Source organism: Echiichthys vipera, assembly GCF_963691815.1.
Source record: "Echiichthys vipera genome assembly, chromosome: 20".
In the NCBI taxonomy this organism is placed as follows: Eukaryota; Metazoa; Chordata; class Actinopteri; order Perciformes; family Trachinidae; genus Echiichthys; species Echiichthys vipera.
The window spans coordinates 3,940,375-4,012,463 of record NC_139845.1 but is presented as its reverse complement, the minus strand read 5'-3'; the positions used below and the strand labels follow the sequence as shown (position 1 = coordinate 4,012,463).

The following is a 72,089-nucleotide window of genomic DNA, read 5'->3' as shown; positions in this document are numbered from 1 at the left end:
GAGTAAGCGGCCTCTTGGTGCCGGAGGGAAAATAAATCTGAGGATATTGTGGAAGGTAAAGTAGGGAAGTTTAAATATTTGTTTATGTAACTCAGCAGGGAGAGAGAATGAGAATCTGTCCTGATATTTCTCCTCCAAGTTTAGTTTAGCTGCTGCTATTATTCTGATATTAATGTGTTTTTTTGCCTACATGTGACTGTTTTTTTGTCTTTCTGCAGGTTTGGCTAACGCTAGCAGACCAGTACCTCCACAGTATCTCTATTGACTGGGAGAAGACGCTTCGTTTCGCGTTTAACGAGCGCAGTAACCCTGACGATGACTCCCTCGGCATCCAAATCGTCAAGGTAAATAAACACACACAGAAACAGGAAGAGAGACGGTTTGAAGTGTAATGTAGAGACTGTTCAGGGTCACCAAAACATATGATTCTACCATTTTACACCCAAATAAACATGGACACATGCAGGAATAACCTGCTGCAAATAGTCAATAGACTCCTTTCCCGTTGTCAGTAGACAACTAATGTGTGGGTGTCATGTTAGACGTCACATATTGGGGGCATCCAGAGAAATATTAGCCATCAAAGTCCAATAATAACAGGGTTTGATTTCAGCTAAAGACACAAGTGATTTCAAACAACACCGGGAACATGTTGAACCAGTGAGCTTCGCATCAAAGACGGACATAAGAGATTATGTTTCAAGGTTGAATAGCCATCATTGATGTTGTCCTCCTGAGTATATGAGCATGATCCTGCAGTTAAGGGGAAGAGCAGCGCCCTGTAGAGGATGTTTGCTGATGACTGTGCGTCAACAGGATGACTGCATCATGGGAACACTGCAGCTCACCGTGCGTGACTCAGAGGTTCGACCGAGTAATGACTGTTTGCTTCAACGGGGGCAAAGTCTGACGCTCTATACCTCTCTTCACCGTCTCCCTCCTAAGTGCATGAAATAATAATGGATCCATCCGGTTAATGCACTGACTCATCATAAACTAATCTATTCTGTATGTCGTTCTAATGTCTAGGACCTGCACAGGACAGGCTGCAGCTCCTACTGCGGCCAGGAGGGGGAGCAGGACAGGGTGGTGCTGAAGAGGGTGCTGCTGGCGTACGCCCGCTGGAACAAAACTGTGGGCTACTGTCAAGGATTCAACGTACTGGCTGCGCTCATACTTGAAGTGACAGAGGGCCACGAGAGCGACGCACTAAAGGCACACGCACACACACACACACACACACACACGCACACACACACACAGTTACTTCCTGGTGGTGTTTCTGCCCTTTGAATAATGATTTAACGTCTCTTTTTTTACACTGTTGTATATTCAGGTGATGATCTATCTGATTGACAAAGTGCTGCCTGAGAGTTATTTTGCCAACAACCTGCGAGCTTTGTCAGGTAAACGCAGAAACACACACACAAAGAAAACATGGGGTACATACTGTCAAAACTTCAGCCCAGAAATCAACTACAGGCTCCATGATTTTGTATAGAAAGCACATCATTTGTTCTCTTTTTTCAGTAGAACATGTCATCTATATATATTTTTACTTAACCGGGTAAAAGTCACTTTATCAAAGCAGACCTTCACACATTTATATTAAATTAAAATGACATAATTAAACAACCCGAGGTGTACAAGTGTAATTCCAGCATAAAATTGTCCCATGGTCTTTTACGGCACTATACATCAAATAAGCCATCGAGACAGTTTTTTTTGTGTATGAACGATTAACGGAGCAATCCAGGAGAGTCGCTAACAGCCGGACGTGGCTAACACTGATTAGCTCGGGGCAGTACGATCTTGTGACTGTTAAAGGTGCAAAGAACGTCTCTTTTCAGGCATTTTTTCATATTCTTGGACGTTGATAAGCATTTAAAGTGTTATTCCGGCGGGAAAATCATCCCATGGTCTTACTTTCATACATAATATAAGTAATCGAGACTGTTTTTTACTTCTAACAACTGTTAACAGAGAAATCCCGGAGGGTCCCTTTCGTCACTTACATCAAATAAGTAATCAAGACCGTTTTTTACGTGTAACAACTATTAAGTGAGAAAACGGGTAGAGATGCTAACAGCCGGACGTGGCTAACAGTGATTAGCTCGGGGCAGCACGGTGAAGGCATTCAAACGTCTTTTTTAACCACTAATACTGCTGAATTCCCTGAATTGCCCCCCGGGGACAAATAAAGTTTTTTGAATTGAATTGAATTGAATTGAATTGAATTGAATTGAATTGAAAATAACAGCAAACCTCTGCAGCAGCAGGAGAAGGAATTACACTTTATTACCATTAGGTTATCATGTCATGGGGAATCAAACCATCATATCTGTTTAATCTGTGTCCTCCTCTCAGTGGACATGGCGGTGTTCAGAGACCTGCTGCGTCTAAAACTGCCCAGACTGTCCCAGCACCTGCACCACCTTCAGAAGGCCGCCAACAAAGAAGCCGGAGGTACAGAAGCGTTCGAGTCTGCAATGATGTGAGATTCATTTGGGTCGAGTGGATACAAATAACACCACCACGTCTGCTCTCTCTCAGGCAGCTACGAGCCTCCGTTGACCAACGTGTTCACTATGCAGTGGTTCCTCACCATGTTCGCCACCTGCCTGCCGGCGCCCACCGTGCTGAAGATCTGGGACTCGGTTTTCTTCGAGGGTTCAGAGGTGCTGTTTCGGGTCGCCCTTGCCATCTGGGAGAGACTGGGAGAGTGAGTTTTACCGTCATGGAGAAAAGGATTTGACTCGTGGCATTTCTCTGTGGATTGAGCGTTTTCATACCTTTTAAAGTATTAAAATAGCCTCTCCACCTGCTTTATAATTAAGAAACAGACAGACATCTAACTTTTTACAGTACGGGACCTTTAATTTTGATCATTTTCATGTACAAATGTTTGAAAACCCAGATTAGTGATAAATCTACATCTTTAATAACATTTAAAGTAATTCTTAAATGTCTACACTACTTCAGCTGCTGCTAATACTGAAACAGCATGTACTGGAAATACCTTAAAGTCTGTTTCCCCTTAGACATCCAGTGGTTTGTCCCTGTCGAATTACCCCAAATAATCCGGTGAATATGATCAAATTAACTCTGTGTCATATCTTCTTACGCGCTGCTCGTCTTCCTCCCTCCGTGTCCGTCCAGGAGGATCGAGTACTGTCACACAGCCGATGAGTTTTACAGCACGATGGGCTGCCTCACTCAGGAGATGCTCGAGCGTAACCTCATCGATCCTCCTGAGCTCATGCAGGTACCGGGGCGAAACGAAAACCACCCGCACCTCTTCTCTTTAACCTCTTTTAGTGATGTTGTGTTTTAAACGGCCTCGCCTAATTTTTCCAGGAGGTTTACTCCATGGCTGTGTTTCCTTTCCCTCAACTGGCTGAGCTGAGAGAGAAATACACCTACAACATCACGCCGTTCCCTACCTCGGTCAAATCCAGTGGAAGGTTTGTTTTTATTATGCACCAAATCATCACCAACGCAGCTTCCTTGTATGTGCGTAACGTGCTTAACGGTTTGTGATTCTTCCCTGATGATGGTTTTATCCTCTAGCGGCGGTTTGGGCGGCTGGGAGAGCGATGACGACGCCGACATGGACGACGAAGACTCTGTGGTGACGGCGCTCGGTTGCCTGGGTCCCCTGGGCGGCCTGTTGGCCCCCGAGCTGCAGAGATACCAGAAACATCTCAAAGGTCAGTGCAGCCACATTGCTACAATTACTACAGAGCGGAGAGGGAGAGAGAGAGAGAGCACAGAAACCGCACAACAACCGGCGCCCAAAATCCTCGTGTTCTGCCCTCGATTTGACTCCCAAGTCCTCTGATCTGCTTCCTCCAGACAAATCCCCACTTCCTCCTCCTTCAGCGGCTTTTCCACAGACCAGAGGGATTTAGATAAAAACATTGCTTAAGACCTGAAGCATTAGTCGTCACTCTCCAGACGGAGATTTAAAGAAAAGACTTCAGATAGAAACAAGTGTTTCATTTAACCTCAGAAGAAGATCTCAGCACAACTTCTTTGACCCGGTTTGAAGAGGAAGCGTGACGAGTGTAGCAGCCGAACATAGATAAATCCTCGCTACAGTCATTCTGAGACGACAGTAAATGTAAAATAAATACACTATAGACGCCTCAATTTCTGTCGTCATCTTTTTCTCCGATAGCATCAAGACACTTTTTTTATTTGGCACTTAGTTTTGTGTCTCTTGTCGTCATTTGATCTTGATTAAAACGGAGAAAAGCAGCGTAAAAAGATCCCAAAAGGGCATTTTTGGGTGTGATTTGTGTTTCCTTCCGTTTTTTACCCCAAAGTCGTTGATTGTAATCTTTGAATCTGAAAGTGTCAGTAAGTACCGTATTATTCTGAATATAAGACGGTGTTTTTTCCTGGAAATCTGCTTGAAAGAGGGCGATCGTCATAATTTAGGGGTCTAGAGTTTAACGGTCAAGTAAGTGCTTCTCCAGACACAGAGTCACTGAGTCACCCATTCAGCCCCTCGCCCTGACCCCCCCCGCCCCCCCCCCCCACCTCTATTGTTGTACCTGTTTCTGCTTGTTTGTCTGTATCACCATTACCCCATGCCCCCTTCGCCTTGTTTCCCTGTCATCCTTGTCATCCTTGTCTCCTGTTGTTTATCGTCTGTATATTATATGTCCTACTCTGTAAGCGACTTTAGGTCTCTGAAAAGCGCTATACAAAATAAATGAATTATTATTATTAAAGTGTGAGTTTTACGTGTCAGTATACAGTCACAACAACAGAGGGCGCCAAATCTCTGAAACGAGCCGTCAATCACATCACAGTTTACAGAGACAACTAGCTTAGTATATCAGGGGCCTGAAACATGGAGAGACACAGTGATCGCCCTGAAAAAAGTGTCTCAGCAGTCTGAGGAAGAGTTCTGACGCCATTTTAATATAATGCTGATTAAGGCAGAAGAGTCAAACAGCTGAGAAGTTAGACGAAGGAGGCATCTCTTGGTCCTTTTCCGCACCGAGCCAAAACAGGTTTTACGGGTAAAGCCTAGTTCATTTGACCAGTGTGAGTGCAACTGCTCCGCGCATAACTGCGGCCAGCTGGCCGTCCACGGCCCGTCTGAGAGAGGTGGGCTTTTGTAGAGCGCGTTTGCACATGTACGAGCACGAGCGTGCGCACGTGTACGAGCACGAGGCCTACGGCGGTTCTGAGGTCATTTCCTGTGCGCCTGTTGGGACGTAGAAAAAAGAAGGAGGGACCATGCGCGGACATTTAAAACAATGGCGGTGAAAGGTTCACGTTGGTGTGATGCGGAGGTGGAGTGTTTACTGCAGATTTGGTCGATGAAAAGATTCAAAAACAGTCGACAAGACGCACAAAAACTCAGAGGTCTACGGAAAGATTTGTAAACAAAGCCACGCATCGCGATGACGTCATCAATGCGTGTGACGTGTTACGGTGTGATGACGTATAGGCAGCAAGAAGCATTCTCCGAGGCCCAGGTAGTGTGAGTACAAACGGGCCTGGAGGGGGGGACAAGGACCCTAAAGCACGGGGCGCGGTGTGAGTGCGCCCTTAAAAAGGAGGGTTGTCTTTATAATCAAGGTCGTCTTATCTACAGAAAAATACGGTAGAACTCAGGTTGGGCTCATAAGAAAAGTATAAAAAGAGTTTCCCGCATATGACATCAGTGTTTCTTCTTCTTCTTCCATCCTCCAGACCAGCGAGGGGAGCAGGGGAACATCGCAGAGCTGAGCCCAGGAGCTGTGGGAGCCGGAGGGGCAGGAGGTGGTGGTGGTGGAGGTGGAGGAGGAGGAGGAGGAGGAGGTGCCAGGGCGGAGCATCAAGCAGCAATCAACAGCATGATGATGGAGAGAATGAGCACCGACATCTACGCCCTGAAAAAGCAATACACACGCATCAAACGGCGGCAGCAGCAGCAGGCTATGCAGCTCTACATACGCACAGGTGGGAGAGTAATAATAATAATTTAACTTTTACTGTGTCATTTTTATTTTATACTACATTAATTGCAGTAGGGAGTAACTTTAGTGTCATTAACTGTCGCTTTGCAGGGGCGACTTATGTTCATTTCCATTATTTTACTTCACATTTTAATGTTTCATGATGTAAAAACAATTAGGCATCATCACATTAACTACATCATAACACAGCAAGCTTTCCGGGGGTTCCAGTGAAAACAAAAGGACTGTGATGGGCTGCCAGGATTTAAGATCACTCCGTAACCTCTGCTTTAGAATGTGCAGTAATAACTCTGCTCATAAATGCATCTTATATAACATACACACGGCGGCTAAGCGACAACATTTCTATGCAAATGTTAGTGAATGGGGCCTATCGTTTACACCCTAGCAATAGACATGATACAGTAAATGCTCACTGTTTGCTGACGGTGGTGGTTAAAGTTTACACTTTAATGTACAAGTATACAGGAAGGGCAGTGCTCCTCCCTCTGTAAATAAAACCGAACATAACAACCACAAAAACAAACCGATGAGGCGCTGCAGTACCTGGGTAGATGTGTGATGATGATGTGTGACCTGCAGGACCTGGACCTGAAGTGGCCACAAGTGCGGGGCTTCTCCCGGAGCTTCCCCCCACACACAGCGACAGTCCCCACCACCAAACTGACGGTACTGGTGTCCAACCAAACTGGGTGTTCTGGGGCTGATTTAAAGGGTCTTTAATGAAGCTTTTGGACTTGAATGATTTCAGGTGGATGGTGTTATGTCTCCTGTGGGTTCCCGAGGCAGATTTCCAAGTGATTTATTTTTAGGATAAATGAAGAAAATAACATCTGTTGCGATAAGATTAAAGTATCTTATATTGCTTTACATAAAACAAAGACAAAGTGCAAAAAAACACCACAAATGCACATTTAAAAAACATTAAAATAGTCATTAAAGAGCCAAGAGAAGAGAAAATAAAGACAAGCTAAGGTAGTGAAAGACAGGGCAGCAGCAGCAGCAGGCGGCTGCGGCGGCGGTCTGTGGTCCGTATTCATCATTCAAAAAGGGAAACCTGAAGACGGGCTTTCTTAAGGCAGACCTGTAAAGACCAGATGAACGCACACGGAGACGCTCTCATGCTTAACCGTTGAGAGTTTCCTCTTTCCGAACCGTGGTTAAATCCTGTCGGGAGGAAAAAAACAAAAAACATTGGAAATTTGGCGAGGGAACCGCTGGCTCGAAAACATTGAATCCTGTCCAGGTTGTGTAACTCTGAACACTCCGAACAGACTGAATCAGATTTCGCTTGTTCGAGCTCGGCGTCACATAATGCTCTCAAAATGCCGGAGGATGCACACATGTTTGATTCCCTGTGAGCAACAACAGCAAACAGAGCAGTTCGAACATGAAAGGGTTCAGATCAATGAGTAGTACTGTCGACGCTGACTGGCATTGTGAGAGCATTTTGTAAACGTCCGCTACACTCTTCAGTCTTTTAATTAATATTGTTTATTAAAATGTCAATTGTCTGTCGATGTCTGTGCCTGAGGCCGCTGGTGATGGTTCTGTTCCTGCTGCAGGTTGCACATGTTCAATTTTAGTCAATAAACCGTCTTTATTCTAAATGTTTACTTGGAGACACCTGTCACTTCTGCACACCAGACAGTATTTGATTGAGTATTTCCATTTTATGCAGTTTTAAACTTCTATTAAATCAAATAAATGATGATGTTATGACTGTATATTATACGTTTTTATTGATCCGGGGGGAAATTCACAAGCTACCAACAGTTCATAACGTAGTATCTATGAAAAATACCTCATAAATAAAAAGAAAATGCCCCACATTTACGAGGGGAAGTATAAAAGTGATGAACACGAGATGAGAACGTCTCCAGAAGTGACAGATGGCTTCAATAACACTTGATTTAGCAAATGATTCACGTTTCTTCGGCCCGACGCTGAATGTTTTCTCTGGGTTTGGGGCGAAACTCTCACCGCAAACGTTTGTTAACGACCTCCACTTCCTCCCATCTCATGCTCACGTATGACTTGTGACGATTGTGTCACAGTATTATTGTGAGATTTTATGTTTTTTACCCCTTTTAAGACACAAACATCTTTCCACACTCATCATATAAACACTGTAAAGCTCAGTAATCAGCTTTTATACAGACATGTTTACATTTAGTCATTGGAAATGAGGCCAAAATACAGTTTATTAATGTACATATTATATAATATGAGAGGAATTAATGTGCACTGAGAGGCCTGACGATAAATGCTTCAGACAGAGACTTGTGGCGCCCTCTGGTGTCCGATGGAGGCGCTCTGAACAGCCATTTTTAAATGTGACTCAGCTGTTGCATCTGCATGAACAGTCGTCTGTGTGATGACTATTATGCTGAGACAATTAATTAATGTATCAATTAACAAAGAGAAAAGCAAGCCAGCAACTTTGTAGTTTGGATACATTTAAAAATAATCTTATTTGCTGGTTAAAATGTGTTAAAATTAAATGTGATTGTTTTCAGTTGCATCACTCTAAATTGAACAGGTTTGTTTTTTAAGTTAGACAAATTACATTACTTTGGTAACTTTGGACAGACCTTTGTCAACCGATTTGATTTCATAAAATAACAGATTGATTATTAAAATAATTGGTAAAGAAAAATGGCAAGTTTTTATGCTAAAACTGATTCTTTAAACGATTGAATCTGATCAATTTTTCATTATTATTATGATTGTTTTATCATTATTACGCTGTTTTCATGCACAAACTCATGAAATGTTGGTATAGGCAGTGTGAAGTTGGATTAAATGTAACATACAGGAAGACACTGCCTCTGTTAACGTGTCTGTGTCTCACCTTTCACCCCCCTCAGACAAGTGCCCCGCCACCCGGGTCCTCCCCTCCCAACTCAACTCCTCCAGCTCGGTAATCAACCACCTCCTCCTGGGTCGGAGACCCCGCGGAGATCCCTGGAGCTCCAGACCTACGTCCACAAGCGCATCCACACTGCCGGGCTCCCGACCCGCTTCCCTGTCCCAGAGTCAGGGCTCCCCGGCCAGGCAGCGCTGTGCCTCGCAGCTCTCCAACAGCACCGGATCCCCGGGGAGCTCCGGAGGAGGCGCGGGGTCGCCCTGGCGCGCACATGTCCGGGTGCACCGAAGGAATATAGCCAGGGCCCGAGCACAGCTGGGGTTTGGAGATTCAGAGGAAAGGGAGGAGGAAGATGATGATGATGAGGAGGAGGAGGACGAGGAGGAAGAAGAAAGAGGATCAGTGAGATTTGAGGGTGAAGAGCAGAGAGATGATGAGGTGCAGAACGAGGGGAGCGGCGACTCTCCGTCTCCTGATACAGCGTCAGCGTGTGAAGAGGCTCCTCAGGAGGCAGACGAGACCGGGAAAGCAGCAGTTGCAGAGGTGGTGGTGCAGCTGGACTCCCTGGATCTAGAGGTAGAATCAAATCTGACCCCTGATACAAAACCCGTACCACCAGAGTCCAAACCTGCACCCCAGGTCCCTCTTCTCCCTCCTCCGCCGCCCTCAAACAGACACAAAGAGTCCTCAGGTTCAGAAAGAAGCACCGCCTCCGAGAGACACTTTCCCTCCACCCCGAGTCCGTCGGCGTCTCTCGGCCCGTCCTGCTCGTCCTCTCCTACGCCACCCTCCACCCCGACGCCAAGCTCCACACCCCGCCTCCCGTCATCGCCCCCTTCAGCCAACGGCTTCGTCCCTCTGGCCTCCCCCTCTGCTTTTTACAAAACCTCCTCCCCCTCCACTCCCTCGCTTTCCTCCGTCTCCTCATCGTCCAGATCCCATCTATCCGCCTCCCCGTCAACCCCGGTGCTCTCCGCCTCCACCTCCACTCCCAAACAGCAGGTCTTCTCCCCGTTCCCCAGCGTGAAGCAGCCCAGGAAATCGGCGGCGGCCAGGAATCTCGGCCTCTACGGTCCCACGTCCAGAACACCCACGGTACACTTCCCTCAGCTCAGCCGCAGCCACAACCGCAGCAGTGCCTCCTGCACCACCGGGAGCCGATGAAGACACATGCAAAGCTACAAACACAGTCGTCACATGATCTGAAGAATAGTTCTATCACCACACCGCGTTGCCTCCTGCGTATCAAGAAAATAACCCATATCTCACGTACATTGATGTTGAACTCTATGGAATGCCATTTAAGTCAATATTAAAAAATAAACATATACATAAATAGATAAACATGGCTATGAAGTAAATAAACAAGTCGATAACTAAATGTAAATGTATAAATGAGTCAACGCAATTCAACAAATAAATCTTTTTTTATTTAAAAGACGTTTTTCAAAAGACTAATTTCCAGGGACTTTTATTTTGTAATGCCACATTTATTTATTTTAAGGGGACTTTTATTTTGTAATGCCGCATTTATTTATTTTAAGGGGACTTTTATTTTGTAATGCCACATTTATTTATTTTAAGGGGACTTTTATTTTGTAATGCCACATTTATTTATTTTAAGGGACTTTTATTTTGTAATGCCACATTTATTTATTTTAAGGGGACTTTTATTTTGAAATTGCACATTTATTTATTTCAAGGGACTTTTATTTTAAAATGTATTTCCTCTTTTTATTTCCACTTCCTCCATTTAAATGAACATCGTGTGGTTCTCTTACAAATCCAGACCAAAGCAACGAGCTACGAGGCACCGCTGCGATCTCTCTGTGGGGACACGGCCATATTTATTTATTTCACAGGCTTTTTTCGTTATTTATGTAATTATTCATTAAATATTGAACGTAATGGCATTTCATAGTAATGTGAAGATTGTGCTTGACCCCATTAAGGGTTCACCCTGATACTCAAAAGCCATTACAGACAAACATTTAAGACGTAGTCGACTGTTCATTTCCTAACGTTTTGTTTGTTACTTAAACCGCGTTGGTACTTTACATGTGGGACCTTTACAGTGTCGAGCCCTTTACAGCGGCCTCTGCAGGGTTTTCTTGACCATAATGGAAGACGTCGGATGTAAACTGCGTTTAACAGACTCTAGGAAGTTACAACGCATCCGTGCTGCACACGTGTGTCTCTTCAATCATGATTTGTGAACCTTGAGAAATGAAACCTCCCTGGACTGAAACCTGAAGACGCTCCTGGACTCATGCCTCTGTCTGGACTCATACGTGGCAACATGATGAAATACCTTCTTTCCTATGAGATTACACACAAAAGCCATTCAGTTGTTTCTATGCCAAGTATTTAAAAAGTGATACAAACCTAAGAATTGCTGTAAATGAAGAATAATAAAGACATTCTGTGTGTGACCCCCAAAAAAACCCTTAAATCTGAAGACCTTTGGTGTCCCGGAGCACTTTTTCTGTCTTTACTCTCTTTCCTGTCTGTAACTTGACTGTTGATCATGAGAGATGTGACATCGCTGTCAGTAAGAGGACGTGAGCGTGAATGGGGGCGCTACCAGCTTTGCCAAGTTTTTGTTTTGGGGTGTGAATACTGTGTAAATTAAATTTGGCAAATATAAAATATAAATATAAAGGAAGAAAAATGGTCATATCAAGTCATATTAGAGGCTGTGTTCACCTTAAATACACCTGCACAGACCTCAGTGTTGATTCCCAAAATGGTCTAACCACTAAGAAAGCACTGTTCCTTGGAAACTTGGCACAAAGCTGCTGCTTCTCACTGGGCTTTAAATGGCGTCCAGTCGGGTGAATGCATGGAAAAATCCAAGTGTGGTCCGTCGTGTCTTCCTGCTCCGTTTGTTTTTACGTTTCACACTTTTGCAGTGATTTAATTGGACTCAACGAATATCAACGGTGGACGAATATGAGCCCAACTTTTGACAACAGTTATTGCTTTTTTAACATTTCCAGATTGCACAAAGATGCTTCTCAGCTGGAGTGAGATTATATTTCGTTGGCTGCACAAAGAAGACGATTTTTAATTGATGGTAGCTGAACGTGATGGTCTCGACTCGAGCCGGGAAGTCGTTCTCGTTCTTTCCACTTTGGTGTGTTTTTGAGATTTAAGTCGTAAAGTGGAAACAAAATGGATGCTGCGAAGAAAACCACTCAAACATGTGAATTAATAAAAAGTGAATCACTATCAACATAACGTTTACTTTGTCCATCATGTTTCTGCGCAGTACGACATCAACTCTTAACAAAACGTTCAACTTCAGAGTTGTTGTTGGTGTTTTCCCCAGTTGGGAGCTCATTTTCCCCATTATTCTGACACCATGTGAATGCAGCATGACATTTTTATTTCAAATGTACAGTAACTTGTCAAATACATTCAAGAAAAACAAACAAACAAATACATAAAAGTACAGGACAATAACACAAACCCATAAAATAATAAAACATTAGATACAATAATAAAATAAAGGCAGTGAATCCAACCAGGGCTACTTGGTACAAAAGATTGTGGAGCAGCTCAACTAATTTCAGCTGTAGCACCTTAACACGACATACTGCAGCTACGCAAGAGTGTGTGAAAACTAGTTAGCAAGCACAGACATTTAAGCAGACGACATGGTGGTGTGGTGGTCAGCACTGTCGCCTCACAACAAGAGGGTTCCTGGTTCGAATTCTTCTGTGTGGAGTTTGCATGTTGTCCCCGTGTCTGCGTGGGTTTTCTCCGGGTTCTCCGGTTTCCTCCCACAGTCCAAAGACGTGCAGGTGTTCGGTTCATTGATGACTCTAAAATTGGGATCGGCTCCAGCCCCCCACGACCCCGACAGGGACAAGCGGTTAAAGATGAATGAATGAATAGATACAATAAATAAAATAAAATGATGATATAGATTCAACAAGGTTATACATATTACAAAAGTCTATGGTTTTAATAGCCTTCTTATTTGCTGATTAGCTTAAAGTTAAGCTCCATTTCCTTCTGAAAAACATAAGAACAAGGGGTTTTCTTGGAACATTTACTTTTATATTATTTAGGAGACATATCCCTTCTTTCTTAAGGTAATTACGGAAAGCAAAAACAACATTTTCCCAAGGTAAAATAAAAATCTACAGTGAAAGAGTCAATCATAAATTAGTAAGGTCTGCCCATAGTTTTTTGGTGTGTAAGAGCAAAACCAGAACAAATGAACCACTGTTTCTGGATGTACATTACAGAAAGAGCAGTTAATATAAATGTACTCTTTAATATACACACACTTGAACACAATCTTTAACACACACACACACAAGGATTTACCTAATCCGTTGTAAAATTGCAGCACACAGACACATTGCTTGCATTACCCTGATTGTGAAAATACAGATATATATTAAATTAATAAAAAATCATCCAGCTTAGTCTATAGTTATCATCGTTGTCACTATTTTAATTTTAATCTATTATTTAATAACCAATTATATATTTTCGCTCAAAACGGGGAAGAAATTTAAGTGCGCACCGCGGCGGTATGTCACATCCGGCCGCCATCTTTGTTTACGTTATCAATTAACCGCCGCAAGTTGTTAAAGCAGTTAGCGTCTTTGATTTGAACAACAATTATTCATGAAACACGGAGCAAACAGTGTTTCACGGATGTGGGATGTGTTGAACACGGTGGTAAGTGTTGTTAGTGAACCTTAAACGTCACTTTAACAGTTATTGTCTCTGAGAAAAGTGGTTTCACTGCTGACACACATGCTAATATTATCATTGAGTTAAACCAGTTCAGTTAATGTTGATGGAAACAAGTTGTGGTAACTACTTCACAGAGACCCCCTTTTCTAAAGGACACATGGATGGTTTTGTCTTATTACTAATATTAATACTAATACTATTGTTTAAGTCTGTTAGCCATAGCAGGTGTTATCCTCTTCTACATACCATCAAGTATCTCTAGTCTGCAGTTGCACACATTATTATTATTTTGACGTCTTTTACAACCTTCATATAAATGTTTATTGCCACCATGTTGGAGCTATTTATGGAGTCAATGTTAATTTATTTTTGAACATTTATTTATTTAAAGTTATGCCGATAAAAACACAACAAAAGTGGTTCAACTGTTGACACACAAGCTCATATTATCATTCAACCAGTTCCAATATTATATCAACCAGTTCAGTTAATATTAATGGAAACAAGTTTTGGTAACTACTTCACAGAGACCCCCCCTCTCCAGTGGACACATGGATGGTTTTGTCTTATTACTAATATTAATATTAATACTATTGTTTAAGTCTGTTAGCCATAGCTTGTGTACCATCAATATCTCTAGTCTGCAGCTGTACACATTATTATTATTTTGATGTCTTTTACAACCTTTATAGAAATGTTTATTGGCACCATGTTGGAGCTATTTATGGAGTTTTTTTGTTTTCAATATTTATTTATTTTTGAACACACTTTATTTAAAGCTATGCAGATAAAAACACAACAAAAGTGGTTTAAGTGTTGACACACATGCTCATATTATCATTGTGTTAAACCAGTTCAGTTAATGTCGATGGACACTAGTTATGGTAACTACTTCACAGAGACCCCCCTTCTCTAGAGGACACATGGAGGGTTTTGTCTTATTACTAATATTAATACTAATACTATTGTTTAAGTCTGTTAGCCATAGCAGGTGTTATCCTCTTCTACATACCATCAAGTATCTCTAGTCTGCAGTTGCACACATTATTATTATTTTGACGTCTTTTACAACCTTCATAGACATGTTTTTTGCCACATTGTTGGAGCTATTTTTGGAGTTTTTTGTTTTCAATACTTTTTTTTTAGCATTTAGCTTTATTTAAAGTTATGCCTATAAAAACACACCAAAAGAAGAAAGAAAACAAGCAAACAAACAAACAAAAAGTCTCTTGGCAAAGTCAGGATTTGCTGCATAAAGCGAAAGCCCGGATACACTGCAGTCAACAGGTGTACCACACAAAATGACAAGAATAGTTTGTTTTCAATACTTTTAAAGTAACTTTGTTGTGAGTTATGGCTGATATTTTGAATTATAAAATTAATTAAATATGTTGCTAAGTTTGATTTGGATGAATATGTATTTGTAGGGATTTTCTGACCTTGGTTTCACCTGAATATGGGCGTCGGTCCATGTTAGTTAGTGCCCTTATAATGGAGGCAGAGTCTTTTTGCTGGGTTTATAAAGGACAGTTTTCTGACCACATATACAGCATTTATTTTAGTTATTTAACTCCTATCACTCTGTCATTTTTGTTTACGTTGCATCGCCATCTTGGACGTGTAAATAGCTACATTTTTGGTTTGTGTTTTTTTTATTTTTTCGTCCTAGAAAGTCAACCGGAGATTATTTAAAAATAAATATCTACCATCCAGAGAAAACCCTCTGTGCGTGCTTTAAAGGAAAATGTATCTGTCAACCTGTGCCAATGGAATAATCAAAGGATTTGCCGTATCACACCATGTTAACTTCAGTAGGTAAATTCTTATTTTTTAGAAGTTTATTTTGGGCTGATTTTTGGTTGTAGTAACTACATTTTTGTTATTTCAACAACACAAAGTATAGCTTTGGTCCTTACCCGTCACTTAACCTTAGGAAATCTGTCTTATAATGACACCAACAGGGTCCGTCTGTGGTTGTATAAGGCCACTGAGGGCAAAGTTGCAAATCTCTAAGCAGATCGGCTTTATGGTCGTATTGGACTGAAAGGAATTGTGTAATAACGTGATGAAGTAACTTGGATTTAGTCGGTATTTTATTCACAGGCTTTGTCGAAGAACGCACGTTCAGGTTGCCACATAAAGGGACGACTGTTCAGAACGGATCAGTTTGACGTGTGAAAGAAATTCTCTTAGAGTCCCCGGTGTTTCTCAAATCATGTCTTTACTGAGCTGCGTGCAGACAGGAGAGACGCTACCAACCAACCAATGCGCTCGAAGTGTTCTCTGCCTTTCTGCAGATCGCTTCAGCTCAAATACAGTCAAATCAAAGCATCTTACAAACACAAGAGCATCGAAGTAACAATGACAGCAAACACACTACCCAATAATTATGACCCCAGTAGATGTTCTCATGTTTTACGACCATCAAATGTCACAATTTGCAACCCTCATGTGACCCCTCGCCACAATCCCCCAGCACTTATTCACAGCTTGAGTGTTAGTTAATTGTTATGTTAATCAACATAAAGAGACCAAGGATTTACACACCTCATCACATCTTCAGCCTCTTATCCGGGGTCGGGTCTCGGGGGCAGCAGCTCCAGCAGGGGACCCCAAACTTCCCTTTCCCGGGCCACATTAACCAGCTCTAACTGGGGGATCCTGAGGCGTTCCCAGGCCAGTGTGGAGATCTAATCTCTCCACCTGGTCCTGGGTCTTCCCCGAGGCCTCCTCCCAGCTGGACGTGCCTGGAACACCTCCCTAGGGAGGCGCCCAGGGTTCATCCTTACCAGATGATCCTGAACCACCTCAACTGGCTCCTTTCAACCCAAAGGAGCAGCGGCTCTACTCCGAGTTCCTCACGGATGCTGAACTTCTCCCCCTCTCTCTAAGGGAGACTCCAGCCCCCCTCCTGAGGAAACACATTTCACACGCTTGTACCCGCGACCTGGTTCTTTGGGTCCTGACCCAACTTTCATGACCACAGGTGAGGGTAGGAACCAAGATTGACCGGTAGATCCAGAGCTTTGCCTTCCTCAGCTCTCTTTTCGTCACAACGGTGCGGTAGAGCGACACACCTTCAACCCTTAAAGGGTAATGTGAAGTGGAAAAACTGAGCTGGCTCTTTTTTTCCTGTCTCGATACGACATATGAACCTAAAGTTTCGTTTTAGTCAGAAACGACACACACACACACACACGGCAGTCTAAAAAAACACACACATTTTATTGTACAAGATTCACAATGAGGAGAACAACGATAACATCTACAGTACGCAGCTGATCTCAAGTACCTGATCCAAACGACAGCGTCAGTAAAACTCCTGAGGTGCAAATAAGAAGTCACATTAACAGAGCTACATCCAACTGACACTACAGTACATATCAACAGAATTACATCACGTTTATTTACACACTTAGGGGCAACGTACCCAACATGGAGGTAAGAGACTCGTTCAGTTTTGGAATAGGACAAGAAATAAAACGAGACAATACGGTTTTAAGTTGGCGTAACCACATTTTTCAGTTTGCTTTACTCAAAGAAGCGAAACTCAAGTTATTACGAGGCACCACAAGTTCATTACAACACCTTTTCTATTGATAAACGCCCCCGGACAAGATCATTTGAATACTTTTAAGGTGGAATTAATAATTATACGTCCTGGTATTTGTTCTTCGCCTCTTTGTTTCCAGCCCAGAAGTTTCTAAAAAAGACTTTTGTGTATATTTTACGGATACAGTTGAGTTTTGTGACATTCACGGTCTAAAGCAGGGGTGGGCGATGCCGGTCCTGGAGAGCCACTGTCCTGCATGTTTTAGGTTCCTCCCTACCCTAACACACCTGAGTCTAACAATAATCAAACTTTGACGAGCATCAGCTGCTTGGTAACGAGCAGAGCATCAGACTCAGGTGTGTTGGAGCAGAGAGAAACCTAAAACATGCAGGACAGTGGCTCTGCAGGACTGGGATTGCCCACCCCTGACTAAAGTCTCTGCAGCCTGTTTGTTCCAGTAAGTTCTGTTCCTGACCGAGGGGCTCGTTTGTACGGTAGCAGGTCGTCGTATCGGCGGTCAGCGCGCTGCGTTGCGAGCGGCCATCCCCGGGTTGACGAAGGAGAAGTTTCTGAACATGGTCTGGTCAACGCTGTTGATGAGCGTGCGGTCGGCACACGACAGCCGCGGCTTCTCGTTGATGAACTCTTTGTCAAAGTTGCTGCAGTCACTGGGCGACGTCTGCGAGGGCGGGAGGAAAAACACGTCAATGCACTTCCTGGTTTAACCGTCTCACAATCTGTCGTGAATCACCAATTAATGCGTTTTATTTTCCTCCACCATGGATAAGGACTGCTACCTTATTTAACATGATTACTCATTGACTTTGTAACATGTTAAAAAGAATATATAGGTGGAAAAAAGCACCATAGGAAATAAACCGCAACATGAATAAATTCAATAAACAAGCAACATATATACAATATATTGCAACGCAATATACAAGCAACACACATTTTAATATTAAATATTGCATCGTTCAAAATGTTCCTACGATTTTATCCACTATTCATCATAATTCATATTTAAACAACTACCTATTTATATATAACAAATATGCTAAAAATATAAACAATTATCCCTATTTATATATAACAAATATGCTAAAAATATAAACAATTATCTCTATTTAAATATAACAAATATGCTATAAATATAAACAATTATCCCTATTTATATATAACAAATATGCTATAAATATAAACACTTATCCCTATTTTATATATAACAATATGCTATAAATATAAACACTTATCCCTATTTATATCCAACCAATATGCTATAAATATAAACACTTATCCCTATTTATATCCAACCAATATGCTATAAATATAAACATTTATCCCTGTTTTATATATAACAAATATGCTATAAATATAAACAATTCTCCTTATTTATATACAACCAATATGCTATAAAATATAAACACTTATCCCTATTTTATATACAACCAATATACTATAAATATAAACACTTATCCCTATTTTATATATAACAAATATGCTATAAAATATAAACAATTTCCCTATTTTATATACAAACAATTCTCCTTATTTATATCCAAATATATAAATATAATCAATTGAAAATCTAAATAAATGTAAATAAAACAACATAAATAAGAAGTCAGGATTAGTTTAGGAAAATAACATTTGAACTTAAATGATGCCGATCGCCACTAACTCAATCCATACTGCTTAATTTGTCTTAATCAATCGTTGTGGTATAAAAAATCAATAAAATAGTGAGAAACATGCATCATAATAATCTGGATATCTTAAGTGATGCTTCCAAATGTCTCGTTTTGTCAATTATGTTCAGATTACGTCACATAAGACGAAGAAAAGTGAAAGAGCTGAAACAAGATACTAAAAAAAGAGAAACAACATAGAAAGGAGTGTGTTCATAATGCCTAATGAAACTTCAAAATGTGCACTAAGTGGGTTTTTACACTGATATTCTTCACTTTGACTTTTTCTTCAAGTAGATTAATATCTGTAGCAAACAAACTCTCCAGAAAACACTCCTGAGCCCCTTCAGCTGTGTCTGTACTTACTAAAGTTGGCCTGAAGGGCGGCGCCACCCTCCGCTCTTCCATGGCGCCCCAGTCGGTGCTGCTGAAGAAACTGTGCTGTCGGATGTTCCCCTTCACTCCCAGACGCTCCTCAGGCTCCCTCACGAACAGCTGCAGCACAAACACACCTTTAGGGCGCACTCCCACTGTGCCTCCGTACCGTGCCCCGGGCTTTAGGGTCCTTGTCCCCCCCTCCAGGCCCGTTTGTACTCACACTACCTGGGCCTCGGAGAATGCTTCTTGCTGCCTATACGTCATCACACCGTAACACGTCACACGCATTGATGACGTCATGGCGATGCGTCGCTTTGTTTCCAGATCTTTCCGTAGACCTCGGAGTTTTTGTGCGTCTTGTCGACTGTTTTTGAATCTTTTCATCGACCAAATCTGCAGTAAACACTCCACCTCCGCATCACACCAACGTGAACCTTTCACCGCCATTGTTTTAAATGTCCGCGCATGGTCCCTCCTTCTTTTTTCTACGTCCCAACAGGCGCACAGGAAATGACGTGAGAGCCGCCGTAGGCCTTGTGCTCGTACACGTGCGCACGCTCGTGCTCGTACATGTGCAAACGTGCTTTACTAAAGCCCACCTCTCCCAAACGGGCCGTGGCCAGCAAGCGTGCTGCGGTTCGGTTGCGCTCACACTGGTCAAAGGAACTAGACTTTACCCATGAGACGTGCTTGGGCATGGTACAGATGGACAGTGTGAGTGCGCCCTTAGTTCATCCCTCAAAACCGATTCTTTCTGCTGAATTAATGACTTAGTTAAGTGCCCCTCAAACACATCAAACACACAGACCTTGATCAGGATGTCCTTGGCGTCTTTGGTGAGCCAGCGCGGATAAACGGGGTTGTCCGTGCGTATGGATTGAAACAGCTCCTCTTCATCGCGGCCGTGGAACGGAGACTGACCGATCAGCATCTCGTACAGAAGCACGCCAAACGACCACCAGTCCACCGAACTGTTGTACTTCTGACCCAGCAGGATCTGATATCACACACACACACACACACACAAGAAACACAGTCTTTAACTTATCTAAAAGAGCAAGTTGGTCTGACAGAGTGAACGAGGGAGTGATTTTGAGATTAGTTACCACTTGAGGTAAATTTTCAGTGTTTGTTTCCCCTTAAATCTTAAATATAAAGACGTGTTTCCATTCTCACCTCTGGAGCGATGTAGTCGGGTGTCCCACAGAAGGTGGAGGTGCGCGACGCTTCCTGCATGTTCTCCTTACACATGCCAAAGTCTGCTATCTTGATATGACCGTCCGAGTCCAGCAGCACATTATCCAGCTTCAGATCCCTGCAGAGGAACAGGAGGACAGAAGCAAGAGCAGAGCTCAGTTTGGCCTCACTTTCAGCTCTGTTCTCCGTGTTTATTGTGAGACTCTACCTGTAAATGATTCCTTTAGAGTGCAGAAACTGGAGCCCACAGATGATCTCAGCTGCGTAGAAGCTGCAGAAAGACACAAATACACACAGGGTTAGTCACTTTTGTCCTCCCTCCTGCTCGTCTCCAGCCAAGAAGTACGGGGAAAGTGGATGAAAGGGAGGGATTCAGGTTTACGACAGGAGTTATAGAAGACAAAGGGGACCAATCACAAGCTGTACTTTAACAATCACAGAAGTTTTTATAGCAGAAAAGTTATATGATTATAGAGGGTCATTATAAAATGATCTAAAATGAACACCGACGCGATAAGTAGTGCAGTGAAGTGAAGTTTTGCAGCAGAGTCATGCCTCAGATACTGTCGGGTATCAGCGAGTACATGAGTCCGTACCGATGCAATATCATGTAATTTAGCCGCGGAAAAACTAAACTAGAGCAGCAAAGAAGAATTGATTTTCTACAATGGCGAGTCATTCATTCATCCCAGCTGACATCGGGCGCGAGGCGGGGTACACCCTGGACAGGACGACAGGACACATAGAGACGAACTGAGACACACAACCATTCACACCAACGGGCAATTTAGAGTCAGCATTTAACCTAACATGTGCATGTCTTTGGACTGGGAGGAAGCTGGAGACACGGGGAGAACATGCAAACTCCACACAGAAAGGCCCTAGCCAGTATTCGAACCAGGGACCCTCTTGTTGTGAGGCTGACTACCACACCATTGTGCCGCCTATCCACACCACCGTGACGCCTATACCAATGGAGAGTGCAACATTAAATCAGAGCTAACGTTAGCGAAACATCAGCAATTTGGAAAAAATGTATACGCTGGTAAATCCCACGACGAAAACGGCAGTTTGTACAGTTTGCAAGGCCTTTTTTTAAACCCAATGGTATCGGATCGCAAGTTTTTTGTTTTTTTTTACATTGCATTCATTTAGCTTTCGTTTTTATCCAGAGCGACTTACAATAAGTGCCTGCAACCATGAAATTAACACCCAAAAACTGCAAGAATCCTAAACGATCAAATAGGTGAAATGGCTTTAAGTGCTACATTTGAGATGTACTTCAGGTATCGGAATCGATTAAAAAAAGGATGGTATTGAAACATCTCTACGGCAGAAGCATCCCACTCAAACAGTGAAATGTCACATTTAAGCGTCTTAAACATCGAAGCAAAGGTTGACAAAAGTTTCGGTACTTTTTCGATACGATGTGTTTAAAACGATGCAATCTGTTTAATTTTAGATTCGATATCGGACGAACCAAAGTTCTAAAAAGACCACACACGGTAGCTTACCTGCTTCCCTGAAGTCAATGACGTGGGAACATTTTCCTTTCCCGTTAGTTATTTAAACAAATGCCAAATGGTCAAGTCTGTGGGCTCTGATGAGACTTCATGGTGCATTCAAGTGCACCTCGGAGAAACTTAAACAGTTGTTGTTGCAGCTACCTAGAAGTGACTCTTTCCGCACCAGCTAAGGACTTTTATTTCCTTTTTTCTGCGTATCGAAAGTTTCCAGTATTGTTTGCATCGTATCGAAATGGAAACTTCTGGTATCAACCTTAGTCTTAACAAACAATTCGGCTAATTGGATGTCGTTGCGTTGTGGCGGGATACATACGTGGTTCTGTGCAGATCAAACTTGTGGCAGGTCTGGATGTGGAACATGAGATCCCCTCCATTCAGATACTCCATCACGAAGAACAGGTTCTCCTGGACATGAATGCAGACGGGTCAGGGCCGCAGTTGCAGTCGTGTCTACATATGAGTCCAAGTGTTAGCGGCCGTTACCTTGGTCTGGAAGGTGCAGTAAAGGTGCGTGAGGAAAGGGTTTTCCCAGGCTAAAGAGAGGACCCTCCTCTCCACCATGGTGCACTCCACGTCGTCGTCCATCAGCACCACGTCCTTTTTCAGAGCCTTCACCGCGTAGAACTGCCCGCTTTTTTTCAGCTCCGCTAAAAACACCTGCGGACGCAGCAAGAACATGTAAAAACAGTGGATATTTTGTTTCTTTTAACCCCCTTCCTTTGTTGTGCTTATTCTCAAGCGTTATTCCGATTCACCGCTGACGTTAAGAAAGGAAGTCAGTGGTTTGCAGCGGAGACTGGCCGCAGAGACAAGAGTCATGACGTGCAGAATGAAAGCCTGATGTTGACGGGTTACTAGAATATCACTGATGACACATGAATGGAAAGTCTTCCCCTAAATATGTCGTCTGTTATTTCTAATAAAAGTCCGTAAAGACCTATTTCATCAGTGTTTTCCTACAGGAACGTTTTTGCGTTTCCTGACTAGAGCGGAGTAGAGCCGCTGCTCCTTTGCTTGGAAAGGAGCCAGTTGAGGTGGTTCAGGCATCTATTAAGGATGCCCCCTGGGAGGTGTTCCAGGCTCGTCCAGCTGGGAGGAGGCCTCGGGGAAGACCCAGGACCAGGTGGAGAGATTAGATCTCCACACTGGCCTGGGAACGCCTCAGGATCCCCCAGTTAGAGCTGGTTAATGTGGCCCGGGAAAGGGAAGTTTGGGGTCCCCTGCTAAAGCTGCTGCCCCCACGACCCGACCCCGGATAAGAGACTGAAGATGAGATGAAATGAGATGAGATGACTAGAGCTGGTGTAGTGGTTAGCAACGTTGCCTCACAACAAGAGGGTTCCTGGTTCGAATCCCAGCTGGTTCCCTTCTGTGTGGAGTTTGCATGTTGTCCCCGTGTCTGCGTGGGTTTTCTCCGGGTTCTCCGGTTTCCTCCCACAGTCCAAAGACGTGCAGGTGTTCGGTTCATTGATGACTCTAAATCACCCGTAGGTGTGAATGGTTGTCTGTCTCTGTTCGTCTCTATGTGTCCTGTGATAGACTGGCGTCCTGTCCAGGGTGGACCCCGCCTCACGCCCGATGTCAGCTGGGATCGGCTCCAGCCCCCCCGCGACCCCGACAGGGACAAGCGGTTGAAGATGAATGAATGACTAGAGCTGCAATGATTGTCAACAAATAGACCGGTCGATCGCCGACTCTTAATTTTGATAATCAGTCAAAGTCATTTCTTTATTCAAAAGTGTCAGAAAATGCTGTTTTCAACCTCTTGAATATGGAGATTTCCTGCTTTTCTCTGTTTTCTATCATTTTAAACTAAATACGTTTGAGTTTCTGACTGACAAACAAGACTTTTAAAGACAACGCATTGGACTTTTGGACTGGGATGGACATTTTTTCACTACTATTATTACTATAATACACTTTATGGACTAAACGATTAAACGATTGATGTAGAAAATAATCTGCAGATCAGTCAGTAGTAAAAATAATCTTTAGGTGTGGCCCTGATGTGGACATTTTTTGTATGTGCAGTTTATTCTTCCATATAGAGTTATAACAAAAATCTAAGGCTGTAAAATCCCAACGTTACTCCATTTGATAAACTCCGAGGAACAAGAACAACGCGGCTAGCTAACACGATCTTTGTGATGCTGTTAAAATGCCCTTTGCTCACTTCCTGTCTCCTCTGAATCAGATCATCCCTCCCATACCTTGCCGAAGCTGCCTTTCCCGAGCATCTTGTGCAGGACGAAGTCTTCCACGGTGAATTTGGGCAGGTGGTCCTTCCTGGGGACGGCGTACAGAGGCTCTCCTTCTGTGGGCGCCTCAGTGATCGACCTGCCAACGTCGGTCGGCACGTCCCACGCGACACCCTGCGCCTCTGCAGGTCAGCGGAACAAATGCATGATATTACAAAACTATCAAGAAGGACTGACAGCTTTAATAAAGGGTGGAGATTTAAGAGGGTGTGCACCTTTGTTCGCAGGTGTAGCTGTGGCTGATACACCCGTTACTAAACCAGACGGACCTCGGACTACTCCCGGCTGACCGACACCTACTGGACCGTCTCGACCGATGATTTCAGTGTCCGTGTCTCTGGTGCTTCGGGCCTGAAGGCAAAAGGTAGGACCGGTTTATTAAGCCGCCCCTTTCAAAGTCACACATTTCAGTGGAAAAGCTTCTGAAAAACACATTTACGGCATCTTGAGACACTTGATCTGGAGATTTTAGGCCTCTGAGCAGCTTCAGGGCAGGGTTGCTGATATTAAAGCTCCTAAAAATGTACACGTTTCCAACATTTTTGAGAGAACAGACGTGTTGTCCGACCTGCTGTTTACTCTCGATCATGGCCAGAGCTTCAGCCATCAGTTTTTGGTTGACCCCGCAGAGGTTGGCTACCTTCTTCTGGCACTTATGATGCACGTTCATGCTACATTCTGCACAGAAAACACAGCGTTACCAACGTGTAGTAAAAAACCATGACATTTGAGAACAACATGTATCTATGATAGACATGTCACTGATTGTATCTGCACTTATTTCACATATTAAGCGTAATGCAGCAGTTTGAATTCATGAGAAGTTGCTGTTTTGTGTTGCAAAGGACAGTGACGTTAAAGAATATCTGCTATTGTAGATGTTTGCGGCTGGTTTTAATCCATTATTAGTTTAAGCTCAGGGCGCACTCACATTGTCCCTCCGTCCCGTGCCCCGTGCTTTAGGGTCCTTGTCCCCCCCTCCCTCTCCCCCCGCACCCCAGGCCCGTTTGTACTCACACTACCTGGGCCTCGCGCAAATGCTTCTTGCTGCCTATACGTCATCACGCCGTAACACGTCACACTAATTGATGACGTCATGGCGATGCGTGGCTTTGTTTACAAATCTTTCCGTAGACCTCTGAGTTTTTGTGCGTCTTGTCGACTGTTTTTGAATCTTTTCATCGACCAAATCTGCAGTAAACACTCCACCTCCGCATCACACCAACGTGAACCTTTCACCGCCATTGTTGTTGTTGTTAAATGTCCGCGCATGGTCCCTCCTTCAATTTTCTATGTCCCAACAGGCGCATATAAATGACGTCAGAGCCGCCGTAGGCCTCGTGCTCGTACACGTGCGCACGCTCGTGCTCGTACATGTGCAAACGGGCTCTACAAAAGCCCACCTCTCTCAGACGGGCCATGGACGGCCAGCTGGCCGCAGTTATGCACGGAGCGGTTGCACTCACACTGGTCAAACCCACTAGGCTTTAGCCGTAAAACCTGTTTTGGCCTCGGTGCGGAAGGACAGTGTGAGTGCGCCCTCAGTCGTGCTATCACAGAAAACAGCAAAATACAGAAACAACATTTGTGATCTTATGCTTCATGTTCTCAGTTGTTAACGCAGAGCAAGCCAGAGTGTACGAGTTGTAACCTTACAAGTCCAGTTTCTAACTAAAACCACAGAAATCATGAAAACTCCCGCCTCTCACCCTCACATTTGAGCCCCTGCTTGGCGAGCCCCCACAGCAGAGTACCGCAGTGTTCACAGAAAGTGGGACTTTTGTAGTTGTAGACTTTAAACCTGTGGGGCATGTCGATCTTGAAGCGCTCCTTGTGGATCTGCAGCACACACATCACATCATACAGCTTATCACGAGGGCCCTGGTACACGTTAAAGGGACAGTTTGGATATTTTTGAAGTGTGGTTGTATGAGGTACTTATCTGTAGTCAGTGTGTTACCGACAGTAGATGGCTCCAGTTTAGGAAAGCAGACAGGAGGACAGACACAGAAGCTAACAAATGTAGCTACATTTATTTTAGAGTCTAAGTTTACACTGTTTAGAATAATTTAACCCTTCTGCCTTGCTGTCACACAGCTCTGTTTAAGTTCACGCAAATTGGACGCTGTTATCTTTGCTCTCATCAAAGCCACCAGACTCCATTGGTTAAAACAGTAATTTTACCTAAACAGAAACACTACTGCTGCCTCGATTAATCAGTATTTTGTGATTGTGGTGTTTTAAAGGGTTAGGAACTTACAAAACTAACAAATAAACCAACAGATGGAGGCAGCGGTAGAGCAGCGACTCCTGCGTTCTTGGAGGTAAAATAACTGTTTTTGTCAATGGAGTCTGGCGGCTTTGACGAGAGCACAGCACAGCTTCAGTTCCACCTGTGTACAGTGAAACAGGGCTGTCTGACAGCAAGGTAGAGCTGTGGAAATATTGTAAATATAGGGTACACTTAAACTGATATTGGTAAATGGTAAAAGGACTTGTACTAATATAGCGCCTTTCTAGTCTTCTGACTACTCAAGGCGTTTGTCACATTCACCCATTCACACAGACGTTCACACTGATGGCAGTGGGCATCTAATGACATTTACACACCCATGCGCAGCACGGGGAGCAATCCGGGGTTCAGTGTCTTGCCCAAGGACATTTCGACATGTGGACCGGGGTAGGTGGGGATCGAACCCCCAATCTCTCGAATGGAGGACGACCCACTCTTCCACTGAGCCACAGTCGATGTTTTTAGGTGTCTAAAATGTGTTTAGCTGCTGTCCCCGTCCGCAGCAGGACATTTCTTAGCTTCAGTGCCGGCTTTGGGGCAAGTCGACCGTCATCTACTGCAGATAACACACTCACTATGATAAGTACCTTTTATACAACCACAAACCTCGGCACAGAAGCAAACCAAGCCAAAATCAGTATTAGAAACACTTCCTGTATCCCAACAGTGGGTGGCAGGTGTGTCCTTTTTTAAACTGCGTGATACATCCTCTCTCTTTGTATCATGTATGTGAACTCAGCAGGAGGAAGTGAAACGAGAGCAAGAAGATAACAGCGGCAAACGAGACGAGACAAGAATGTCTGGTGTAATGATACGTCTGTTTGAGGCGATTAGTAAGCAGTATAACCACAGCTTTACACATCTCTTACGCAACGCGTGTCAGCAGATTTGATGTGAAACGACGAGACGTCTGAAAATCCGCGGGAGACACACACACTCACCATTGTTTCTTTGCTGTTAATGGCCGAACCGGTGCATTTGGCGATGACTTTGTCTATGCATTTTTTGTGAATAGCCGCGTTGCACTCTGAAAACACACAGAGATGACAGTTAGACACGTGGCAGACGGCGTGGACTCCTTGAACGTCAGTGGAAAATAATGTGACACTCACGTCTGCACTGGTAACCCTGCTTGTTCAGACCCCTGTGACGGACACAAACAGGATGAAATGACTCATAACAATGGAGAAAATGACAATTGGGTGGTCCGTGTGTTTGCCGCGTACCAGACGAACTCTTTGCAGACGGAGCAGAAGGTCGGTTGAGGGAAGAACGTGGCGCTGAACTCGTGACATTTGACGATGTGGACTTTTGCCTGCTTGATGGCGCCTCGCCGATGATGGAGGGCGAACAGACCCTCGCGCTCTCGTTCAGACTCTGGGTCCCCCTCAGTCTGACCCGCGGCGTCTGTAACAACATCATACAGCCTTTTTATTGAAAGGAGAGAAACATGCAAAATGACACATTGTCGGGGTTGCTCATGACCAAGGAGATTTCACGCCTCTACCGCACCGTTGTGAAAAGAGAGCTGAGGAAGGCAAAGCTCTGGATCTACCCTCAGTCCTGGTTCCTACCCTCACCTATGGTCATGAAAGCTGGGTCAGGACCCAAAGAACCAGGTCGCGGGTACAAGCGTCTGAAATGTGTTTCCTCAGGAGGGGGGCTGGAGTCTCCCTTAGAGAGAGGGGGAGAAGTTCAGCATCCGTGAGGAACTCGGAGTAGAGCCGCTGCTCCTTTGCGTTGAAAGGAGCCAGTTGAGGTGGTTCGGGATCATCTGGTAAGGATGAACCCTGGGCGCCTCCCTAGGGAGGTGTTCCAGGCACGTCCAGCTGGGAGGAGGCCTCGGGGAAGACCCAGGACCAGGTGGAGAGATTAGATCTCCACACTGGCCTGGGAACGCCTCAGGATCCCCCAGTTAGAGCTGGTTAATGTGGCCCGGGAAAGGGAAGTTTGGGGTCCCCTGCTAAAGCTGCTGCCCCCGAGACCTGACCCCGGATAAGCGGATGGAGATGAGATGAGATGTGGATCAAAACCTGTTTCTTGCCTACATCAGAGTTTCACCCTGTCTGTACTGAATCACAGGGATGAGTCAGGCCTCTGTGCTGCAGCTCCACTTTCTCATATAGGCTTTATTCATCATCAATATTGCAGTTTATCATAAAACCTGTAAACTTGCTTGCCTTGTAATTGTGAAATCATCTCCCCAGTCAGTTGCTTGCCGCAGTGTTTCATACTAACCCTATTGTGGCAACACTTCACAATGAACCTTGCTGTAACTTTTGAACCGTATCAACAGTCATCACCGAATTTGGTACAGAACATCTCTGGATCGAGCTAAATAAAGTTAAGTATCCGTATATTTGATGTTTTATTCAGCTTTGCTACAGCTGGCTTTCAAAGTTACTGTGGACGCGGCCGAACGCTTTGTGCTGTCATCTAACTATAAAGGAATGAATTTGTGTGAACACCCAGCAATCGTACAGCTCTAAACGTGCACTAGTTAAAAAATATGTGCGATTTATTAGATTATTAGTGTTTTAGACCTTTCCCGTGAACTCATTTACCTCTTTATTAAATCCCATTGTATGCTCTATTTCCACATTTATAACACGATTCATTATAGTAAATATCACCTATTTTAAAATCAATCTTAATTTGAATGATCCCATATTGGAAAAATCAATCTTTTCTTGGTATCATATGAAACTAGAAGATAATAAAGAAAGTTTTGCCACATTTGCGATGGAAAAACTATTTTTATCGGCCATTTTTAAAGGGGTCCCTTGACCTCTGACCTCAATATATCTGAATGACTGTAGAGTTTGCTCTTTACTATGTTGACTGCTGTGGTGTGTTCGTGTTAAATAGAAAGTACATTAATGTGGTCAATTCTCAATGTAAACATTAATATTTTAATAATGCACCAGGTTAGACTAGCCTGGCTATTCCCAGACCGAGGTCAATCGTAGTTTGCACGTTGGGGACTGGGGCGGCTGCTGCCTTTTTCTTTTGCACAAGAGGTCGGCGTAGTTCAAATGGCTGCAGGCAATTGGACAGTTGGACAGTCCTTCAACCGATCAGACCAACGATCCGGATGACGTACTCCATTCATTCATCCACCAGCAGGGCTAACTGGTAGAGTTACCAAAACCAGTCGGCAGTAAAGCAAATTCATCTTCTCCATGAAGGAATTGCTCCAGGACAAGTTTCTGCTCATTTTTCAAAGTTAACTTTCTACTGAAATAATTTAAAACTGAAGCAACAACAGGGGTAGCGGTTGCTGCGCTTCTGCGGCCGCCATGTTGAATGTAAATTGTGCAGAGTGAATTCAAGTTGCCGGCAGAAGGGGGTGGGGATACCCAGTTTAAAGTTAGACGGTTTCCTTGTACAAGTCACAGCATTCATTATTTTACAGGTTTTTATATGAAATATCCTTAATTGAATCGGAAATCTTAACGATTCAGGAAATAAGTGGCATTACCCAGCCCCAGGACATGTTTATTGTTCAGAATCATTATTTTATTGAGATGTGTATCATTCATTCATTCATCTTCAACTGCTTGTCCCTATCGGGGTCGCGGGGGGCTGGAGCCGATCCCAGCTGACATCGGGCGTGAGGCGGGGTCCACCCTGGACAGGACGCCAGTCTATCACAGGACACATAGAGACGAACAGAGACAGACAACCATTCACACCTACGGGTGATTTAGAGTCATCAATGAACCCAACACCTGCACGTCTTTGGACTGTGGGAGGAAACCGGAGAACCCGGAGAAAACCCACGCAGACACGGGGACAACATGCAAACTCCACACAGAAGAATTCGAACCAGGAACCCTCTTGTTGTGAGGCGACAGTGCTGACCACCACCCCACTGTGTCGTCTGTTTAAATGTCTGTGCTTACTAACTAGTTTTCACACACTCTTGCGTAGCTGCAGTATGTCGTGTTAAGGTGTTACAGCTGAAATTAGTTAAGCTGCTCCACAATCTTTTGTACAAGTAGCCCTGGTTGGGATTCACTGAGTCGGACCACAGTACGGTTTGAATGAAGCTCAGGAGGAAGTGCACCAGCTGCTGTGCCACCTGTTGTTCTGAGCAGCACTTTTCTATTTGCTGGATGTATAAATAGAAACATGAGACAGCTTCTTCCTTTCTCAGGCCTTGGCACGGCGCTAATGTCAGGAAAGCTCCAATGAAAGGAATCTAACACAAAGCACACACACACACACACACACACACACACACACACACCCACAGTTGGCAGAGACTTAGTATTTATTTTTAGTTTGAGAAAATGTAATTAGGCCGGGGCGATTAGGGCTCATTAAAACAGGGAGAGTGAAAGTGATGCAGCGTTTTCAACGACTACACAGACCTTACAGATGATGGACAGTATTTTATGATCACATTCACCATATTTATGCAGTATTTGATCATTTTCAACCCTAAAAAGATCTAAAATAGTTCCTCAAATTTCCAATTTTACAGATTTCATTCAGACAGTTTGTTAAAATTGGTCGTAGTTTCAGCTGAGAACCTTTTTTTTCCCCCAGTCGATAGAAAACCCCTGTGAAACGCAGTCTGTTGTAGTTGTTATAAGTGATGGAGGGGCAGCAGGTGGAGTTGCGTAGCATTACTACTCACCACTTTTCTCCAGGTAGTATTTGGCCTCCATCAGCAGGCGGCCCTGTGGCTTCAGCTCCAGCTGAGACAAAAAGAAACGGAAGATGAAAAAAAGGAGAAACTGACACAAAAGCAGCATTTTAGGACAGAAATTAATGGGAAAAACATTGAGAGAGGAAAGGGAAGGATGTGGATTCAATGACACGCTCAAGATGACCCAACTGGGGGGGGGGGGGGGGGGGGGGATTGAACTGCTGAATATATTTGGTGTCACCAGAAGCAAAGTCTTTCAAAAAGGATTCGGTGCACGAGGAGAGATCTGTGTCTAATTTCTGACAAATTAAAAATAACTTGAGGAATAACTGGGGATTTACCATGAGCAGTGAATGCTTCAATAACCTGGATATAATCAAGATCTAATTCAGGCTAAAGTAGGAACAGGGCTTCTCCTCTAAATTAGCATTTTTGGGGCATTTCTGCCCTTATTAGGGCGCACTCCCACTGTCCGTCCGCACCGTGCCCCGTGCTTTAGGGTCCTTGTCCCCCCCTCCAGGCCCGTTTGTACTCTCACTACCTGGGCCTCGGAGAATGCTTCTTGCTGCCTATACGTCATCACGCCGTAACACATCACACACATTGATGACGTCATCGCAATGCATCGCCTTGTTTCCAAATCTTTCCATAGACCTCGGAGTTTTTGTGCGTCTTGTCGACTGTTTTTGAATCTTTTCATCGACCAAATCTGCAGTAAACACTCCACCTCCGCGTCACACCAACGTGAACCTTTCACCGCCATTGTTGTTGTTGTTAAATGTCCGCGCATGGTCCCTCCTTCTTTTTTCTATGTCCCAACAGGCGCACATAAATTACCTCAGAAACACCGTAGGCCTCGTGCTCGTACACGTGCACTCAGGCTCTACAAAAGCCCACCTCTCTCAGACGGCCGTGGATGGCCCGCTGGCCGCAGCTATGCGCGGAGCGGTTGCACTCACACTGGTCAAACGCACTAGGCTTAAGCCGAAAAACCTGTTTGGCCCGGTGCGGAAGGACAGTGTGAGTGCGCCCTTAGATGATGTACAATGGAGAGGTGACAAGAAATTAGAGTTTAGACGAGGAACAGTGGTCCCTGGGTGGCTTTAACTGTGGACAGGCAAAATTACATACATCAAATAAACCATCGAGACAATGAATTTCGAAAAAAAGTACTCTATTGGCATCAGTATCACTTTAAGGGTAGAGGTATTGTATGTTTTAAAGTATACCCAGCCCGAATGACACATGCATTTACTGCTATTACAAGTTGAAATGTCTCCAGAGGGGAAAAAGCCTGATGGTTCTTTTTTGTTGATGACTCAAAATAAGGATTACCGCTACAAACATTTAGTCTTTTGACCCAAAACCGAGTCAGCCCATCTGGAGTGGCCCAACAGCTGGTCCAAGAGTACAAACACAAACACACACACACACACACACACCCCTCTGCGCTCACCCAGATCTCCAGCTTGCCGTTCTCCTTCTTGCATCGCGTTGCCAGCGAGTCCAGAGCCACCGTGGCCTCAGACTTCAGCTCCGCCGTCCGGTCCTTAACCATCACGTGCATGATGCGACCGCGGTGGACGTGGGCATCGAACGTGGTGCTCCACGGCGGGTACATGGTGGGCTTCTTCTGCTTGTGCACTTGGCCCTTTTCTAAAGAGAAAAGGAAAACTTTTTACTTTGACTTTTGGGCACGGACCGCGAGAACAGACCCTGGGACCGAACGCTGTAAGTCCCAACATTGTTTTGGTTGAAGTAGAACAAAAGATAAGAAGGACGTAAACCTAAGATGGCCTTGTGAAGGAGAATATGCAGGTGTCTCTATTATCTATGTGTTGATAAGGAGCACCCTCCAAACCTGTCCGTACAGTGAACAGTGATGAGTTAGTGCTTTAAAATCTGTGACGAACCCCAGAGCTCCATGATACACAGGGTCAAGAGTACGTAAGCTTCAAGACGAGGCTTGCACATATACATCACTGTATCAATCCACCACTGAAAATAGTCCCAAACAAACGCACAAGTCCTGCAGATTCAGGAAGTTTTGTCGAGAATTCATTACGTTTTAAAAGATTTCCTGCCAGTCACGAAAAGAGACGCCAGGAATTAAAAATGATGGATGTATCGCGTGTCACTCTCAGGGGATTAGATGCTCTTCTACAGTCCTAAGCTGTCATTTAAAGCTGAATCTGTGGCCTCTTCACATTTAAATATGGTAGTCTTACGCACAAGTGTCGTTGGATGACCTAACTTTACAGTCTTACTCTCCACTGTTGCCATGTGTAATACATTTATATTGTGTTGGTGTTGGATCTGTGAATATTTGACCGCCTGGCCAGCAGGTCTTTAGCATTATCGCCTCGCAGTGTCGAGAGATTTTCAGTTGCTTCACAGGGATATATATAAAAAAAACACTCTCATAATTGACATCTGCTGATTTTTTTTCCTCCGCATAACATCCCATATATATCCACTTGCATAACAGCCACATGCCGCCTCAACAATAAAGCCCGCTAAGCTTTTTACCCCCGAAGTGATCTGCAACCTTCTCCATCATCCGCTCATCGTCTGTCTGTCCGTCCGCCGGCTCCGCCAGCTGCCGTCTGTGCCGATTAAGGCCCCCAGAGAGGAAAAATATGTCCATTTCTGCACAGACACAGGCTACGACAGACTGTTTTTACGAAGCAAAGTTTCCTTGCAAAGAGAGAGAGAGAAGGAGAGAGAGAGGTGACATGTTTTGGTGTCAGTACTCCGTCAGTTCCTGTGTTATTCTGCGAAAACCAAACCAAGGTGGCATTTACACCTAAGTGTGCTCTCATGCCTCTGCTGCTCTGAAGGCGTTTCCTTTTTTATGCACTGTAGGTGTGCTATCAAAGCTATAATGAAGACTTTACATTACTACACCTCTCTGTCAAAGCATCTCAGACATAAACGCACCACAGCTGGAGTTCCTCCTGATTACTAAACAAAATACGAAAGAAGGTCTCCGCTGTGTTTGACCTCCGCATGCAGGTGCATCTCATTCGAATGCAAAAGTGGAAGTTCACCAAGAATGGTTTGACTACTGCGACGAGCCGTCGAACAAGTTTTTCCTTTAACACACAGAGGATATATCTCATGTTACCGGAACAGAAAAAGGAAACTGCCAAGAATCAGTTAGACAAGCAGTCACAGACGAGCCGTTATAAGTGCAGCTACGGGGACGCATTGATATCAAGACTGCGATGATTGTCAACAAATCCAATGAAAAGACCAAAACCAAGAAAGACTGTATCTACTATAGTTATATTGAGTGATAAATCTTCTTCCTCTGTACCGTAGAGTTCCACTGTTGTTCAAAAACTATTTAAAAAACACATCGATGAGCCGTGCTAGCGGTTTACATAAACGTATTTTAATGCACATTTTGAAGATTCGATAAAACTTTCCAGATGCGCAAAGAAACGCTTTTTTTGGCTTTTTCAAAATGGGTTCAATGGGATATTGAAACACCTTTGCAGAATAAATTCTTACGTAACAAACATTCAACTCACACGACCGATCAGCTGTTTCTGCTCTCGGCGTCTTCGCGGATATTCCTAAAACACCCAGGAAACATTTGCAGATACTTGCTGACACGAAAGAACAATTAAAACTCACTAATTCCTGTATAACTCTGCGTTTTTCTACCGTAGATGTGAAGAGATGAGCGAGGCAAAATAATGTTTTATCATTGGACTACATATGCTGTGTTTAGTAGCAGATGACAGCCATGTGTAGCCTTTAGCGCCACCTTCTGGTAAAGCTATGCAGCTTAGTGTATTCGCTTCAAGCCAGTTGATGGAAACGCACCAAGTTGCACTGCGTGGCTCAGTCCTACATACACCGTCCTGCTGCCACAAACACTCACACGAGAACCAAATGTGGATTCATCCGCCAGTAAAAATAGTCCCCAACAGACTGTTTACTCCTGTATGAGTAATGTTACCTAAAAACTACAGTGACCTGCTGTGTATATATAAGTCTTCTGTACTTATATCGCGTCTTTCTAGTCTTCTGACCACTCAAGGCCCCTTTACTCTACTTGTTACACTCGCCCATTCACCGATGGCAGAAGAAATTAAATAGATGTAATCATTCAAACCACATTCACACAGCAATTTAGGGTGCAGTGTCTTGCCCAAGGGCACTTCGACACGCAGATTGGAGGAGCCGTCAGAAAGTATTGAGAGACAGACTAACACATTGGTTTTTGGTTAGGGTTTGGAGACGTTAACAACAAAAATAAATAACATTACCAGCCTTATTCTTTAAGAAAAGAGTTAATGAACAAGCTTTTGGTACTTTAGTGTGGCTGCATTTTGAAAACAAACGTGCTGTGATGTTAACTTGATATCTACAGTAAATCTAGTAATGGCATTTTATATTTGTAGCACTTTATAGACAATTAATTGATTAAAACAGACTTATATTAATTATATTCCTTGTAATGGAATAGATGGACAGAGACACGAGATGAGATGGTGCTTTTGGCCCAATCGTGACTCTTATTATATTATATTATATAATATTATATTTGAAAACAACCTGGCAGGGCCGTTAATGCTGCAGATCTATGTACAACTCACTGTATCTTTAGCTGAGCTGAAAACGGACTAAGCGCACCTCAACACTCAACTTTGTAGAGCACTTCAGAGAAAAAGATGCTTTTTGAAGCTCTCCATCTTTCTATTTGAAGAGGAAATCAGTCACGGTGAGCCAGAGTGCCTGATGGGAGCTATGCCTGGACGTTTCTCATCATCAGCTCCTAATTTCACAAACCCAGCACGGTGCCAGTGAGCGAACGAGTCCGCCAAAAACCAAAACAGTCAAACAGTGTTGGAATGTAACAGACTGTAATAAAGATGGCCGTATCTTCCAGGTCTGAAAAGTGAAGTCATTGGTGAAGTGCCTTAAAGTGAAATTCTCTCTAATGTCCAGCAGGGGGCGACTCCACCGGCTCTAAAAAGAAGTGTGATTGTATAGAAGTCAATGAGAAAATGGGCCTGATTCTCTCTTGATATATTACCTCAGTAAACATTTTTTAAACGAGTTTAAGTCTCAATCTCTAGTTTAAAGTCTTCTTCAATAAAGCATCATGTTCATTTAGTAAATTAGGGTCCCATTTAGAGTCAAACAGACCATAAAGCAGGGGATGCTTTGGGGGCGGGGCTACCTTCTGATTGACAGGTCACCATGCTAGTGCTTGCGTTAACAACACCCAGAAACAAGTTCACAGCTATTTTAATGTACACAGTGCCGTGGATATGTGTGTTAAAGTCTCAGTACTTTGACCCTCTCACAGTGTGTTTTCCCTCCATCAGACGTTAGCTAGCATACTGTTAGCTAGCTAGCATTAGCTGGTAATTTAAGGGTTTTCAAACGGCTCGGAGCAGCAAACGCCAGTGACTGGTGCGCTCAGCTCACCCGCCAGCAATAGTCCACCGTATGAGCCGTGGTTGAAACACCAGCAGTCTCCCTCTTTCGCTTGCAGCTTTAAGCAGCGTAATTTAAACGACGGCTGCTCACGGCCTGATGCTGCTTATCGCCCTCCCCCAGCTCCGCCCTTTCGTCCAAATATGGTCACGGACAAAATGCCAAACTCGAGGCTTCAAAACGGCAATCCACAAACAAATGAGTGACGTCACGATAGCTACTGTACAATCAAACTTAGTGGAGCCAATGGAGTCGCCCCCTGCTGGACATGAGAAAGAATGCACTGAAAATCTAGTGTTGTTTTTAATGTTTCACTTAAATATTGTTCATGTTTAAAAGTAGATATCATGCCAGCTTCAATGTAAACATGTTATATATGCTGTATTAATATATGATAGTATTGTCTCCTATAAGTCTTCAGTGGTTTCCTTGCTCAAGTCAGCGTCTTAGAGGCGGGAACACAGACTTTGTTCCAAGGTAAAGTGAAACGAAACTAAAAGACACCCCCCAGTGAGTCAGTCTAGCGTCAACGAGCGCGGCCTCTTCTCTGTGCAGCCTCGCGTAGGACCAGTCTTGTGGTTTCTCAGAGGAAAAGAAACATCAGGGCCCTCCTCTTTCCTCTCAGTGACGCTCTGTTTTTAGCTCTATCCTGCACTCATATTCACCAGCGGTTAAAGATAGCCAGATGCAGAACAAAGATATCTGCTCTGCGTCTGCTATCACGCTGAGAAGTTTCCCAAAGTCGTGACGTTAAACATGAATCAACTGCAATGAAGTCCCTTCAAGAAAGAAGGGTTTATAGTTTTAAACGTACAGACCTGTTCACATTTACAGTGCTATCTTTTTCTGTTATTAAGTTATTGAAAAACTATAGGGAGCCTGTAATGCATGGGTGTCAGACTGATCCAGTAAAGGGCCGTGTGGCTGCAGGTTTTCAGTCCAACCAATCAAAAACACACCTGGCTTGAGTCCTGCAATCACCTGAACTGTCTTCACACAGTTGATTCGTTGGATCAGGTGTGTTGTTGATTGGTTGGAATGAAAACCTGCAGCCACGCGGCCCTTTACTGGATCACTTTGACACCCATGCTGCAATGCATACACAGTAGGATCTCAGATATATAGAGTTACGGTATATATACAGTATATATGCTTAGCCTTAGTCATCTTATAAGCTACAGTGGCTACAACGTGAAAGCCAAACCCCGACTGAAAGTGAAAATAACTCTCTCCCCAAAAAAGATAAAGGTAATCTATGTGCCTCCCATTATAACTTTACGGTTGCTACATTTTACACTGCAATCCGTCTACAAATAAAGACGCTACTTCTGCATTTCTATATTTAATCCTAACACCCGCTGTCGTCGCATTACTGAACATAAAATGCATCACTTCCTGAGTGGAGGAGCGAGGAATTCATATGTGAACATATGGTGCCTACAGACGCACATGGTAAAGCTTTCATGAGCGGGGATTAATGTTGATTTCACTATTTTGTGTTATGTAAGGCAGTACAAAATATATGTATATGTATTTACATCCGTCCATTTTAACGCACAGAAGTAATGAATATTATAAATGACCTTTATTTTTTTCCTCTGGATGGAAAAGTTAGGGCTGCAGCCGACAATTATCTTCATTACCAGTTATTTTCCTCAATAACTGATTCATGTTTTGGTTGATAAAGGGTCACAAAATAACTAAAAACTATTTCTCAGGACCTAAAGTGACGTTTCCACAACACTTCATCAAATCATCACCTTTTCAAAAGATGAAACTAAACTGAACGTTTGACTCGATCATCAAAATAACAAGTTTTCTGTTGATCCACTGATTCATCAATGAAGCGTTTTAGCTCTACTGTCTGATTTTGATGATATTACTGTAACGTAATCATGTTTATCCAGACAGTTGTGTCAAAACGCTCCATTAGATCCATTTTTGTTTAAAGTCTTCCCATAGACTACCACAGTGCTACTGTTTTGATAATACAATGGGGGGGGGGGGGGGGGAACGTGTCTTTGTTGCATCGCAATCCTCTTTTGAAAGATTATGTCTCGATGCTCTAAACTGTCATATACATTGCATTTGACACACACGCACTCTCACACACACACTTGCATACTCTACAAAGGGACCACAATGGAAATAAGCCCTTGGGCTTTTTTGTGTTGTCCTTTTTATCCTGATGCACTTTTGTATTCCTACCCTTGGGCATATGAAAATAAAGAATTTCAATCAATCATATGTCTCAATGCAGAAAAGTCAATAATCGCCAAATTAAAACCCATTTCTCAAAATTAGGATTGGCTGTATTCTGTAAGACGACATGGCGGAAACAACTGGATGGACGAAATGTAAGGGGTGTAAACATGTGCATCGCGTTTGCGTTCTAAGTTAAGTTACGTATTCAATTATTAGCACATCATAATGAGTGGACGACGATGACTAGACCACAACTGATTCTTCTAAGGTCAACAAGTGCTGAGGTATCGGTCTGACTCTGTTCCCATCACGAGTGGTTCTTGAACAATTAGATGATGAATCGATTCTTTAACAGACACAAATTCTAATGCAAACATTTCTGATTATCGATTAATAATAATATTTTAAATTTGAAATCAGTTGTCAAGCAAAAACACAGGATATTCTCTGGTTATCGCTTCTCAAACGCGAGGATTTGCTGCTTTCTTTCTGTTGAACATCTTTTGGGTTTTGGAGAACTGAAGACGACACCTTTGGCTCTGGAAACAGTGATGGGCATTTCTTTTCAGACTAAGTCACAAAAACCACTGATATGACCCAACTTTTCTTGTTTACGTTAAGAGATGGGACCGGTTTGATCCGATATTGGTATCAGATACTTTGGGCGGCAGCAGCTCAGTCCATAGGTGACTCGGCTGGGAACCTGAGGGTCTCCGGTTTGGGTCCCTGTGTGGACCATGAATGGAGCGTGGACTGGTGGCTGGAGAGGTGCCAGTTCATCTCCTGGGCACTGTCAAAGTGCTGTTGAGCAAGGCACGGAACCCCCAACTGCTCAGGGCGCTGATCCACTGGCAGCCCCCTCGCTCTGACATCTCTCCATTAATTGCATGTATAGGTCCTGTTTGTGCGTGTGTGTGTATTTCAGGCCTGTGTGTGTGTGTAACATGAATAATAACAGAGTGAAAAAATTGAATTTCCCTTGAGGGATAAACAAAAGTAAATTCTTCTTCTTTCTTACGTAATCTACTCATCAGATGTCAGGACTTTGTGGCAGATCCGTAAATTAATACAGTGTTATTGGTGGAGAACATCCCGCCGACCTCGTTGGGACGACTGCAAAGAAGCTAATGTTTGTTAGCTACACTAGCGCCTTTAGCAGGGTTTAGTGAGTCTGACTCAAGTGCCCAAAACTTGAAAAAAAAGCAAATTCGGCCTGCCGTTTATTGTCTCACCATCTGTCTCTTTAAACTAACACTCTAAATAAAGATTCATTCAAACGGCGGGATACACCCTGGACAGGACGCCAGTCTATCACAGGGCACATAGAGACGAACAGAGACAGACATCAATGAACCGAACACCTGCACGTCTTTGGACTGTGGAAGGAAACTGGAGAACCCGGAGAAAACCCACGCAGACACGGGGAGAACATGCAAACTCCACACAGAAGGGACCTGAATCCTTCTCGCTGTGAGGCGACAGTGCTAACCACTACACCACCGTGTAATATATTATATATTCACACACACATGAAACCCCAACAGTCACTTACCTGTGTCGATGGCCTCCTTCATGTAAACAGCACAGTACGGGTTCAGCACCTCTTCATGGTAGGCCAGACCGGGATCGATCTCAAAGTTGGAGAACCCAATCCGCAGGAAAGGAGACATGGCTGCAGCTTCTTACTCTCTGACCTCCAAATATCCAAACAACCTCCAGGAAGAGAGCAGATTTCTCTGACTTTTGTGAAACCGCTTCGGTGCGGTTGTCGGCCACCTTTCCTCCACCATCCGCAGCACACGCCGACTGCCCCTTTACCTCCAGAGGAACGATAAGTCTGAGGGAGGGGGAGTCAGAGGAAGAGCAGGAGGTTTGGCTGTTTTCCGCCCTCAGTGCTTCAAACAACCTGCGAGAGGAAGAGACACAGAACGAGAGATGTATTTCATCACCCCGTGACGCCGTTAACCACAAGGCTCTGAGCGAGTTTCCCTGCAGAAACTTTGTCTGCTCCAGCTGGCTGTCAAAAGGTTTTAAACTAAATCTGCAACAAACACAACTAATAAAAAGTGTCTGATCTGTGGAGGCAGGAAATGTGGAGGCACACCTAAAAAGCCCAAACCCAAATAACAAACCAGCCCTTTGAACCTGGATTCAGTTAAAATACACACACCCCATACCTTGGACACTTGTAAACACCAGCTGTCACACGTGGCAAACCCTTTTGAGCACCTCGTAAAAATAAAATGACGTCTAAAAAAATCTCTATGTATGATCAACCACAAATGTAACTACAGTAAGTACTTGTGTCGTCTCTACTGCCGCAGTTTTAATGGCAAAGTCTTCGACTCTGTGACGGTCGATGTGATATTTGAGGCCTGGTGTGTGTGCGTGTGTGTGTGTGTGTGTGTGTGTGTCAGAGAGGAGGCTGACTATTAATAGAGCTGAAATACTAAACGCAGATCAGGAGTATTTGACCGCATGCGCCTGAGTCTGCAATACTTGTTGTCGTGATCATGTGGAAGAAACATTTCAGGTCAGGAAATCCTGAACGGGCTAATTAACGACACGATCGGGTTCAATCTGCAGCGCGTACGTTTAATAAAGCTTCTCAAAGACTATCGTTCAGGATGAATAGGTTAAAGAATCAATGTAAAATAGTTCCTTTCAACACAAAGATAGAAAAGCCAGACTATTAAATCAGGAGGGTTAATTTAGTAGCACATGCGATTTACCACTTAATTTATGAATGGCAGAGAAGTGATAGGAATTATAGAGTATATGCTTCCTCCTACTCCTCTTTGGAAATTCATTCATTCATTCATCCATCTATCTTCAACCTCTTGTCCCTGTCGGGGTTGCGGGGGGCTGGAGCCGATCCCAGCTGACATCGGGCGTGAGGCGGGGTCCACCCTGGACAGGACGCCAGTCTATCGCAGGACACATAGAGACGAACAGAGACAGACAACCATTCACACCTACGGGTGATTTAGAGTCATCAATGAACCGAACACCTGCACGTCTTTGGACTGTGGGAGGAAACCGGAGAACCCGGAGAAAACCCACGCAGACACGGGGACAACATGCAAACTCCACACAGAAGGGCCTTTACGTCATCACGCCGTAACACGTCACACGCATTGATGACGTCATGGCGATGCGTGGCTTTGTTTCCAAATCTTTCCGTAGACCTCAGAGTTTTTGTGCGTCTTGTCGACTGTTTTTGAATCTTTTCATCGACCAAATCTGCAGTAAACACTCCACCTCCGCATCACACCAACCTGAACCTTTCACCGCCATTGTTTTAAATGTCTGCGCATGGTCCCTCCTTCTTTTTTCTACGTCCCAACAGGCGCACAGGAAATGACCTCAGAACCGCCGTAGGCCTCGTGCTTGTGCTCGTACACGTGCGCACGCTCGTGCTCGTACATGTGCAAACGTGCTTTACAAAAGCCCACCTCTCTCAGACGGGCCATGGCCGGCAAGCGTGCCACAAATAGCCACGGTACGGTTGCACTCACACTGGTCAAAGGAACTAGACTTTACCCGTGAAACCTGTGTGGGCACGGTACGGATGGACAGTGTGAGTGCGCCCTAAGAGTCACTATTTGTGCTTTTACACTCAAGTTGCGTCATAGTTTTGTACTGTACTGCAATAAATATGAATCCTACAAGGTTACACTACCTACTAGCCGGCGGCACTGGATATCATTTTCACTTGTACCTGTTGTTGTTTTCTTATACTTTCTGTATTTATTTAGATAAGAGTTTATTGATTATTCTATACTCTATTTATTTTATACCTCACTTGTGTTTTTGTGAGCTGCTGGAAACTCAATTTCCTTTCGGGAGCTCATCCCAAAGGGATCAATAAAGAGAAGTCTAAGTCGAGGTTGTTGCTTTTCATAAAAACATTAAATACAACAACTAGCATTGCGTTTAAAATGACTAAAAAATGTAGTAATTCATATTTGAATAGCTTGTTGGGACCTTTTTCCTGTCCCGTCCCAGTCACCTGATGAATAGGGGAATTAACTCATATTCTGCGGGAATCCCGAGCAAATATCATCCTCTACTACTCACTAATGTTGACCGCATGTTTGTTTTTTTGGCAGGTACAAAAGAAACGTATCCCTGTATTATTGGTTGGGAGCTTGTGATGGGCATTTTGTGCAATCTTTCCTGAACAAAGCCCAGGTTTACGTCCTGAAACTGTAAAAAAACAGGTTCACTGTCACAGAAGACAAAAAGAAAGGTTGAATTCTTACTTTGAAAAATGACTTAAGTGATTCAGCGATGGAAAAGTTGCTGATTCATTCCCACAAATGCATTAATCGACTAAATGTTGCAGCTCTAGTGATTAGAAATACTATAAGGCTGCAGAGATCTATGGGATGGCATCATAGGAACAGTACTGACAACCAAAACAACATTTATACCAAACATTTGTCTTTTTGTTTCAGTTTCCAGTCGTGAGAGTCTCTTTCATGTCTGTTGTGTGTTGCACCATATTCAAAAAACAAGAGGTTAAGTTAATGTAGTATTTTTTTCTGAAGTAATGACCCACATACATGAAACCAAATCATTAAGAGGAAGCGTGCGGTGTGAAACTGACGCACAGTTTTTAAAAAACTGTGTTTAGAGAGATTGTTTAAACACCATCATGTCCCATTTAATGAAACTACTTTAATTAGAAGCTGTTCATATCAACTACACACACACACACACACACACACACACACACACACACACACACACACACACACACACACACACACACACACACAAATGTGCAAGGCTGCAGCCTCTCAACTAATGACTTAACTTTGTTTGCATTGTCATTTTTTTCACCATTAAATTTAACTTAAATATCTTTATCTAGAGATAATGCACCTATAGTCATAGACTGATATTGAAATGCACGCATGCACGCACACACGCACACACGCACGCACGCACGCGCACACACACAAACAAATGTGCAAGGCTGCAGCCTCTCAACTAATGACTTAAATTTGTTTGCATTGTCATTTTTTCCCCCATTAAATAGAGATAATGCACCTATAGTCATAGGAATATATTTAAATTGAATGCCCTCTCGCTCACACACACACACACACACACACAAATGTGCAGAGCTGCAGCCTCTCCTTGTATAGCGCTGCGTTCATGCACAGGGGGAGTAAAAACTTCCGGTGCCTGAGTTTTACGACGATGTAACCACACTTCCTGTCTCTTGGGGTGTTTTTTTTTTTTAATTTCTCATTTTGAAGCTTTTGCAGGTGGGGCTGATACTGATACTGGATTTTTGGCTACTCAAAATGTTGAGGTGGGCAGAGAACAGCGAAAACAAAATATATACTTGATGAAAACGAGTCACGGTAGCATCAGCCCTCCTTGATTATCCTAATGTATTTAAAGGGTCATGATTTAAAGTCACAATATGCGTTTTTTGACAGTAATTGAAGAGTTTTTGTGTGTTTTTCCTTATAGTACAATATTGTAGAAATACAGAACTGCATCATCTGCATACAGGTGGAAATTCCAGTTTAAGGAGGATGTAATATTGTTAATAACTCATTTTCACTGATGCTTACTCTTAAAAAGACCTGTCATTTAAATTTGCTGGTGGTTTATGGTGGTCGCAGATTCTACGTTCAAGAATTAGACCCTGATATGAGTCATGTGACGTTTCTTTCTGGAACAAATTATTAGCTAGGACTGAGGTTGAGACGAGATTAGATACAGTAAACTTAGCTTTTGACCCTAAACCTTCATATGCTGTCATGGCTGGCTCATGTGAAAAACAATAGCTTATCAGTGTAATTGGGACGCTAGTTACACTTAGTTAATGTACATTTGATGTCATAGAACTCTATGTAATGCTTGTATTTATATATGGAGTAGACACAGTTTACTTTAACTCAGGCATCTCCAATCCTGCTCCTGGAGGGCCGCTGCACTGCATGTTCTAGCTTTCTCCCTGCACCAACACACCTGAGTCTAATGATTATCATATCAGTGACAAGCTTCAGCTGCACAATAGCCTTAGCAGAGCATTAGGGCGCGCTCACACTATCCTCCCGGACCGAGACCCGGACTTTAGGGTACTTGTCCCCCCTCCCTCTCCCCCCCGCGCCCCAGCCCCGTTTGTACTCACACTACCAGGGCCTCGGCCAATGCTTCTTGCTGTCCACACGCCTTCAAGCCGTAACACGTCACACGCATTGATCGCCTGTGTGGCTTTGTTTACAAATCTTTCCATAGACCTCGGAGTTTTTGTGCGTCTTGTCGACTGTTTTTGAATCTTTTCATCGACCAAATCTGCAGTAAACACTCCACCTCCGCATCACACCAACGTGAACCTTTCCCCACCATTGTTGTTGTTGTTAAATGTCCGCGCATGGTCCGTCCTTCTATTAACATGTCAGAACAGGCGAACATAACGCTACTGCCGTAGGGCTCGTGCGCGTGCACGCGCGCACACTCTTGCTCGTACATGTGCAAACGGCTCCGCTAAAGCCCACCTCTTTCAAGCGGGCCGTGGCGCCCCGCTGGCCCCAGTTGAGCGCGGAGCGGGTGCGCTCACACTACTTAAAGGTACTAGACTTTAGCTGAAAAACCGGTTTTGGCCGCGGCCAAAAGGATAGTGTGATCACGCTCTTAGTCTCAGGTGTGTTGGTGCAGGGAGAAACCTAAAACATGCAGGGCAGCGGCCCTCCAGGAGCAGGATTGGAGATGCATGCTTTAACTGATCGTGAAACTCGCATCTGACGTTACATGTTCATGCAGTTTGATGCACTACACAAAAGACAGTGACGTCAGATACTGTTTGGAGCTTTTGAGCTGATGTGATGTAAAGTATGAAGCCTGTGGTGACGTCCCTAATGAGATTACAACCATCTATGCGCTCTTTCTTCCCCGTGAAGTAACTGTGCTCCCCGCGTAAGAGGATTTAGACGGTGCCAACACAGAGGTCATTGTTAAACCAAGCTTTGTGCTGTAAAAGCAAAACAGCAGCTCAAACACTGTAATGCTGCTGCTGATGAAGTCTAATGTGAGTTTCCACACAAAGGGACAGAAACAGTCGTGTGTTGATTCATTCCTGATCTTTTTCAGACAGAATAAACCGACTTTGATGACATTGCGTTTTCTCTGAACACACGCTTTCATGTCTGCAGCCGTCAGTCAGGGTGCCATGGATTCACTTTGCTGTCTGCAGCCACCCGTGGGTGCTCGAATGCCACCCTCCGTCTCCACCTCCATCCTCAAACAGGTGGAGACACAGAGAAGGTCAAGTACCAGCGAGACCTTTTCACAAAGCTTTCATGAGCGAGGGCGATGTCACATGAGCCCCCTGTCTGACCCCTCTGGACCAGGCACCATCAAAGTGTCACTGTGTGTGTGTGTGTTTGTGTGTGTGCACCAAAGCCGTTTGAAGTAGCCAGGAGAGGAAGAGGGGGAGGTTAAGGGAGGCGTTTGTTGTTATTGACAGGTCTTTGACTCTAGCTGCCTCTTTGACAGAAGCCCAGATGCTCAAAGTGTCCCTGAAGTGGTCACTCAGTCACATTTAGAACAAAGTGAACACAAAGGATGTAACCCGGCAACAGCCTCCATCAACGAATGACGTCATCTAGTTAACACTGCACCGAAAAAGCACTAATTTGGGGCAGTTTTTACAACGTGAAGAGGGAATTTAATGCATTTCCTCCCTCAAAATATGCAAATGTGTTAGTTTCTGTAACTGTATTTTGGAAACAGGCTGCTTAATTTGTATTTCGCAACATTTGAGCGGGAAATATTATTTTGTGCACGGACAATTTTACACACAAAACATATGATCAGGTTATAAGACGTAATGCCTTATTATAGACTAAACGTGCACTGATTTTTTAAACTAACTACACTAATTTGATAACTCCCACCGTAAAGGGTGTGTTAGACCGGTGAAACAGTGTCACACTCAGACTCGGACATCCGATTACTGTCTTCCACTCGTTTATGCGTAAGTTTCCTTTACACACGTGCTAAGCTAACTAGCACTCGAACAGTAACCGTGCCGTTCGCCAGTTAATCAACTGAAATGACACAAAATAAACCAAAACACGATATTAATGACACGGACATGGTTCGCTTCCCGACTGGGGCCTTTCTGTGTGGAGTTTGCATGTTGTCCCCGTGTCTGCGTGGGTTTTCTCCGGGTTCTCCGGTTTCCTCCCACAGTCCAAAGACGTGCAGGTGTTCGGTTCATTGATGACTCTAAATCACCCGTAGGTGTGAATGGTTGTTTGTCTCTGTTCGTCTCTATGTGTCCTGTGATAGACTGGCGTCCTGTCCAGGGTGGACCCCGCCTCACGCCCGATGTCAGCTGGGATCGGCTCCAGCCCCCCGCGACCCCGACAGGGACAAGCGGTTGAAGATGAATGAATGAATGTATAATCCGCATACACGAACATGCTTATAATATTCAACATTAGGTGGAATCACATTACATCTCTTAACTCACCAGCTCAGCTTCACCGGCCAAAACGCCGTGAGTACAGGAAAAAATAGGGTCCGCCCCACATGACCTGAGGAGGGGGTTCGCTACCACAAGAGGTCGCTATGACGTTACAACAAATGTGGGATAACTCCACAGTACCAGGATTAAGTTCTCTGTCAAACAGCTACATTAGTGGATTTACTTGTAACTCGTTGTGTACTTTTATATCATTCTGGTGTATTTTATTTGAGTATTTCCATTTAGATTATGCTTCTTTGTTACTAATTACATGTTCACTCTGCTACATTTACAGTATTTGACAGATATTAGTTACTAGTTACTTTGCAGAGTCACATTTCACACACAAATATCTAACCAGGTTATAAAACTGCAGGTTATTAATGCATCCTTCGTTAATTAATTCTCTAATACTGAACCAATTTACGGCACATTTTACAATGAAAAGAGGTAATTTCATATAAAATTAAATGTGGTAACTTCATTTTTTCCTTATAAATGTAAATATGTTTAAATCTTATCGGTTTAAAATTATGTTTTCGGCAGTTCTTATATAATAATATTTAATAATAATAATAATAATAGGTAAAGACACGCAGACACGCAAAAAAAGTATCATCATTTATGAGATATAACATGTTATTAATAGACTAAATACCAAAAAGTTGTTTTTCATACAATTTTGCAGTACTTTATTTGAGTTTTTCCAATCCTAATATACTTTTACTTAAATCAAACACTAACTAAATGTGACAGAGTGCAACAGACATTGTGGTTAAACGTAGGTTTATACAATATACAACAATACGCAGCGTGCAGTTTAGCAGCATGTTAAATAAAATAAGTACAAACTAAAGAAGTGATGAGGAGCGATAAGTGATAACAGTGTTAAAGTGTAGAAGCATTTCTGACTGAACTAAGTTACAGTAAAGCACAGTAAAGTGTAGCAGCTGTAAGTTACAGTACCACTAAATGAAGTGATGCAGTAATGATACAAAGGGAAATTTGCTCAGGTAAGGAACAGTGGAGACACTGTGTCCTGAGCAAATGTCACTTTGTCACTTTATATCATCACTGCATCACTTTATATCATCACTGCATCACTTTATATCATCACTGCATCACTTTATATCATCACTGCATCACTTTATATCATCACTGTATCACTTTATATCATCACTGCATCACTTTATATCATCACTGCATCACTTTATATCATCACTGCATCACTTTATATCATCACTGCATCACTTTATATCATCACTGCATCACTTTATATCATCACTGCATCACTTTATATCACTTTATATCATCACTGCATCACTTTAGATCATCACTGCATCACTTTATATCACTTTATATCATCACTGCATCACTTTATATCATCACTAGATCACTTTATATCATCACTATATCACTTTATATCATCACTGCATCACTTTAGATCATCACTGCATCACTTTATATCACTTTATATCATCACTGCATCACTTTAGATCATCACTGCATCACTTTATATCACTTTATATCATCACTGCATCACTTTATATCATCACTTTATATCACTTTAGATCATCACTGCATCACTTTATATCATCACTGCATCACTTTAGATCATCACTGCATCACTTTATATCACTTTATATCATCACTGCATCACTTTAGATCATCACTGCATCACTTTAGATCATCACTGCATCACTTTATATCACTTTATATCATCACTGCATCACTTTAGATCATCACTGCATCACTTTATATCACTTTATATCATCACTGCATCACTTTATATCACTTTATATCATCACTGCATCACTTTATATCATCACTTTATATCACTTTATATCATCACTGCATCACTTTAGATCATCACTGCATCACTTTATATCACTTTATATCATCACTGCATCACTTTATATCACTTTATATCATCACTGCATCACTTTATATCATCACTTTATATCACTTTATATCATCACTGCATCACTTTAGATCATCACTGCATCACTTTAGATCATCACTGCATCACTTTATATCACTTTATATCATCACTGCATCACTTTAGATCATCACTGCATCACTTTATATCACTTTATATCATCACTGCATCACTTTAGATCATCACTGCATCACTTTATATCACTTTATATCATCACTGCATCACTTTATATCACTTTAGATCATCACTGCATCACTTTATCACTTTATATCATCACTGCATCACTTTATATCACTTTATATCATCACTGCATCACTTTATATCACTTTATATCATCACTTCATCACTTTATATCACTTTATATCATCACTGCATCACTTTAGATCATCACTGCATCACTTTATATCATCACTGCATCACTTTAGATCACTTTAGATCATCACTTCATCACTTTATATCATCACTGCATCACTTTATATCACTTTATATCATCACTGCATCACTTTAGATCATCACTGCATCACTTTATATCACTTTATATCATCACTGCATCACTTTATATCACTTTAGATCATCACTGCATCACTTTATATCACTTTATATCATCACTGCATCACTTTATATCACTTTATATCATCACTGCATCACTTTATATCACTTTAGATCATCACTGCATCACTTTAGATCATCACTGCATCACTTAAGATCATCACTGCATCACTTTATATCACTTTATATCATCACTGCATCACTTTATATCACTTTAGATCATCACTGCATCACTTTAGATCATCACTGCATCACTTTAGATCATCACTGCATCACTTTAGATCATCACTGCATCACTTTAGATCATCACTGCATCACTTTATATCATCACTGCATCACTTTATATCATCACTGCATCACTTTAGATCACTTTAGATCACTTTAGATCATCACTGCATCACTTTAGATCATCACTGCATCACTTTATATCATCACTGCATCACTTTAGATCACTTTATATCATCACTGCATCACTTTATATCATCACTGCATCACTTTATATCATCACTGCATCACTTTATATCATCACTGCATCACTTTAGATCACTTTATATCATCACTGCATCACTTTATATCATCACTGCATCACTTTATATCATCACTGCATCACTTTATATCATCACTGCATCACTTTATATCATCACTGCATCACTTTATATCATCACTGCATCACTTTATATCATCACTGCATCACTTTATATCATCACTGCATCACTTTATATCATCACTGCATCACTTTATATCATCACTGCATCACTTTATATCACTTTATATCATCACTGCATCACTTTATATCATCACTGCATCACTTTATATCACTTTATATCATCACTGCATCACTTTATATCACTTTAGATCATCACTGCATCACTTTAGATCATCACTTTGTCACTTTATATCATCACTGCATCACTTTATATCACTTTATATCATCACTGCATCACTTTATATCACTTTATATCATCACTGCATCACTTTATATCATCACTGCATCACTTTAGATCATCACTGCATCACTTTATATCATCACTGCATCACTTCATATCATCACTGCATCACTGTATTCAGTTGTACTGTAACTTAGTTCAGTCAGAAATGCTGCTACACTTTAACACTGTTATCACTTATCGCTCCTTCTCACTTATTTAGTTTGTACTTATTTTATTTAGCATGCTGCTAAACTGCACGCTGCGTATTGTTGTATATTGTATAAACCTGCGTTTAACCACAATGTCTGTTGCACTCTGTCACATTTAGTTATTGTTTGTTGCTTTATTTTGATCTGATTGATGTTTTTATGCTTATTGTTACTCTGACCTTTTCCCATCTTTGTACTGAAACTGTTGCACAATCATTTCCCTCGGGATAAATAAATAAAGCTTCTTGAATCTTACTGGCACTAAAATAGCGACCACTTACCCAAATGTCAAAGACACATGCAGCCAAAATGATGTGTTTAGGCTCTCACTGCAGCGTGAAAAGGTATTAAAAGCATGCTATTTTATACAAAACCCACAAAAAGCACGAGTTAAAACTGTGAAAGCGTTAAAAACAGTGGCACCAACCTTTAACAGACGGGTGAAGTTCAGTGTTGCTGCTCTCCATCCGCACACTCACACTCACACAGACCAGAGGGAGCACAGACGCTGCATTTAACCCTGCTGTCATGAGGCGTTTAAAGACTGTAGGAATATTATACACTCTGTGTCAAGCCTGCTCCATTTATCAAACATGGGGTTGGATTAAATGTGTGAATAACAGAGGAGGAGGGAGTTTTGGGTTTGAGCCAGAGAGGACGCATTTAAGGAGGCCGAGAGAATCTAAATAGTGTAAGTTATTAAATAAAGTCAGCCACACATTTCATCTTCAAATGTATTTATGTCCCTGTTGTACAGCAAGTAAAAAACAGTAAAACATCACAAGTAAACATATTCAGACTTTATATATATATATATATATATATATATACATCTATAACAATAGGGGGAGAATACAGTGTGGCGAAGCAACAATAGACATGTGTGTAGTTGCAGCTAATTGCAATAAAGGTTCAACTCACTAAATACAATAAACAGTCGAGTGTTCAAAGAGTCGATAAACAAAGTCATTAAGAGTTAAACATCAACTGAAAAGGCAGAGGCAGAAACAAAATGCACCTATTATCAATTTAAGATGGCCTCCAGAAATAAAAACTAATAATAAAATAAAAAAATTCACAGTTTTAACACTAAAAAAAAGCTTTTTAAAACATTATTTTGAAAACCAAAGCGAGTTACACGTTCGTAAATCTGTGTTAGTATTGTTCCATTAATGAACCACTGCAGTTTATATATATATATATCACTTTTTTTCTTGTTTTTATGCAGCAGTATATTTGTCAATACATTAATACACACACACACACACACACACACACACACACACACACACACACACACACACACACACACATATATATGTATATATACCATTGACTAAACTTTCTTTTTGTCCATGTTTGCACCTTGTGATTGTGCTAATTCTGACTTTATTTTATGTTGTTTTTAATCATAACTTAATTAATAAAGTGTTGTTGTGTTGCACTGCAGTAAAATAACAAAGTTTATTTAAAATCTTTTTTTTATGGTGGTTGTAATTTCCGAGCAGGCATTGAACGCATCATTGATCCGTCCACACACACACAAAGTGAAACTTCCCTCTGAAGCAACGAAACAAAGAAGTGTTTTTAATGCAATTAACCATTTATTTTCAGTCTTTTTCAGCTTATGCAACTCAAATACACAAATATAAAATATTATATATACATAAGGTGAAAGAAACTAGAGCAAGTTCATGCAGCAAACGTGTAAAAAACACATTTATCTTTATAACAAGTGAAGTTTTAAAGCTGCTTTTCCTTCTCCAGTAAGTCAGGGGCCGTAAATACACACGTGAGGACACGTCAAAGCACACACATGTCATGTTATTATGATACGTTATGAACCACCTGACCGTGACGTTACACTACCTGGTGAAGTCGACCCCTCTGATACAGGAAGTGACCAACTGTTATAATAACTGATCACTTCTGCTTTTGGATGCTGAGTCATGAGATGGTTTTAACGTTTTCAAGATGAACTTCAGTGGAAAGTTGACTTTCATGTCTCCTGCTCCTGAACCACACACGACACACGATGCATGACGCACGGCGCACCGTGTCAGCGTTCTTCTCACGCCTCTGATAACAAAGCAAACATGTAGTGAACAGACAGAGAAACATTAACAGCTTACGGTACAATACGACCTGAACATCTCATCTTCATCTGCTTATCTGGGGTCAGGTCTCGGGGGCAGCAGCTTTAACAGGGGACCCCAAACTTCCCTTTCCCGGGCCACATTAACCAGCTCTAACTGGGGGATCCTGAGGCGTGTGCGTGCGTGCGTGCGTGCCTGCGTGTGTAACATGTGTAATAATAACAGAGTGAAAAAAATTAATTTCCCCTTGCAGGATTAATAAAGTTCTTCTCCTTCTTCTTCTTCTCCTTTTACTCCTCCTTCTTCTTTTTCTTTATCCTTCTCCTACTCATCTTCTTCTTTTTCCTCTTCTCCTTCTTCTTTTCCTCCTCCTTCTTCTTCTTCTCCTCCTCCTTCTTCTTCTCCTCCTCCTCTTCTCCTTCTCCTCCACCTCTTCTCCTTCTCCTCTTCTCCTCCTCCTTCTCCTCCTTCTTCTCCTCCTCCTCCTCCTCCTCTTCTCCTCCTCCTCCTCCTCCTTCTCCTCCTCCTTCCTCTCCTCCTTCTTCTCCTTCTCCTCCTCCTTCTCCTCCTCCTCCTCCTCCTCCTCCTGTTCTCCTCCTCCTGTTCTCCTCCTCCTCCTCCTCCTTCTCCTCCTCCTCCTGTTCTCCTCCTCCTCCTCCTTCTCCTCCTCCTGTTCTCCTCCTCCTTCTCCTCCTCCTCTTCTTCTCCTCCTCCTCCTCCTTCCTCTCCTCCTCCTCCTCCTTCCTCTCCTTCTCCTTCTTCTTCTTCTTCTCCCTCTTCTCCTCCTCTCCTTCTCCTCCTCCTCCTCCTCCTCCTCCTCCTTCTCCTCCTCCTCCTCCTCCTCCTCCTCCTCCTCCTCACAGATGTAATATTTGGTGCTTCTCCACCAGGAGGTGCCCGTGTTCATGGAAAGACCTTTGTGTTTGCAACATGGAGTAAAACACTCTAGGTAGATGGATTTTATATAAATGACCAATGATTGAGAGGAAAGGTCCCGCATTTGAATATTACTTCAAAATAAAAGTCACGCATGTTTAATTTATGTACGTCATGTGACTTGTGACCAGTGTGTGAGCATTACCCCGAGCTCGATTAAAGGCCCGTCCATCCCTCCATCCCTCCATCCATCCATCCCTCCATCCCTCCATCCATCCAATTATGCATCCGTCCGTCCTGTTCGGAGGCAGAACGAGCCGTCTCCGTCTCCTCGGCCAATCACAAATCAGGAGATTAGATGCTCTTAAGTGCAGATAACGCAGCAGCAGAAGCGTGTGTGTGTGTGTGTGTGTGTGTGTGTGTGTGTGTGTGTGTGTGTGTGTGTGTGTGTGTGTGTGTGTGTGTGTGTGTGTGTGTGTGTGTGTGTGTGTGTGTGTGTGTGTGTGTGTGTGTGTGTGTGTGTGTGTGTGTGTGTGTGTGTGTGTGTGTGTGTGTGTGTGTGTGTGTGTGTGTGTGTGTGTGTGTGTGTGTGTGTGTGTGTGTGTGATGCGTTCAATGCCTGCTCGGAAATTACAACCACCATAAAAAAAAGATTTTAAATAAACTTTGTTGTTATTTTACTGAAGTGCAACACAACAACACTTTATTAATTAAGTTATGATTAAAAACAACATTAAAGGAAGTCAGAATTAGCACAATCACAAGGTTTGACATGGACAAAAAGAAAGTTTAGTCAATGGTATATATACATATATATGTGTGTGTGTGTGTGTGTGTGTGTGTGTGTGTGTGTGTGTGTGTGTGTGTGTGTGTGTGTGTGTGTGTGTGTGTGTGTGTGTGTGTGTGTGTGTGTGTGTGTGTGTGTGTGTGTGTGTGTGTGTGTGTGTGTGTGTGTGTGTGTGTGTGTGTGTGCGTGCGTCATTTACATTTTCTTTTAATTCACTTTAATTCACAGTAGGACAATAAATACAATAGAGGAAGTCTTTGTGTCTGTGAGGTCACACTTCCTCTTCCTGTAGCTGCGGAGTGTTGAGCACCTTTAAGGGCATTGACTCCTGCACATAAACGCAGAGGCATCAATTTTTAGTCATTTTATATCTTTTTGTGCTGGTTTTACATCTATTTTTAGTCATTTTGCATCTTTTTGTGGTGGTTTTGCATCTATTTTTAGTCAATTTGCATCTTTTTCTGGTGGTTTTGCATCTATTTTTAGTCAATTTGCAACCATTCGTGGTTCTGCATATACTTTTAGTCATTTTGCATCTATTTTTAGACTTTTTATGTCTCTTTGTCATCGTTTTGTTTCTCTCTGTGGTCGTTTTACATCCCCATACTCATTTTGTGGGAGTTTTTCAGCAACAGTTGTCAACTTATCAATCATTGGTTGCAGTTCGAGCTCACAGCTCACACATGCAACCTGTGACAGGGTGTTTTAACTTCAGCTGGCATTGATTTGCTTTAAAGGGTCACAATGCACAATGGGAACTACTGCACCTTTGTCTCCTATACTGCAGCACACTCTACTGTCCTCTACTTTAAAAGAGAGTTGCCTTCAACCTGCACTTCTCTGAGTTTGTTGCAGATATAAGCTGCATAAACACTGAATACTGCTTCTTCATGTTTAGCTCTGCTGCCCTCTATTGCCCTCTTTTGTCCTCTACCCCCCTCTTTTGTTCCCTACTGTCTCCTGCCGTCCTCTACTATCCTGCAGAGTTTCATGTTTATGTCCCTGTGCAGAACACAACAGAACAGTAGTTCCTTTAACAGCCAAATATCATCCTTGGCCTGTTGCCTGTCGTGTGCTAGATGTTTTTTAAAACCGCTTTAAAATTCAAAACCTATGAGCTTAAAGAAAACAATCAGAAAAAATGATTAAATAATGTTTTTTTCCCCCCTTTTAGCCGTATGCAGGATTATAAGAATAACCATGTGAGCAACGTTGGCAGTGAACGCATCACAGCTGTACAATAAGAAGGCTGCAATGTTCCCACTGGCAGCATTTCATTTCCTTGAAACTGAATACAACTATTGCAAAACAGCGTCCCAGAAACTGGAAGTAATCTCTGTTTGGCGCCACATTTCCCATGAAGTCGGTCGGTTTCTTCTTATCGTTTTATCAAGGACGACAATCTGCTAACAGCGATGTCTCCCCAGCCTTTAAATCCCTCCAACTTAGACCCAAAAAACCTGCAGCTGTTTGTTTTATTTGCAGAGATCAGCGCCCCCCCTTTTCTCTCTTCTGCAATGTGAAGCGATCCATCAGGTTTCCTGCCAGAACCAAGCTGCTACACGCGGTGCAGAGGGTCGCTCGAGGCTGACGTTCACTTAACCGTCCGACCTTAAAACCCTTTATTCTATTTAAGCTTTTCAGCATCCAGCCTGCCCCCAGGTCATCGTTAAGGACGCCATCCACCGTCCTGCGAAACCGATCTGATGTTCTTCAGGAGCCACTTTACAAAGATACGCATCTGATTTGATTAAACTTCAGACGTCTTTTGCATCATTTAAACAGCACATTTCAGCAACAAGGTGATTCAAAAAAACAATTAGAAGCAGTGATTAAAGAGCCGAGAGACTGGAAGATTAAGGACAAACTAAAAAAGAGTAAGACAGGAGGTAAAGTTACAGTGCAGTGGAATAAATCATTAGATTTAGGAAAAGGCAGCATCAAACAGAAAGGTCTTCAGCCTCGATGTAAAAGAGCTGTGTTCTACTGTCCTCTACTGTCCTCAACTGTCCTTTATCGTCTTCTACTGTTTTCCACTGTCTTTTACTGTCCTTTTATGTCTTCTACCATCCTCTACTGTCCTTTATCGTCCTCAAATGTCCTCTGCCGATCTCTACCTTCCTCTACCATCCTCTACTGTCCTCTATCATCTTCTACGTCCTCTACTGTCCTCTGTTTTTTGCCGTCCTCTACCGTCCTCTACTGTCCTCTACTGCCCTCTATCATCCGCAACCTTTTTCTACTGTCCTCTATTGTTGTCTACGGTCCTCTACCGTCCTCTTCTGTCCTCTACCGTCCTCTTCTGTCCTCTACCGTCCTCTACTGTCCTCTTCTGTCCTCTACCGTCCTCTACTGTCCTCTACCGTCCTCTTCTGTCCTCTTCTGTCTTCTACCGTCCTCTTCTGTCCTCTACCGTCCTCTACCTTCCTCTACCATCCTCTACTGTCCTCTATCATCTTCTACCGTCCTCTACTGTCCTCTTCTGTCCTCTTCTGTCCTCTACCGTCCTCTACCGTCCTCTTCTGTCCTCTACCGTCCTCTACCGTCCTCTACCGTCCTCTTCTGTCCTCTACCGTCCTCTTCTGTCCTCTTCGATCTTCTACCGTCCTCTACTGTCCTCTACTGTCTTCTATCATCTTCTACCTTTTTCTACTGCCCTCTACTGTCCTTTATCGTCCTCTACTGTCATCTACCATCCTCTACCCTTCTCTACTGTCCTTACCCTTCTCTACTGTCCTTTATCGTCTTCTACTGTCCTCCACTGTCTTCTACCCTTCTCTACTGTCCTTTATCGTCCTCAAATGTCCTCCACCATCCTCTACTGTCCTTTACTGCCCTCTATCATCCGTTACCTTTTTCTACTGTCCTCTATTGTTGTCTACTGTCCTCTACGTCCTCTTCTGTCCTCTACCGTCCACTTCTGTCATCTACTGTTCTCTACTGTCCGTTATCGTCTTCTACTGTCCTCTACCTTCCACTACCGTCCTCTACCGTCCTCTACCTTCCTCCTCTGTCCTCTGCTGTCCTCTACTGTCTTCTTCCTTCTTCTACTATCCTCTATTATTATCTACTGTCTTCTACCGTCTTCTCTCGTCCTCTACTGTCTTCTACCGTCCTCTACCGTCCTCTTCTGTCCTCTACCGTCCTCTTCTGTCCTCTACCGTCCTCCTCTGTCCTCTTCGGTCTTCTACCGTCCTCTACTGTCCTCTACTGTCTTCTATCATCTTCTACCTTTTTGTACTGCCCTCTACTGTCCTTTATCGTCCTCTACTGTCATCTACCATCCTCTACCCTTCTCTACTGTCCTTACCCTTCTCTACTGTCCTTTATCGTCTTCTACTGTCCTCCACTGTCTTCTACCCTTCTCTACTGTCCTTTATTGTCCTCAAATGTCCTCCACCATCCTCTACTGTCCTCTACTGCCCTCTATCATCTGTTACCTTTTTCTACTGTCCTCTATTGTTGTCTACTGTCCTCTACCGTCCTCTTCTGTCCTCTACCGTCCACTTCTGTCATCTACTGTTCTCTACTGTCCGTTATCGTCTTCTACTGTCCTCTACCGTCCACTACCGTCCTCTACCGTCCTCTACCGTCCTCTACCTTCCTCCTCTGTCCTCTACTGTCCTCTACTGTCTTCTTCCTTCTTCTACTATCCTCTATTATTATCTACTGTCTTCTACCGTCTTCTCTCGTCCTCTACTGTCTTCTACCGTCCTCTACCGTCCTCTTCTGTCCTCTACCGTCCTCTTCTGTCCTCTACCGTCCTCTTCTGTCCTCTACCGTCCTCTTCTGTCCTCTTCAGTCTTCTACCATCCTCTACTGTCTTCTACTGTCTTCTACTATCCTCTACTGTCTTCTACCGTCCACTACTGTCCTATCATTTTCTACTGTCTTCTACCATCTTCCACCCTCCCTTACCGTCTTCTACCTTCTTCTACTGTCCTCTATTGCTGTCTTTTGTCCTTCACTGTCTACTACTGTCCTCTACCATCTTCTACAGTCTTCTTCCCTCCTCAACCGTCCTCAACCGTCCTCAACTGTCCTCAACCGTCCTCTACTGTCCTCTATCATCTTTTACCTTCTTCTACTGCCCTCTAATGTCCTCTACTGTCAGGGGATAGAAAGTAGGAGTCGGTTAGTCTGAATAATACAATGATTTCAACACAAACCATCCAACTCTGTGTTTGCAGGAGTAGATGCTCGATCCCGCCCGCTGCACAGGTGTCAACGTCTACACGGGTTGGTCCTGCACAGGCGTCAACACTTGGTCTTTAACGTGATTTAAAAGATAGACCTTTATTGGTGTTTTCTCATGGTAAAGAAACGTCTCTATACTCCGTCATAATCGGTCTAAACGCTGTTTTTCTGCTTGACAGCTGAGCACACGGGGTCCGGTGCAAATTACCCACGTTGTTCCATTTTCATAACAAAGAAAAAGACAAAGAGGCCTCACTCGCAGGGCGTGTTCCCTCGAAGCAAGGTTCAGATCGCTCAAATGAAATGAGCTGCAGTTCAAAAGTATGTGTGTGGGGTTAGGTCACACACACACACACACACACACACGCATGATTGTAACTGATTAATTATTAGTCTCTGAGCAGCAGCCACTCGTCTCCTTTCTCCCTGCTCTCCACTTTCACACATGCCCGCCGGCCTCTTAACCACGCATTTACTTATTTATTTGTTGGTTTGATTGCTTCATTCTTTGGCCGGACTTATTTTTCTGAGGGCTGAAATCCGCTGGAGTCTACGTCCGTGAAAATGTTTTTTACACCACGTGAACCCTCCGCAGCATAAGAACCAACTGAACCGGTTTCTATAAATTCCCGTGCAAATTTTGGGACGAAATTCCCTAGGGAGGCGCCCAGGGTTCATCCTTACTAGATGATCCTGAACCACCTCAACTGGCTCCTTTCAACGCAAAGGAGCAGCGGCTCTACTCCGAGTTCCTCACGGATGCTGAACTTCTCCCCCTCTCTCTAAGGGAGACTCCAGCCCCCCTCCTGAGGAAACTAATTTCTTCACATATGCAAACAAGCGTCAAAACAATACAAAAATGTCTACCGGTTATTTTTTCCTTTATTTTCGTATTTATTTATATACATATTTACATCATTTCAGATGATACTTTGCGTTCTGATCCTTGCAAATAATGTTTTTTTGCACTAAAGTTCTTAAAAACATGAAAAAAACCTTCTGATTTGTCAAGAAATTCACACAAAATTACAAAAATATGCTTTAACATGCGGCTATTTCATATAGACTATTCATTAAATGACCAGAAATCGTGCTCTATCATGATATAACATGCTATATTTCATGTAAATATCATTATTGAGAACTATTGTGATTGAAGATTTACACATTTCTTTACATCACTTAATATTTCAGTGAAGAATTTGGAGCCAAGTCTAAAAAACTCTCGTTCTCTTCACAGTGATGGAGACTGATGATGATGTGTGTGCACACTGTGTATTAATAAAAGACACATATTAATATCCGCCGTGTTGTTTTAATAAAGAAAGATGAGTCAGTTTGAGTTAAGAGAAGAATTAACGGCAGACGGAGCGAGGAGGAGACGGAGAAGAAGAGTGGAGGGCGTGTAATTTGTAAAAACGTTATTCTTTTGTACCGAGCATCAATACGGGACTGAGGGACGGAGCCTGCACTCCTTCTTTTTTTTTTTTTACACACGTTGCCATGGAAACCAGCCCAGCAGCCAACCAGCTGCTGCAACACACACACACACACACACACACACACACACACACACACACACACACACACACACACACACACACACACACACACACACACACACACACACACACACACACACACACACACACACACACACACACACACACACACACACTTCTCCTCCTCCACCCAGCCATCTTTTACACACACACACACACACACGACCCCCCGTCTTTCCTGCACATTCATATTGCATACCAGCACATGGATTATTATAAGCCCACCGCGGAGTGTTTTTACAGTTTAAAAAAAAGGTGAAACCACACACACACACACACACACACACACACACACACACACCTTCTGCATACACTCTGCGGTGCACGGAGGTGATGCATAACTGAGCTGTGACACGTTGGTGCAGCAGTTGATGGGGAAACAACAGGAAGTGAGTCAGCTATATGAGATAAAAGAAAGAGAACCGCAACATGAGTGTGAAATTCAATTTACCTGCCAGGAGCAGGATAAGTTTTCTAATTTCCATTTTGAAGAAGAAGAAGAAGAAGAAGAAGAGGGCGAAGGACGGGTCCAGTTTATGACCACGACACACTGAGTGCACAGACTGTATCACAAGTACACGTGCGCACACAAATAGAGCGTGATAATCGCCACGCGTTAAACATCTGGGCGCTCTCCGCCGCGTGGAGTAAATACAGTACGATTCAAGAGAACAACTGTTGGTGTGAAGAGGAGTAAAGATGTATTTGAAAATCATAAATAGCTTTTTATTACAGGCAACACTCACATCTCTGCATGCAGCGGCTGTTTAGTGATTAGATCCTTAACTTGACCGACCAAAAAGCTCAGTCCATAGGGGACTGGGCTTGGAACCGGAGGGTCGCCGGTTTGAGTCCTTGTGTGGACAACGAATGGAGCTTGGACTGGTGGTTGGAGCCAGTTCATCTCCTGGGCACTGCCGACCAGCGCCCCCAACTGCTCGGGGCGCCGGTCACTGCAGCCCCCTCGCTCTGACATCTCTCCATTAGTTGCATGTATATAGGTCCTGTTTTTGTGTGTGTGTGTGTGTGTGTGTGTGTGTGTGTGTGTGTGTGTGTGTGTGTGTGTGTGTGTGTGTGTGTGTGTGTGTGTGTGTGTGTGTGTGTGTGTGTGTGTGTGTGTGTGTGTGTGTGTGTGTGTGTGTGTGTGTGTGTGTGTGTGTGTGTGTGTGTGTGTGTGTGTGTGTGTGTGTGTGTGTGTGTCGGGCCTGTGTGTGTGTAACATGAATAATAACAGAGTGAAAAAATCTAATTTCCCGTTGTGGGATTAATAAAGTTTAACTAAATTAAACACCAAAATGTGAAAATAATCAAAAGTTCTGCATTCAAGAGTAACATCACCAAGTACCAAAAGTAAAATACATCACAGTATATTTAATATATTATTAGGATTATTATTGATGTATTAAGTTGTTAGCTGTTAGGTGGTAACCGTATCTGACCATAGATACATACATGTACGTACCACGCTCACATCCACTGCACCACAGAGAAGGTTGAGGCTCCCCTGAATCATGTGATGTACAACACTTGATACTGACTGAATTAAGAAGCTCAGAATACGCAAAAACACCGAACGCCCAGGCATTTCTTTGTCTGCGTAGACTTTATTCATGTGACAGAAGAGATGTCCTCATCACCCGTGTCATGCGTGGAGCCGAGTGCTCGTCTGACCACCTCATGGTCAGATCCAAACTCCTCATGAGCATTCAACCCCGTGGCCCGAGGGCAGCTCCACACAAGAGACTCAACCGCACAGCTCTCAACAGCCCCACCACCACAGACAATCTGCGACGGCTCCTTGCTGAAAACCTCAACAACATCCCGGAGGAATCAGCCGACTGGCCAGCCCTGCGCCAGGCTATTCACAGCTCAGCCTTAGAGGCGCTCGGCCAGTCAAGGAAACGTCACCAGGACTGGTTTGACTGTAACTCAGCTGAGATACAGTCACTCCTAAAAAACAAGCATGAGGCCCACAAAGCTCTCCTGTCCTGCCCTGGATCTCCCACCCTCAAATCCACCTTCGCTGCAGCAAAAACAGCAGTCCAGCGAGCCCTCCGGACAATGGAGGACACCTGGTGGGTGCAAAAGGCGCAAGAGATCCAAAATCTGGCAGACTGCAACAACACCCAAGGCTTTTATGATGCCATAAAAGCCTTGTACGGCCCCAGGAAGCGGGCGATGGCCCCGGTTCGATCAACTGATGGGTCCATGCTTTTCAAGGACCGGCACCAGATTCTTGCCCGTTGGGCAAATCACTTTGAGGATCTCCTCAACCACACCAACCCAGTCGACCTACATATCCTGGATAATCTCCCAGACCTGCCATCAACCACACACCTGGACACCCCACCACTCTACTCGGAAATCCAGCAAGCCATTGCAGGGCTGAAGAACAACAAAAGCGCTGGACCCGATGGAATCCCTGCAGAGGTGTTCAAACACGGAGGATACATCCTCACACGTCGCCTGCACCTCCTGATCCACAACATCTGGGAACATGGGACAATCCCACAGGACTGGAAGGATGCAAACATTGTACTAATTTATAAAAAGAAAGGAGACAGAGCAGTATGCGGCAACAGCCGTGGAATATCTCTCCTCTCCATCGCAGGGAAGGTCCTGACCAAGGTCATGCTCAGAAGACTGGTTGAGCACATATCAGAAGCTGTGCTCCCAGAAACACAGTGTGGCTTCCGGAAGACCAGATCAACATCAGACATGGTATTTGTCTTGAGACTGCTGTTGGAGAAGAGCAGGGAACACCACAAAGACCTCTACATAGCCTTCATCGACCTCAGCAAAGCCTTCGACACCGTCAACCGTGAGTTGCTCTGGCAACATCTCACCAAACTTGGGGTTCCACCCAGGTTCCTCAGCATCCTAAAACAGCTGCACGATGGGATGCAAGCCAGAGTGCTCACAGGAGAACTCCAGTCAGAGTCCTTCAAGGTGAACGTTGGGGTAAAGCAAGGCTGTGTCTTGGCTCCGGTGCTCTTCAACATCCTCCTCTCTGCCGTAACCTGCCTCTTCCACCGGGTCATGGGAAAAGAAGACGGTGTCCATGTGGAATACCGCCTTGACGGAAGCCTCTTTAACATCCGCAGGCTCCAGGCCCACACCAAGACAACAACCCGCCAAATCTGTGAGCTTCAGTATGCTGATGACTGTGCCATCATAGCTCACAGCCCTGACTCTATGCAACATGCCCTCAACACAATATCCAGTCTGTACCAATCCTTTGGCCTACAGGTTAACACTCAAAAGACCGAGGTCATGTCCCATCTCACCACTCCCGCCCCCACACCCCCCAGTTTTCACATACACGGTGTCCCACTTAAAACAGTGGATCACTTCACCTACCTTGGGTCCACTCTGTCCTCATGCTGCTCCCTTGACAAAGAAATACACACCCGGATCAATAAAGCCTCATCTTCATTTGGACGCCTGCGCAGCAGGGTTTTTGAAAACCGCAACCTGAAGGTCAGCACCAAGGTTGCTGTGTATAATGCTGTTTGTCTCTCCACTCTGCTCTACGGGGCAGAGTCATGGACCCCATACCGTCAGCACATCACCAACCTAGAGGCCTTCCACATCCGCTGCCTACAGAAGGTCCAGGGTCTGTCCTGGGAGGATCGAACGGCCCATACAGACATCCTCCACAACACTGGCTCTGTTTGTATGGAAGCAGCTGTGGCCAAAAGACACCTGCGCTGGATAGGGCACATTATACGCATGCCTGAACACCGCCTGCCCCGCCAAGTCCTCTATAGCCAACTATTGGGCGCAAAGCGCTCCGCTGGAGGGCAAAAGCGGCGCTTTACTGACTACACCAGGGACATCCTTAAGCGAGCGAAGATCCCCCTCACTCAGCTTGAAAACCTGGCCACCAACAGATCTGCCTGGCAGGGAACCTGTGCCACGGCAGTGTCTCAGATACACGAAACAAACCAAGACAGAAGATCTGAGAGGCGCACCCAGCGACACCAGCGGGCGGCTGGTGTTCCCCTGGCATCTGGGTTCCCGTGTTCCATCTGCGGGCGAGTGTGCGGCTCAAGGATCGGACTCTTCGCCCACGAGAAGTGGCACCAGCGGCAACGTCACTGACCCACCCCAGCCCCCCCACCCACCCTTCCCCAACCCAATCCCTGGAGCAAGCGTCATCTTCGGAAACGATGGACAGCTAAGAGTGTGTGTGTGTGTGTGTGTGTGTGTGTGTGTGTGTGTGTGTGTGTGTGTGTGTGTGTGTGTGTGTGTGTGTGTGTGTGTGTGTGTGTGTGTGTGTGTGTGTGTGTGTGTGTGTGTGTGTGTGTGTGTGTGTGTGTGTGTGTGTGTGTGTGTGTGTGTGTGTGTGTGTGTGTGTGTGTGTGTGTGTGTGTGTGTGTGTGTGTGTGTGTGTGTGTGTGTGTGTGTGTCGGGCCTGTGTGTGTGTAACATGAATAATAACAGAGTGAAAAAATCTAATTTCCCGTTGTGGGATTAATAAAGTTTAACTAAATTAAACACCAAAATGTGAAAATAATCAAAAGTTCTGCATTCAAGAGTAACATCACCAAGTACCAAAAGTAAAATACATCACAGTATATTTAATATATTATTAGGATTATTATTGATGTATTAAGTTGTTAGCTGTTAGCTGGTAACCGTATCTGACCATAGATACATACATGTACGTACCACGCTCACATCCACTGCACCACAGAGAAGGTTGAGGCTCCCCTGAATCATGTGATGTACAACACTTGATACTGACTGAATTAAGAAGCTCAGAATACGCAAAAACACCGAACGCCCAGGCATTTCTTTGTCTGCGTAGACTTTATTTATTTCTCTTATTCTATAAAAAGAGCTCTCATGAAGCTGTCACTTTGTCAAGTGAATCTAAGTCTGGTTTTACTTTTACTTAGTGTTTCACAGCACGCACACACACACACACACACACACACACACACACACACACACACACACACACACACACACACACACACACACACACACACACACACACACACACACACACACACACACACACACACACACACACACACACACACACACACACACACACAGAGAGAGAGAGAATTAAATCTTTCACAAATGATATCAAACGCTCTTCATATGCAGCAGCTGCACTTTGAGAACATTTATTTAATGTAGGCATCAAACTCTGCAGGATCACTGAAACTCAATTACTGCTTTTCTACGTCTCGCACAAACATATCGAGTGTCCCACGTCCTGAAAATAAGCACGCAAAGTCGCTCCATTGTTCCGTTTTATGTCTACGTTTTAAGAAAGCGGAGATAAAGGTGTTAAAAAAACCAACAACACTCAAACTGCAAAATGAGGGGAAACTTTGTGTGAATCCTTTTTTTAGCATTTCCTGTGCCAGATATTTCAATTTGAATTTCCGCGTGGGCTTCGGCGCCTCGGCCAAGTCCTAATTATGCATTTCTTTCCCCTCCCCTGCCGCCCACCCGCACGCAGCACTCGCGCGCACTTCTTTCTTCCCACACCCGTCCTGTTGTGTCCCAGTCCTCTGCTGTCTCTGTTCAAAGCAGCAATTTATTTCCAGTTGTATCATTTCATCAATTCCCCCAATGATAACATCAATGAGCGCGTTACCTTTTGAAAGAGAGATGAAGGGAGCGAAAAGATGGATTTATACCCGCCCTCTGCTTCCCTCCCTCTCTCTCCCTTCACGTATCAGATGTATGCCTTGCTCGGTCGGGCCGGGCGTATGGAAATGGAGCCGTAGCAGATGGGTGCGAGTCCCACGGGCAGTCCAGATGACTAATGAACAATAGAGAGGAAAGTGCTCCGTCGTATATACAAACGGAGGTGCGACGCTCCAGATAGGCCTCCGTTCAGCCGCCGCTGAACATTAATCAATGGAGAATCGTGTCTCTGTGTCTGAATCACACGAGCGCAGCATCAATTTGCCTCCGCTCAGACGTCCATTAGCTTATCAAAAGCTCGGGGAGCGCATCATTTATGAGACGCGGCGCGCTGGACTCAGATTGCGATCTGTCGATTGCACGGGATACGAGCATCTCTCAGTGCGATTCATCAGAAGTAAAGACAGATTGTTCCCCAGAGGGCAGGGATGGGGAGAAGTTTCGACTCCGCAGGGGTGGAAATTAGCCGTGCAGAGCGGACCGTTGTGGCGGGGCACTTTGAATTTCTTATTTTTCACATAAACGGGAAAAAAACCCAACAAAAAAACAACTTGTTTGTGTGTTTTTGACATTCCTGCGGATACAGGCCAAACGTAGAGGATCACATGCAGCGATTCCCGTGGCAGCTGCTGAATTATGCAGCTTGCTCACAGTCTGCAGTGAAACAGCAGTGAATGGGAGGTTTCCTCGGCAGAATGAAACGGCGAGGGGTTCCTATTTGACGCCAGTTTGAACTCGTGTACACGTTACAGGTCTGTAGAGATGCTGGGTCGAGGCTCGTGTTGACTCTCTGACCTTTAACTTTCACCGTAAAGTTAGAACGAAGCACAAAAACACCAAAGCACAGTAGCACCCAAAGTAAGGGCGCACTCACACTGTCCTTCCGCACCGCACCAAAACAGGTTTTTCAGCTAAAGCCTAGTGCGTTTGACCAGTGTGAGTGCACCCGCTCCACGCATAACTGCGGCACGCTGGCCGTCCACAGCCCGTCTGAGAGAGGTGGGCTTTGGTAGAGCGCGTTTGCACGTGTACGAGCACGAGCGTGCGCACGTGTACGAGCACAAGGCCTACGGCGGTTCTGACGTCATTTATGTGCGCCTGTTCGCACATACATCTTTGTGGTCATTCTGTGTCTCTTTGTGTTCATTTTGTGTCTCTTTGTGGATATTTTGTGTCTCTTAGTAGTCATTTTGTGTGTCTTTGTGGTCATTTTGTGTCACTTTGTGGTCATTTTGTGTCTCTTTGTGGTCGTTTTGTGTCACTTTGTGGTCATTTTGTGTCTCTTTGTGGTTGTTTTGTGTCACTTTGTGGTCATTTTGTGTCTCTTTGTGGTCATTGTGTGTCTCTTTGTGGTCATTTTGTGTCTCTTTGTGGTTGTTTTGTGTCACTTTGTGGTCATTTTGTGTCTCTTTGTGTTCATTTTGTTTCTCTTTGTGTTCATTTTGTGTCTCTTTGTGGATATTTTGTGTCTCTTAGTGGTCATTTTGTGTCTCTTTGTGGTCATTTTGTGTCTCTTCGTGGTCATGTTGTGTCTCTTTGGTGTAATTTTGTGTCTCTGTGCTAGTTTTGTTTGTCTTTGTAGCCGTTCAAAGGGTAAATACGTAAAAGCAAGTGGTTGGTAACGCACGAAACACACTGAATTTCCTTTTTTTTCTTGTTTGCTCACCATTATCTAACACTTCTTTATTTAAGAAAGGAATCATCAAAGCCGTCCCCAGGGGTGTGTAAACTGAGGGCCCTCTGCAACTACACCTCCAACAAATAAGCAAATTAAGAATCTGTTTTTATTCAAGTAATATGATCCTGTATCTGCACCGTTTTTTATATCTGCGCTCTCTACAAGAAGCAACCATTTCTGTTTCCATGACTGTTATTTCTGCAGCACACGTTCGTGACTCTGACTTCCCAGGTTTTAACGTGAATATCAAACACGTTTCAAATATTGTTAATCTATTCTTGATCTGTAAACTCAGTCAGAGGAGTTGTCATTTTATGATAATGATAAATACAATACTGCATCATCAGCGTAAGGATTTATTTAAGCCTCACACAGTGAGATATGAGAGACTGTCTCTTTGCCTGCTCACATTTCTACCCCACAGCTAACTGCAACAAGTTCACGCATTTACTATCGTTGCTAAAAGGCATCAAGTCCGATCGAAGACAAACAAGGGAGGGAGAGGGAGGCATAGAGAGAGAGAGAGAGAGAAAGAGAGAGAGAAAACAACTTGTGAGAGGCTGCGAGCGCTGAACACTGATGAAATCTAACTGTGTTTTAGGGAGAGGGCGGGTTTCTGCTCCAAGGGTTTGGTGAAGTAGTTCAGTGGCGAGCTGACAGATCGAGCCTCGTCTTCATCACATCTGATTGTTCTCTCTCCGTCTAGCCTGTGTGTGTGTGTGAGTGTGTGAGTGTGTGTGTGTTACCGTGACCTAGATTCCAAGCCTGCAGTGCAATGCAAGTTATGGTTTGTGTGTCTGTTCTGTGTGTGTACATGAAGGAGACAGTGAGAGCTCAGTCTTTGGTTAACCATACACCTCGCCTTCCCCCACATCCACTCATACCTACACACACACGCACACACACACACACACACACACACACACACACACACACACACACACACACACACACACACTGGAATTACCTTAATCCAGCTGGGTCCTGTCAAACACTATATAAATGATAAAATATGTTTATTTTCACCTTTATTTATTGTCGATTTTTGTGATTTATAAACCGTTCTCACCTGTCAGTCATGATCTTTAGCTTCCTGAGTGGATCGATGCTGGGTCTGTCTGACGTTCCTGTCTGTTATAGTGAAGGTTTTCGTTGCCACCGTACTCTACGGGGGAATTGTTGGGTCTCTGTAAATCATAAATAAGTCACAGAGTGTGGTCTTTACCTGCTCTGTAAAGTGTCCTGTTCTCCCCGTGTCTGCGTGGGTTTTCTCCGGGTTCTCCGGTTTCCTCCCACAGTCCAAAGACGTGCAGTCGTTCGGTTCATTGATGACTCTAAATCACCCGTAGGTGTGAATGGTTGTCTGTCTCTGTTCGTCTCTATGTGTCCTGTGATAGACTGGCGTCCTGTCCAGGGTGGACCCCGCCTCACGCCCGATGTCAGCTGGGATCTGCTCCAGCCCCCTGCGACCCCGACAGGGACAAGCGGTTGAAGATGAATGAATGAATGAATGAATGAATCCAAAGAGCTCCAGTAAACATCCAAACAATGGAAGATGATGATGAAAAAAATGGTTAATTTAATGTATAAAATATGTGAAAAGTTACAGTCGTAGTAAACTTTCTCTTTCCAAGCGTAAAAAGCTTTTTTGTGATATATCGAAGGATAGAAATACACTCGTAGAGCAGGAAGTCATTGTTTTAGGTGGCTGCTGTGTCGGCACCTGAGGCTGTTTACACACAGATATAGAGCAGGCAGAACAGGTTGCACTAATAAATGGCTTTGACAGGTTTGAACAGGAAGGAGAGGTCAAACTTCCAGCAAAACACTTCCCTGTGACACCGATGTGTGTTTCAGCCTCTGCCCTTCTTCAGGGTCATGGAGCTGAAATGTGTTGATCATATCAGGCAAGGATGGATTATGAGAAGATGGGCCCCCGGGCACAGGCGTGCAACAGATCCCACTACCTCTCAGGGAGCAAGGCACAGACGTTCTGATGCTTTTGCCTCTTTTTTACAGTTTAATGTTTCTTTGTGGTCAATTTATGACACTTTGTGGTCATTTTGTGTCTCTTTGTGGTTATTTTGTGTCTCTTTGTGGTCATTTTGTGTCTCTTTGTGGTCATTTTGTGTCTCTTTGTGGTCATTTTTTATCTCTTTGTGGTCGTTTTGTGTCTCTTTGTGGTCATTTTGTGTCTCTCTGTGGTAATTCTGTGTCTCTTTGTGGTCAATTTGTGTCTCTTTGTGGTCAATTTGTGTCTCTTTGTGGTCATTTTGTGTCTCTTTGTGGTCATTTTGTGTCTCTTTGTGGTCATTTTGTTTCTCTTTGCGGTCATTTTGTGTCTCTTTGTGGTCATTTTGTGTCTCTTTGTGGTCATTTTGTGTCTCTTTGTGGTCATTTTGTGTCTCTTTGTGGTCAATTTATGTCTCTTTGTGGTCATTGTGTGTCTCTTTGTGGTCATTTTGTGTCTCTTTGTGGTTATTTTGTGTCACTTTGTGGTCATTGTGTGTCTCTTTGTGGTCATTTTGTGTCTCTTTGTGGTTATTTTGTGTCACTTTGTGGTCATTGTGTGTCTCTTTTTGGCCAATTTATTCCCCTTTGTAGCTGTTTAATGTCTCTTGGTAGTTGTTTACTATCTTGTTGTAGCCTTTTAATGTCTTTTTGTAGTCAATTTGTCTCTTTGTGGTCATGTTGTGTCACGTTGTAGCCTTTTAATGTCTCTCTCTGTGGTCATTTTGTGTCTCTTTGTGGTCATTTTTATCTCTTTGTGGTCAATTTATTCCTCTTTGTAGCCTTTCAATGTCTTTTTGTAGTCAATTTGTGTCTCTTTGTAGCCGTTTAATGTCTCTTTGTGGTCATTGTGTGTCTCTTTGTGGCCAATTTATTCCCCTTTGTAGCCGTTTAATGTCTCTTGGTAGTTGTTTACTATCTTGTTGTAGCCTTTTAATGACTTTTTGTAGTCAATTTGTCTCTTTGTGGTCATGTTGGGTCTCTTTGTGGTCATTGTGTGTCCCTTTGTAGCTGTTTAATATCTCTTTGTGGTAATTTTGTTTCTCTTTGTGGTCATTTTGTGTCTCTGTGATTATTTTATCACAGACGTTCTGAGGCTTTTTGCCTCTTTTTTACAGTTTAATGTCTCTTTGTGGTCAAGTTATGTCTTGTTGTAGCCTTTTAATGTCTCTCTGTGGTCATTTTGTGTCTCTTTGTGGTCATTTTGTGTCAGTTTGTGTCTCTTTGTGGTCAATTTATTCCTCTTTGTAGCCTTTCAATGTCTTTTTGTAGTCAATTTGTGTCTCTTTGTGGTCAATTTGTGTCAGTTTGTGTCTCTTTGTGGTCAATTTGTGTCTCTTAGTGGTCAATTTGTGTCAATTTGTGTCTCTTTGCGGTCATTGTGTGTCTCTTTGTGGTCATTTTATGTCTCGTTGTAGCCGTTTAATGTCTCTTGGTGGATGTTTACTATGTCGTTGTAGCCTTTTATTGTCTTTTAGTAGTCAATTTGTCTCCTTGTGGTCATTTTGTGTCTCTTTTTGGTCATTCTGTGTCTCTTTGGGGTCAATTAGTGTCTTTTTGTAGCGGTTTATTGTCTCCCTGTGGTCATTTTGTGTCTCTTTGTAGTTTTAATAGAGTATCTGTAGTCATTTCAACACATGCTTAGGTTAGTTTGACCACTGAGAAAGATGGTAATGATGTGTGAAGTGTAAAAGTATTGTTGCTATGGTTACCCACATTTGGTTATACCATGCACACTGATTCAAAGCGGGGTGTGTTTTTGGAGCCTTGTTTGATTTCTTTTTTTTTGTGGCTGGAGTTTAATGGATTTTAACAGCTTTTTAACACATTTCAGTGGATTTAACGTTGAGTTTGAGCAGAAAAGTGGTGAAAATAACGTGTTAATTCATTAAATGAACACGTTCCAGTCTTTATCTTCCAGGTTCACGCTGCATCCTAACATCCTGGCGAGGGGTGACAGTCACATTTACATTTTAATGTCCTGTACTCTCCTGAATATTGTAGACTTTATTTTCCAAGAGGACGGAAAATGTACCAGAACACTGAAGCTGAAACCGAAGACGGTGATAACAAAGAGTCACGATCAGGTGTCTGGCATCTGACCAACATGTTTCACTATGATTTTAAAAATAAATATAAATATATGGAGCCTGAGAGTTCACTCCTGACAAAACAGCAGCCAACAAAACAATCTCAGCTCAAGGTTCAGCCACTCGCCCACTCACACACGAGTTTTGTAAAAAGCCTTTTCAGACCTGGAAGGCTCCGCGTGTTTGTTAAAGTCACAGCGTTGTGTCATTCAGACACAAGTG

The 72,089-nt window shown here is 43.5% G+C and overlaps 2 protein-coding genes across 3 annotated transcripts in view; one reads left to right on the top strand and one right to left on the bottom strand.

Moving 5' to 3' along the window:
• Positions 1 to 10,011, top strand: part of tbc1d30 (TBC1 domain family, member 30) — a gene marked incomplete at both ends in the record, with an annotated part of 24,178 nt that extends 14,167 nt beyond the window's left edge. The window contains 10 exons of the mRNA XM_083935612.1: positions 219 to 344; positions 1,030 to 1,215; positions 1,337 to 1,406; positions 2,368 to 2,466; positions 2,554 to 2,722; positions 3,160 to 3,265; positions 3,358 to 3,464; positions 3,571 to 3,710; positions 5,713 to 5,961; positions 8,849 to 10,011. Of these exons, the coding sequence (XP_083791738.1) occupies positions 219 to 344; positions 1,030 to 1,215; positions 1,337 to 1,406; positions 2,368 to 2,466; positions 2,554 to 2,722; positions 3,160 to 3,265; positions 3,358 to 3,464; positions 3,571 to 3,710; positions 5,713 to 5,961; positions 8,849 to 10,011 (2,415 nt within the window). The remainder of the gene's footprint in view (positions 1 to 218; positions 345 to 1,029; positions 1,216 to 1,336; positions 1,407 to 2,367; positions 2,467 to 2,553; positions 2,723 to 3,159; positions 3,266 to 3,357; positions 3,465 to 3,570; positions 3,711 to 5,712; positions 5,962 to 8,848) is intronic.
• Positions 10,012 to 16,857: 6,846 nt separating this feature from the next.
• On the bottom strand, positions 16,858 to 51,379 carry prkcq (protein kinase C, theta). Of its 2 annotated transcripts, none has more exons than XM_083935559.1 (18): positions 51,326 to 51,379; positions 40,328 to 40,681; positions 32,570 to 32,769; positions 31,102 to 31,162; positions 27,683 to 27,863; positions 27,569 to 27,600; positions 27,398 to 27,483; positions 25,873 to 26,002; positions 24,732 to 24,841; positions 24,379 to 24,514; positions 24,116 to 24,285; positions 22,389 to 22,562; positions 22,219 to 22,310; positions 20,588 to 20,650; positions 20,359 to 20,497; positions 19,991 to 20,179; positions 19,171 to 19,299; positions 16,858 to 17,795 (listed from the first exon to the last, which is right to left on the bottom strand). In XM_083935559.1, exons 2-18 carry the CDS (start codon positions 40,443 to 40,445, stop codon positions 17,634 to 17,636), a joined length of 2,172 nt encoding a protein of 723 aa, XP_083791685.1. In that variant the 5' UTR covers positions 40,446 to 40,681; positions 51,326 to 51,379; the 3' UTR covers positions 16,858 to 17,633. The 2 variants fall into 2 exon arrangements, with proteins under 2 accessions (XP_083791685.1, XP_083791686.1); XM_083935560.1 differs by lacking the exon at positions 51,326 to 51,379 and adding an exon at positions 40,953 to 40,988.
• Positions 51,380 to 72,089: the final 20,710 nt, after the last annotated feature.

Bases quoted from the DNA above. Each gene is read 5' to 3' on its own strand.
- prkcq (XM_083935559.1), bottom strand. From the start codon at position 40,445: ATGTCTCCTTTCCTGCGGATTGGGTTCTCCAACTTTGAGATCGATCCC. The intron at 27,601-27,682 runs GTACGCGGCAAA...TGTCCGTCACAG, and splicing joins GTCTGCAAAGAGTTCGTCTG to GGGTCTGAACAAGCAGGGTT. The intron at 20,651-22,218 runs GTATGTATCCCG...GTCTTTCTGCAG, and splicing joins TTTGATCTGCACAGAACCAC to CTTCTACGCAGCTGAGATCA.